This window comes from Phalacrocorax carbo, chromosome 8 (genome assembly GCF_963921805.1).
Source record: "Phalacrocorax carbo chromosome 8, bPhaCar2.1, whole genome shotgun sequence".
NCBI lineage: Eukaryota > Metazoa > Chordata > Aves > Suliformes > Phalacrocoracidae > Phalacrocorax > Phalacrocorax carbo.
In genome coordinates this window covers 34,274,130-34,334,737 of record NC_087520.1, presented here as the reverse complement: position 1 = coordinate 34,334,737, position 60,608 = coordinate 34,274,130, and the positions used below count along the sequence as shown (strand labels likewise).

General features: G+C 37.9%; 2 protein-coding genes and 1 non-coding gene across 3 annotated transcripts; all 3 read right to left on the bottom strand.

Moving 5' to 3' along the window:
* Positions 1–15,970: 15,970 nt before the first annotated feature.
* Positions 15,971–16,044, bottom strand: TRNAT-AGU (transfer RNA threonine (anticodon AGU)). Its single transcript has one exon. It is a non-coding gene; the product is annotated as a tRNA-Thr (tRNA).
* A 10,772-nt stretch (positions 16,045–26,816) lies between these two features.
* Positions 26,817–43,903, bottom strand: WDR88 (WD repeat domain 88). The gene is made up of 11 exons (XM_064458181.1): positions 43,749–43,903; positions 43,032–43,266; positions 39,561–39,646; positions 37,697–37,760; positions 37,062–37,200; positions 36,008–36,137; positions 33,318–33,502; positions 31,841–31,923; positions 29,524–29,592; positions 29,030–29,122; positions 26,817–27,601 (listed from the first exon to the last, which is right to left on the bottom strand). Exons 1-11 carry the CDS (start codon positions 43,901–43,903, stop codon positions 27,464–27,466), a joined length of 1,377 nt encoding a protein of 458 aa, XP_064314251.1. The 3' UTR covers positions 26,817–27,463.
* Positions 43,904–44,772: 869 nt separating this feature from the next.
* Positions 44,773–60,177, bottom strand: GPATCH1 (G-patch domain containing 1). The gene is made up of 20 exons (XM_064459545.1): positions 60,059–60,177; positions 58,893–59,027; positions 58,466–58,551; positions 57,851–58,011; positions 57,404–57,501; positions 57,208–57,266; positions 56,619–56,864; positions 55,693–55,840; positions 54,900–54,979; positions 54,195–54,399; positions 52,625–52,912; positions 50,608–50,786; positions 50,198–50,325; positions 49,793–49,926; positions 49,286–49,455; positions 48,437–48,641; positions 47,269–47,379; positions 46,674–46,798; positions 46,298–46,443; positions 44,773–45,088 (listed from the first exon to the last, which is right to left on the bottom strand). The coding sequence occupies exons 1-20, from the start codon at positions 60,135–60,137 to the stop codon at positions 45,067–45,069; spliced, it is 2,805 nt and encodes a 934-aa protein (XP_064315615.1). The 5' UTR covers positions 60,138–60,177; the 3' UTR covers positions 44,773–45,066.
* Between the last annotated feature and the right edge of the window lie 431 nt (positions 60,178–60,608).

Genomic DNA, 60,608 nt, shown 5'->3' with positions numbered 1-60,608 from the left:
GGAGATTGAACAGATTGGAATTAGAAACATGAAAGCTCCTCTAAGTCACAGGACAAACACAGTGAATGTACATTAAAAGTATCTCCTAGGGAGAGAACAAATATTTTCTTTGCTCAGTATGCATATTGTTATCAGAGCGGATGAAAATAGTCACACATGAGGTTGCTCAGCAATGTGCTTCCTGCCTCCAATTCTGTTTTTAAAAAACAAAAATTAAATAAGGTGTTGCATGCAATCAGGCATATATAAAATCGAGCATGTATTGAGAAGCAAAACATATAATTAGGACTGAACAGGCACCTTCAAATGAGTTCAGTGACTGGCTTTTGTACTGTGTGGAGAAGGGCTGGACACAACTGCAACGCAGATGGAGAGGCTGCCCAGCAGCTCCCCTGACATGCTACCCTGTAGTGTTCCTCCTGCCAGCCTAGAAAACACTCTCTGGTGTAACATTACCCATTAGCTGGGAATGCCAATAGTATTTAGACCTGTCTTCCATCCATCCTTATGACTGGGAAACTTGTGCAAAGAAGCAAACTGGTATAAATTAGCCAGAGCATGATGTTCAGCAAGCTGACATCTGAGGAATGGGGCAGCAAGTAACTCAGAGCTGGTGCTCTGCCACTGCCACCTGCAAGCTCTGGGGTAGAAATCACTGCAATACCCACAGTACAATTCTGAACCAGACTCTGAGCACTGCAGCAATTCCAGTGTAAGCAGAATATAGTTATAGTGTATACTATCCAATATACTTACTATAGGCTTCCATTTTACTTGCATCCAATTACCAGTTCAGCAGGAAAAGCACAAGAGGGTAAAGCATAACCGGGCTTCTCACGTCTCTTTGAAAATTAAATAATTTTTTTTTTTTTTTTCCCCTACTACTCAGTGTGTTATCAACACCTAAAATGTAGCTGCTATGGCTACTCTTTTTCATTAAGATTTGGCCCAGATACTTCCTTAGAAGCTTTATTCGGTCATAGAGAATGTAACTTGTGTTCCACCTGTCCCAGGGGTTGTCACTAACACTGATTTATAGCTTCATTTCCCTTATTTGTCTGCTACAGTTATGTTTGTAAAGTTCCATTGGCATGTTTTTGAGTATACATTTCTGCTAAACCCATTATCTACAAAACACTACACTTCTTATTCACTACAATACCTCCCATACTTTTAAAAGTCCTAATGATTTAACGGTATGAGAATGTTCTTGGAATCAGCTGAAATCATTATTAATAACAATTCTTCCGCATTTTTTTCTCTAAGTTCTCAATATATATTCATAGCACAGTGATTTTGAGGTTCATAAAAGAGCAAATTACAGTTTATTTCCCAAATGATTTGCAAAGCTCTTCTTAACATGCATATACAGAAAACACAGCAAAAATTTGGAACTTTGCACCAGTGAGGCTGTTCCACAGTAAGAATGAAAAAGGATGTAAAGGAACGCATGAGCTCACCTACAAAATTCTCCCTATTTTTCACAGGGATGATACAGCCAGACTCATAGTATTGTATTAACAAGGACATAAGGATGACAATGTATTGGCTCATCAGGACAATAATCTGTTCAGTTAATGTCACTAGAAGCCAAAGCAAATTTAAAGCACTAGGAAACAGAAATACCAACGTGTGCTCACAGGTCATTTATGCACACTGTGTGCCAATACTTACCATGAAAAGGATACAGGACATGTTGAGTCCATCGCTACTAAGTCATGAGGTATGCTTCCATGATCCAAAAACTCTGCTCTCTTTGCTGTGTCACACCAAATAAATAAATACTGTCTCTCTGGCACCTCAGTGATTCTACCAACTGCTAACAGCAACAGCAAGAATGGGTATCTATTGTGCAAACACTGTCCCAAACAAAAACTCACTGGAGGGGGGGGGTGGGCTAATAGCTACAGATAGGAAATTATACCTGCCCTGAAGGTGTAACAATTTCATCTCTGTTCCTTGCTGCGTAGGCTACTTTTTAGTATTGAACAGTACAAAATCTCTAAAAAGTAAAAAAGCTGTCTGAAGCATGCAAGTGAACTCTCTCTGATGAACATTAAACCAAATAACATTTTGACAAATGAGCATGCTAATTCAGACCACATTACTGGAAGACATGAAGAAAACGAAAAAAGAGAATAAGCATAATCCATGGAACAGAACTCATGTCAGAGATTTGCAGAAGACTCAAAGCTCCTTCAACCTTCAATGGAGCTTAAAACCATGAAAAGTCAGATTTTCTTATACGTAAAGAAAACCCTGTAATCCAATATGCCCTTTAACTATGACTCAGTCATTGCAGCAGAGCTGTGGATGCCAGTTGTACATTCTGACCAAAGCATGTAAATAAAAGAAGAGCCTGTGGTAAATGGGCTGAAGAATGTGAAGGGAAAATCACTGCAAAAATTGTGTAAGAACCGCATCATAAGAAAGCAGCTGAATGAACAAGACAGCAGCTCTGCGGATTCATACACTCAGTCTACAAGAGTGCCTGGAGAGAGGAAAAAAAAAGGAGAAGGAGAAGGAGAAGGAGAAGGAGAAGGAGAAGGAGAAGGAGAAGGAGAAGGAGAAGGAGAAGGAGAAGGAGAAGGAGAAGGAGAAGGAGAAGGAGAAGGAGAAGGAGAAGGAGAAGGAGAAGGAGAAGGAAGGGAGGGAAGGGAGGGAGGGAGGAAGGGAGGGAGGAAGGAAGGGAGGAAGGAAGGGAGGAAGGGAGGAAGGGAGGAAGGAAGGAAGGAAGGAAGGAGGGAAGGAAGGAAGGAAGGAAGGAAGGAAGGAAGGAAGGAAGGAAGGAAGGAAGGAAGGAAGGAAGGAAGGAAGGAAGGAAGGAAGGAAGGAAGGAAGGAAGGAAGGAAGGAAGGAAGGAAGGAAGGAAGGAAGGAAGGAAGGAAGGAAGGAAGGAAGGAAGGAAGGAAGGAAGGAAGGAAGGAAGGAAGGGAGGAAGGGAGGAAGGGAGGAAGGGAGGGAGGGAGAGAAGAGAGAGAGGGAGAAAGAGAGAAAGAGAGAGAGGGAGAAAGAGAGAAAGAGAGAGAGGGAGAAAGAGAGAAAGAGAGAGAGGGAGAAAGAGAGAAAGAGAGAAAGAGAGAAAGAAAGAAAGAGAGAAAGAAAGAGAGAAAGAGAGAAGAAAGAGAGAAAGAGAGAAAGAAAGAGAGAAAGAGAGAAGAAAGAAAGAAAGAAAGAAAGAAAGAAAGAAAGAAAGAAAGAAAGAAAGAAAGAAAGAAAGAAAGAAAGAAAGAAAGAAAGAAAGAAAGAAAGAAAGAAAGAAAGAAAGAAAGAAAGAAAGAAAGAAAGAAAGAAAGAAAGAAAGAAAGAAAGAAAGAAAGAAAGAAAGAAAGAAAGAAAGAAAGAAAGAAAGAAAGAAAGAAAGAAAGAAAGAAAGAAAGAAAGAAAGAAAGAGAAAGAAAGAAAGAAAGAAAGAAAGAAAGAAAGAAAGAGAGTATGAGTGATTTAGAGGATCAAAACTGTTTTAAGAGAGCATAGGTACTTGTTTTCACAAAGCTTTCAAGAGATTTTTGAGAAATCCTTCACACAATTTGAGACCTGGACTATGTAACTGTACGCATTGTTATAATACAACATCGTATGTAAATATGATTGCCAAACAGAGGCAGTAAAATATTCATCAAAAATTGAAAGACAAAGTCAAGGAAAATACAAGAAAATTCCTGCCTTTGCACTTCCCTTTTTCTGAAGGTAGAGTCATCCGAGATCCTCTTTCATATGCATCAATCTCTCAGGAGACATCAATGGTACTCCCCGGAGAGGACATCTGTTTATTTATCCTTGAGGGCAAGAGAAGCGTGGTTGCATGCACTACTGCCCCGAGATGTCATCCCTTCCCAGAATATTTATGTGGCTGTCAAAACATTCCAGTTATTCCCTTAACTGGGTGGGAGATGAAGGTGCCAGATTGAGAAGCCAACTAAATTAATGAAAAATATTATTTTACCAGGCATAAGGAAATAAAATTGGAAAAGACTGTAATAGAACAACTTAAGATAATATCCACCAGTATCTGGAGTAGTAGGCAGATGAATAGGAATGTTACAAAACGGTACCTACTTAAAATCAGAATTATGTGCAGGTAATTTTACCTTTCCTAAATATATGACTTCTGTACAGAGCTCGCAGCCTGGGAAATCTCAGAAGTAAACAGAAATTCCAAAGGGGCTGGGGGGACAGAATGGGGAGGAAATACTGCAACAGGCAACAATAATAAAACCCAATTTATACATGCATTTCTCTAAATTTATACATCACATGTTTATTAATTCTCTTAAACAGAAAGCAGTCAAGCTGGTAGACAGAACCAGCAGGGTCACAAATTCTAAATTAAAAGTAGCTAACAGAAAAAGTACTTTGATCTTGTACAGATTGGAGAGGAGTTTAGGGTAATGCAATATACATAACACAGAAATTCCCATGATACCAAGACTGGCATATGCATTTACAGCTACCAGTGTTCAAATATCCTTCATTATAGCACTTTTTCCCATGGCAGCATATTCTTTGGTTTGTCCATGTCTGGGGAGGTGCTCCGAAGATTAAATCAGTTTTAAACATATTTGAATAAAATAATAAGTATTGATTTATAGTGAAATTTGTATTCACTTTGTCAGAATCATTTATAGACAGGTTGTGCTGATTTTTCAGTTACTAACTCAACCAACCAGTTGCTTTGGGAGTTCACTGTAATTAGCTTTTATGAATCTATCATTATTCACAGACCATCCTGGAACCAATGAACAAAAATATTTTTAGGCATTCATGTTGTTGAGTACTAAAAATATGGCAGCTTGCATACAATTTTCATGTAACTTAGCAAAACCTATGCATTTTAAAATATTATTCTGCTACAGTAACTTGTCAACTTTCAAAAGTGACAGCAATTACAGTAATTGTTATTTTTTAATCTTACTTATGCAATGCTTTTCTGCTCTAACTACAGAAAATATAGCAGTAGTTATGTCCATAAAAATGGCATTGTACTAGCTTGAAAAAAAATAGTGATCAAAAGGCATAATATTTAATACCATTGTTTCATTAGCCAACATGGCATTGTTCCATTTCCACAGCTACAGGTGTAGCAATCACAAATTCAATTCTTCTTGTCTCCCCTATTGCAAAGAACTTTTGTATTCTGATTAGTTCATTTGTTCTTAGTCCTACACTCACTGATCTTAATGGCAATGCAGTGCCCATTGATTGCAATGATACAGAAGTATGAATCACAAAGCTTTCCTATTTCTCAAAAGTGAGGCACACTAGCAAATATTGAACTGCCAAGCAATTTTAAATATTTCATCCCATGTCTATAGACTTACTGAAAGTACAGTGATCCCAGTTGGAAACAATTACAATTACTCACTGCAGTGCCCACATTTAGCTCGGCACAAATCTAGCTGTATTTGCAGGCAATTTACTTGATGCATTCCAGCACAGAAGGGCTCATTAGAATTTCTGCAAAGCTCCATAATGTCCGGAGTTCAGGGGACAAAAAGTTAATGCAAAAAACATTAGCAATACCTAAATGTTGATGTGCAAGCATTCACATTTTTAGTATTACCACAATATAACTTTGTTTCAGCAGTATTTGTATTTACTGAATAAAGCATGCTTTCTTCCTTACGGGCAATCTTCACTCCAGTGGTCATTACTGAATATTCTTCCTGAAGTTCTTCACAGGAAAGAACAGATACAGAGCAAAGATCTGGATCAATTTCAGATTGTACAGTACCAACAAAGAGCTCTGCAGCCAAATTAGCTACGATCAGTGTCAGGCAGGCCTAAAGCCAGTGGTGCCAAGACAGCCCCAAATCTATTTTTATGTTCTCCTGAGGGCCCCACGTTCAGAGTTGCTGAAATATGGAAACCAGCAGCAGCTGTATAATCTATTTATGTGAAATCATTTGGAAATTATTAAGTCAGAGATTCAACAAGATGATATCAAAAGAAGTGACTAAATCCTTCTCTTTTTCTAGTCATGTAACACTGAATTTGGACCACTGCATGTAAGCTACAGTGCTACGGGTCTTACTAGCACCTTTTTAACAGATATGCTAACTCATAGCAGCCTTGGGCTCTAATCATTCCAAATTTGTGTTTGCAACTACTAATTCATTCATTATCCCCTAATCTTCCAGGTTCTGTTTCCACAGACCACAGCCACAGAGACTGCCAGAAGGAATGGCAGCTGACCTCATGGGAAACAATATTAAAGGCGTACATGAAGTTGACCTTGTTCTTGCTGTCATAGAACAGGCAGATTTTGGCCATGGCAACCAAGGCAGTATAGTCATTTTGACAGAGTGCCCCAAGTTAGCTATTCACTGAATGGTTTCTTTTTCTGGGTAGTCAAAGAACTGCAGGACACAGAGGCCTGTATATCTATTCAGCTGGTTAGAGTAGAGAGTAATATTCTTGAGCTTTTTTTTTTGGTTTTTTTTCATTCAATATGCAAACCTTACATACGCTAGTTTCATCTAAGGAATTTTCTAGAAATACCTTGGATACATTTTCTCAGACAAAAGAAAAGGATGTCATGTGATAATGGTACCTGAACAGCCTGCATAATCCCAATCTTCATCACATACACGTATGCAGTCATAGTGATTAACGACACCGAGCGCTTACACTTTAAAGGGCATTCTATTAGAAAATAAAAGAACAAACTTTAGAACTCAGATAATATAGATACTACAGTACAAGGATTGGATTTGTGTTGCTTTAAAGGTAGGGAAATAATAGGGTATTGGTACCTTGCTCAATTAAGATAATGCATCAATCCATATCTATTATATAAAGATAACCCAAATGACCATGAGAAGCACTGCATAAAAGAGCATAACCCTATGAGAGAAAAAACTGAGTTATTCTGTTTTGCCTGAAAATTATACGCAAATTAAAATGCTATTTAAAAAAAAAAGAAAAAGACATCCTAGTACTGAAATTAATAGCCATTTAGGGCTGGCCAAACAGAACTGACTTAACATGTTATTTGAAAATTTCTGTTACTGACAGTAAATACTTATTCTAACAGGAAAGCACTATATATAATATCGCATTTCATCAGAAATAAACACACAAAGTTAATTGAATAGTTTATATCAGATGTTTTTTCCAAATATTAACCCAAATCCGTAATAATTAGGGCACTGTAATAAATTATTTCTGGGCTATGTCATTCCAGTATGTTCATTCAGGGAGATCTGCCAAATTAAATTATAGGTATAAATGGTCACGTTATTTGCTCTTACGATAGTTTCAACCATTTCATTTTGCTAGCACAGGAGAAAAAGAGAGAAAGATTTTTTAATGTATATAGTATACATACTAAAAAGCACTTTTGTTTAAAAAAATCATCCAGAAACAATACCTAATCAACCTTTATGGCATTAAAATGCTGTAATTTAGATGACAATTTCAAAAATTGTCAAAACGTTAAAATATTATCAAGAAATTTTCAGAAAAACTGCGCACTCAGTTTTCATTGACAGCACTGAGAGCTTAATACATGCTTTGGCAGGAATAATCGAGGGCTAATTGTGTTTAGTCATATGTAAGTAAAGAATAATAATATATACTACAGCAGATAAGGACAGACCTTGTTTTCATGGCCCTGCACAGTTAATAACACAAGAAAAACTCTACCCACACGGCTTGGGTTGATTCATCTTTTCCTCCCCTCATTATGAATCAGATTCTGTATTATCTTTTTATTGAATGAAAACCTGACTACAGCACAGCCAGTGGGAATTTTGCCATTGACGTCAGTGAGGTCAATTCTTGATTACTTCATCAACTAATATTAAAAATATCCTTGTATGTTTAAACCTTAATAATACATTAACTACAGTTTTTTGAAGGAAAGAAAAGACCTGTTGCAAAAAGGAAGGACAGATGCCTCCCTGTTTCATGTACCTCAGGCATTATCTTTCAAATTATTTAAAGCAGTGATAAGCTGCTGGCTTTTCTGTGGCTGATGAATGCATTATAACTTGCATGCTGGTCCTTCCAATGTGTGAAACAGCAGTTCCCACAACCATGTTTGCAATACACGTGTGCCTGTGCAATCTGTGCAATCTTACATTTCCAGGATTAGAAAAGCAATGTCCTAGAACAAGGCTCATGCAGATGAACCCTGAGCAAAGCACTCACCTGCAGGGATCATGCTGCAGGTTCTACAGGTCTCTCTGCAAAGTCCGCATCTCACTACCTTAACCACAATGAAAAAGATGTACAGAGACTGAGCAGACACCACAGCCATTAATAAATACCTTCAAAATATACTAAATTTCAACTCATTTGAGGATTGAAAGTCTCTTTGGCCAAAACCAAATGTTACATGTAGGAGGCCTTAACATTGTAGATTTTATTTCATGGGTGTTAACAACACTTGCCCTTCACTCAAGGTAAACGTTCTTAAAATAGCTCTCGAAATGAGCAATAAGGCTACACACATGGAATAGAGTTCTCGGCAACCTTTTTACAGACATGTATTTCCTACTGCAAAGTCCATTTTCACCCCACCTGGATCACACTTAGGACACAGGTCTCCTGTGACATCAGGCTGCACAGTTTTCAAATCTCTACTACTCCTACACAAAAGCAAGATATAAAAATTAATTTTTATGGATACACATTTGTTAATCCATTTATACCCTATTGGAATAGGAACAGCAGGTTAAGCTGAAAATAAACTGAATTGTAAGGGTTTCACCATCTAATAAAACAAATCAAATTGTCAAGATATGCAATGTACATTTAAAACATAAGTGAAAACACCTTCAGAAAAGTAAACTTCTGACCATGAGCCAAGCATAGCTAATGAAATAACATTTTTCAGAGTGGTCAAAGAACATTTCCAAAACTGCCTTACTTCTCCCAGTGGTCCCACAGAACCCCACGATTTGTGGCCATGGATTTCAGCCACATTTTTTTTTATTTAAAAGATCTCCATTTTGCTGCAGGATGGCACACCACTTGCAATTTTCTAGCTAACCTGTCTCCCTGCTTGCAGAATCTTGGTTTTCAGTCTGACCTGAAATACAGCCAAGCTTTTAAAATTTTTTTTTTCCTGTTCGACTCTACTTATGAGCTGGGTTGACTGGAGAGTAAGGCCAACACATGTCCTAAATGGGAAAAAATCTAAACTGCTCACTACCTATCTCTTACAGTCTCTGCTGCTGCCCTCTGTGGTGTTTTCTGTCTTTTAAGTGACACTTTACAGGATACCAATCTCTAATTTCACAGGCCAGTTTTACCTCCATAAAGGTCTGTACGGTAAATATCAGTAGCAGATATACATGAAGGACTGATCTGCTGGGCGATGGGGGCAAGTCACTTTCTTCTCAATAGGCAGTGACATTAAAGTGTCTTATTTTTTAAGAATAGACAATAAAAATCTTACAAGCCTACAAGTAACAGGTACCATTTCTGTAAATTACTTACAAATTAAACCATCCAACCCAATGTTTTCTACAAGCAGCAACACAATAACTGGAAAATGTCTTTGTTTTGCAATATGCAGACCACAGTACCCCAAACTGTACACAGTTGTGTCACGTCCCCCTCCCAAAGTTCAGAGCTGACATATTACACTTTGGCATGACACACACATCACATCACATTATACAGTCATGGCACCATGTAGCTGGATGTGCCTGTCGAAGCATGACACATGACAGAACAGCGTGTCAGGAAATACAAAAGGGCAGTCTTACAAACTGGGGTTAACAGGCAGTGTGGCTTCACTTCACTCAATGTTTTCATCAAATGCTTTCACCCAAATCTTTGTGAATAAAGTGCAGACAGCAATGCCAGCTCACAGGCAAACTGGAAATTTAGGCTCCCCCTAAGCCTACAGTCACTGCTGCAATAAACAGCCACTAAACATTTGACTGCCTCTAATATTTTCCACCTTTAGGCAACTGTTCCTGTGATAAAGAAGTCTCCAATATGCACATCTGCCTGCAGTAGTCACTTCACTTTTTCCTATTCACAGACAGGGAGAAATGAAAAATTAAATTTGATCAGGTCTGTATGTGAGAGTTTAAGACCCTGAGCTGAAAATCACCAGAGGCTGGTAGGGTATTCTGGCAAAATATCACTGCATGTTTGCCCTGTGCTTATGTGCTGCCCTAGACATGTGCTATTGGCCATGGTTATAGAGGGGCCACTGGGCTAGATGCATCTTCAGTCTGATTCAACTGGAGTATAGTTATTTTCTTAAGTTAAGTGACACTTAACATACTCAACTTTATTAAGTCAGTAGCATGGAGTCACCATAACTCTGGTAAGTTCTGGATACAATTTCACGGAACAAGCTGGTTACGAGACTTCTGGGAAAATGAATAGTCACAACTGCACAGAAGTTAAAGACCTTCTGGAGTAATTCCTGCCACTTCGAAAATTCTTTAAAATGTCAGACACTGGCTTTCACCGTTCACATTATTTTCACCATTTCACATTATTTTTATATAAATGCTAAGCTGTTGAGATGTTACTTCATGTGTTATTCTTCTATAGCACCTTGATAGAATCTCAGCAGCTGATTCTCAAAAACAGTTTAGTTTTGTGCTCTTAATTCAGCTATAAATCAATAAAGGGTACAAATTATAGTGTTTTTGCTAACTGTCTAAGGTAAAGATTATTAAAAATACACTTCCCAGGATAACTTAAATTTATTACCCTACAGCTTCTTAGAGGTACTGTATATGCTGTGATTAAGTCAAATAAAGTATGCCAGTATATCATCTTTTTCTAGCACTGGTGTACACCTTACACATGCAAGTCAAATATTAAGTGTTCAAATTATGTCAGACACCAAAAGGGAAAACCTGCAGCAGCAGCAGCTGAGAACAAAGCTACAATCTAAGCTGACGCCTCTTAAGATGTTCCTGGACTTTAAAAGTCACTTGGCTCAATCCAGAGTTCTATAAAGCAGTGTTATTTCAATAGCTTAGTCTCCTATTTAAAAAATAAATATTCTCCTTAGAACACATGCTCCAGTGATGTAGCTGCTATTAGAAAACAAAAGGATACATACTTTATTTATTAATATACAGGCAGTCAGATTCCTTGTTTCTTTCATTCTCACCTCAGAAAATTTGCCACCACTAGGGTAAAGCATGAAAAGCTGCTAGAACATAAAATTCTTTTCCAATTACATACATAAAAAAATATTTTATTTATTCATCCAAAGTTAATTTTTAAGGCTTTCAAAAAAGCCTGGAACTATGGTCTTTTCCATTCCAGATGGTAAGCGTTTTATTAGACTAATTCAAGACAAGGCTTTACATTCAACTTGTAACACATGAGAATGCCTCATGAAAACCCTTAAGCAGGTTCAGTCCAGAGCACGGCTATACCTGGTTCACGCTGGAGACACCTGACCAAGTTCTTTTGGCATGTATTTTGCATTTATAGTATTTAAACGATACAAGAGCAAGTCAAAGGCAGGCGTCATATAAACAGCCACTGAATATACAAAGGCAAGATATTTAATTATAAAAACTCTGCCTTTCTAAACTGAGGATCTTTTTGCCAAGAATGAGGCTGCGCTGTACTACTTACATAGGGCTTTGCTTACAGACTATGTGTGAACAATCCAGAGCCTCCTCACCTGTTCGTGAATCCATGTCTCTCATATTTTGTCCTTGCCCACACAAGCCAGAAAATTAAGGTAAACATGAGTAATGGTTAAGAAAACACAATGCATTCTAGGAACCATTAGAGAAAATCATGGTTAAATTACCTATGTGTAAAGTCCACAGAGAGGGCCCAAACAGTTACTGCTCAAGAACTTACATTGTTTACTTCATCCCGAATTTTGAAAGGCAGGCATATTTGCTCTCCCAGCTTCAATAATAAACCAGTATACTTGCTATTAGCAATTATATTATTCTTTGGGTCCACCTTAATATGATTTCAGAGATCCATTACAACTCTAAAAATGCTGAACACTGTATGCTCTCTAGATATAAGGACCAGAGCACAATTAACAATTCTAGGGATTTGCATCTGTTGCATGAATTGGTCAGGGTTGTATGTGAGCTTCTATAATACGCTTTTACAAAAGCATATAGTTTATTATACTTACCTGGCAAGGATTCCCTGTCTTTACCAGGTGTTAATTTGTTCCCTTTGAAGGAGGGAACATGTCATAAGAAATATGGTATGCATACTTTCTTACAGTTTGTGACCACTTGGTTGGGTTTGGCAACAAAAATATAGCATATTTTACAATTAGAAAGACTTTAAAGTATTTTCTAAATACTTGTCACAAGCTACCTATTACACTTACCTTTTCTCAGGCAATATGAAACACATATTGCTATAATAATCACACACCTTCATGTAAAATGTTGCAATACTTTGAAAGATTAAAAAAGGAAAGGTATCTTGACAGAAAAATACTGGCCTGTAAAAACATGTGTTACATATATTTCTGTAGGTAAACATAAAATAATCTGAATACCTAATAAGCACCTTCAAAAAAAGACTAAAACCAGTCCTACATACTAAATTTTCAAGGAACACCCTTACTTAAACCCTTCTGAAGTTTTATTTGGAAGTTGATTTTCTAGTCCATCAGTGAGATTAAGTCAGTCAGGCCCCTTTTCCCAGAAACAGTCCAAATGCATCTGCAAATGTTGCCAGCACTGATGAAGAGGCTTAGTACCAGCACGGCCTAACTGCAGAAAGACTGAACTTACTGAGAAGAAAAATAAAAACATGGCTTTAATAATATTGATTTTATCCAAAAGCTCGAAGTGCTTCATAAAACATTAATTAACTCTCCCAGCAACTCTGTGAGATCAGTAAGTATTATTATAATTTTGCAGATGGCAAAAGAGATCAGAAGTTAAGAGCAGTGTGCCCAGAGCCAAACAGCAGCTGAAGAGCAAAGAGCATGTCTCCTGATGCACAACACCAGCCTGACCAGGCTCTCTCTTGCTTGTTGGGAATTAAACAGGTCATGCTTGATTATATATGTATTTTCAAACACGAAGTTGCAAATATCAGTAGCATAAGGGCCAGGGGGTCTATGAGCACCACTTGCAGCGTTTTAGAGCAGTTCATGACATGATTATATCCTGAGTACGACTGCTTTACCTCACTGGTTATTGATGTGATGGTGTAACATTTGGGTGGAGAGTGGGAGAAGGAAGCTTATTCAGATCACATTAAAACTGAAAATGCAAATATTTATGCAAAGACAGCTGCTACTACCTGCTACCTGGAAAATCACATATAAGCTTTAATGCAGTTTTAACACTATTGGCAGATGTGGAACTACAATCTTATTTTAGCTTTAAGTGGCCTTCATCTGGCCTGTTCCCACATGTAAATGTAAAAGAAAAAAAAAAAAACAAACCAAAAAACCATACACACTCAATATGCACATTTAGCTGAAGTGTTAGTGATTTGCTTAGCACTTTTAAACTACCTTAGAAACCTATCTTTGTAGAATTTCACATGACAAATTATACAGAATCTTTCTGGCATGACTAGTATTCTGACATTTTAACAGAGGATTGGTATTTTTTATCACATGTATTAAAACACTTATCACAATCTCATTGATGAGTAGGTTTCTTGGGTTTCTCGGGTTTTTTGCTCTTGCTCTCAACTTAAGAACTAAATATTACTTGTAACAGAAGAACAGCTGAAGGCCTTAATCCTGCAGAAACTTTTGTGTGGGAGTAGTTTCACTGTGGTTAGCTGGACTGACTGAATAGACCAGCTGACTACTTCTGCAAGGAAAATGAGTGAGGTGATGTAGTGCTCAGCCAAAATCAAGACCAATTTCAACAGGCATAGGCACCGCTTCCACTTGTGAACCAGAATCTACACATATTTCCTGTTTGGGGACGCTCAGAAAACTCGACCTTCTTGGATGCAGTTCAATTTTGCATGGTTTGTAGACAGCACTTACCCTTTTCCTTGTAATTGCACACAAAGGACAAAACGTAGCGCAAAATGTTGGAAAAAGTGAATGAGGAAGGCAGATGGACTTACACCTTTTTAGGCTGACATTACAGTCTGAAAGTATCCAAAGGCCCTCTGCAAGGAAAAGGCTGGTGGCAAATCGTGGAAATGAATGAACACTGAGATGTTGTTACTGTCAGCAAAACAGGCACATCTACGTGAATTTCACAATGTGGAATTTCTTATTAATGATGTTAACCTAAATAAGAAATACAGCAAATTGTCCAGCACAGCAGGCCCTTCACCCATATCCTCTGGGCAGTCAGTGAAAGCTGAAGGGATTTCCTGAATGCATATTTAAAACATGAGTATGAGCCAAAACAAGCAACCTACATGAATATTTATATATCATTGAATATGTGAAAAAAAATAATAATGCCATAGTTCACTGCACTTAAATATTGGCTTAAAATTTTACCTCCCGTATAAATATGCAGATCATCCTAGAAATCTGTTACAGAAGCCATGGGTCCATGTCTGTGACTAATATATAAAACTACGGAGTCACTCAGAGAACCCAGACAAATTGGGTCTGTGCTTGTGAACTGATTCAGATTCCAATTTTGCCCTCCTTCCTTCAACTTTCTGAGACTATTTTTAGGGTGCCCATGTTGAAGTACACAGGGACCAGCCCACTCTGGTGCCAGCCTGGCTGGCTCATCATGATATTCCAGCTGATGCATCAAAAAAGGGTGTTAACAAAGGTCAGAGGAACAGAAATATCCTTGCAAGATTTTTATTTTCAAAATTCTCATTCCCTCCAGAATTCAAACTGCTGCTGGTTGAAGAGCAGCAGGGGACACACCATGACATTCACTACAGCTTCTTTTCCCCAAATCTTCCTTAATTTGCACTTTCCAATTGTTTTAAACTCTAGCTCTTTCTGTTTTCTTTAAGACAATGCCAATCTATGTGAGGTTAATCCCAAAATACTCCTAATTTTTAAAAACATATTGCAACTTGCAAAAAAGGTTTACTTATTTTTATCACATATCAAATACTATCTATATTGTATTTTTACAGCAAATACTACTCAAGGAAAGATTCGTGCAGGTAAATGTTATAACCAAAGATGCTCATCCTGGACGTTAGACTTATACATTTCATTTGGGGCTACTGACAGCTGCAATCTGGCTGCAGATGAGTCCTGAAAAACCTGACCTTCCAAATATGCCTGTGAATCCGTTTACTCCCGTCACTGTTGTGAGCCCAAAAAACCCTGCTGAGGGTATGGCTGCTAGGCTACTTGTATTATTTGTATTAACGGTTTTAAGCCTTTTGTCTTCAGATCTAAGGATGGTTTCTGCCTTTGTTTACAGTAACAGGAGTCTGGAATCATTTCATGGAACCTAATTCACAAGCCTAAGGGGGCAGGATTTGGCCTTTGATTTTTAAAGACATGTAGGAAAACCTTCTGTCCCTCTGCTGTGTCACTAATTATATGGAGAAGAGCACAGAGCACTTAGTACAACTTTCGCTTGGAAAAGGCAGACTTTATGTAATACAGGCAAATAAGAAGAGGTGAAAGGTAAGTCTCGGTAAAGTCTCGGTACTGATGGGTGGCAGAAGCCGCAGCGTCAGACACCTAGCCAACACGCACTCAAACTGTAACGGGGGGGGAAAAAAAGGGGCAAGAATAGCTTCGTTAACCCAAGTGAGAGGCTACTGAAGATCCAGAGACAAGAAAAAAAAGAGGAATTCTAGAGGCGTTTTCTTAGCTGTATATGAATAAACCCCGCGGGGAGTGGGGATGCAACCGCGGCTGTACAGCGGCCAGGGGACTGCCGAGCCCGGGGCGGGCAACGCGTGAATTGCGGCACCTTGACTTTCATGCATATATTTAATGGGTGATTTCTTCCCGGTTGCAGCGGAGCAGCCGCCCGGCGCCCCTCCCGTCGCCGCGGCAGGAGCTGCTCCGTCCCCGTCGCGCCCGGCGGCGGCAAAACAGCGCCTGCGGGCAAAACACTGGCGATACCCGCGCAGGCACCGCTGGGATTCGAACCCAGGATCTCCTGTTTACTAGACAGGCGCTTTAACCAACTAAGCCACGGCGCCGGGCGATAAGCGGAGGCTCCGCGCAGCCCCAACACATCGGCCCGGCGCCGGCTCGCCCGCCTCCCCACCGCCGCCCTCACCCCGCTCCCGGTGCCGCCGCCGCAGCCCGGCGGGCTCAGCCCGCTGCCAGCTCAGCTCCCGGCAAGGCTCAGGCAAGCCGCTGCCGGCCAGGGGGGCGAGCAGCGCCCCGTGCCGCAGCCGGGAAAAGGCCGGCTGCCGCCACTGCTCTGCCAGACCGGCTTCTCTGCGTGGCCGCGCACTGTGCGCACGCGTTAGCGTTTGTTTTGGCACAACACGTGTCACGACAGAAGGAAAATACGTAAATGTAAGCGTTTAAAAAAAAAAATGCTTGGGCAAGATTGCTTACGGTGAGGCTCCAGTCCTGCCTTACCCCACAGCGTCTCGGTTGCCCAAGGCTCACAGCAGAAGATAGTAAGTGAGCATCAGGCCTCAATTACATGCTGCAATCACTTATAATGACCCAAAAATTAAACTACGATATGCATATGCACACACTGCTCGTATGCTTTATGATCTGTGTACACACAAAACACTGGAGTGCCTGACCAGACATGCACACGTTTGTATATACTAAATAATCAGAAAAGGGGTTTAGGTAGTTTTGTACAGAGCTAATTAGAATTCTTCACACAGAATCGATGCTGCCATCAGCCCTTCCCTTGGGGCCCCAGCCCTTGGGCCTGTTCCCTGCACAGGGCAGCAAACGAGGATGTGCCACACCAAGAAATGGATGGTGTTACCAGGTGGGAATGAGCCGTGAAGGAACATGGAGCCCGGTCCACAACCCAAGGTTATGGGGAAAGGATCATCCTCATGAATAGACCTGATTACAGGCCTGGAGTGTAATCAGCATCTGCAAAGCACAGAGCTTGCTCTGGCAATGAAACAGTCTTACAACTGCCTCATCAGGTTTGAACAGGCACTGAGTGAATTAGTCAAACTACAGGGGTACAAGGGTCAGGAAAAAATGGAGATAAATCTCCATCTTATGAATTTACTGTAATTATCACATTCTCCGCAAAACCTATTGAAAGAACTAAACCCCTGACAGTCCTTGACTTAGTCCTTATTGTAAGCATCCTTGTTCTCTTGTGGTTTCCTCCCTTGCAAAGATAGTTTCAGGGTTTTGAAGAATGCAACTTGGTGCCAGACAGGATTAAAAGATAGTGAATAAGCTCGTAAATTCATTGATAACAGAGACTCAGGACATCAGTGCCGAGATAAGCACTCGAGGAACTAGTTTAAATCAACCCCTTGTGACAGTCCAAGGCTAAAGGACCGAGGAGCTCATTCAATGACTATATATGGGCAAAGGAAACCCAAAGTTCAGCCAGCGGACAGGTGAGGAAGACCATCAGAGACCACTGGAGGACTCCCAAAGACCACTAAAAGGACAACTATGCATGCAGCTTGAGCTTTTACATATGTTAATGAATCCTCGTGAATCTTATTAATATGTATGACTTTATAGTATATAATCTTTGGAAGTTTACTGAATCACAGGAGCACTTATGGTGGATCAATCCCCAGTGCTGCCCAGCGCTGTAATAAAGGATGCCTGCTTAATAGTGACTTTGTTGCTATTGAGTTTTATTTCGGGAACTTTCTGGATACTCCGCTTCCTCTTACGGGGAGGTTCGGACTTTGGAAGATAGTATCCGCGAATTTTTGTATCAGTTTTGGCGACCCAGATGGGACCATCTCTGTCCGGCTGCAGGACCCCCTGAGTCGGAGACTCCCTTGGCTGGCCCTGGAGAATTCTCTGGAGGGACTCCCCGATTCGGCGGATCCCTGCGGGGGCAGACAAGGACCTCTGGTAAGAATAAGGCATTCTGTTTGGTTTTGGGGACCGGTCATTTGAAGCTACCCGTCAGTCGCAGTTCGTGAGAACCCCGCAGGGTAGCATACAATTGCATGTACGATTTGTATTAATCACCTGGTTACTACGTTACATGGTTGTATTGATCAATTGATTGGTATGGTCGTTTGTTTGTGCATTTGTATTTGATTTTGGTTTACATATGCGTATGTGATATACGCTATATGTTTGGTATACGCGTATTTGCAAGTTTCTGACCGGCTTATGCTGGCATTTGTTATCAGTGGGAGGTAGTAGTGGTTATTGTGTCTGTGCTGTAATTGTTAATTGTGTGCGGTGTTTATACCCTAGCCTTTGTCTTTGTCTTTGTCTTTGTGTAGTATAAGTTTAAGAATGGGGAACCAACAAGGTGGAGTTCTGAAAAAGAGCTCTTTGGGCTGCATTTTGGCCCACTGGAAGATATCGGGGAAACACCTGGAGGTAGTGTGGATCGTAAAACCTTGATAAAATATTGTAATCAGTGGTGGCCTTTATATAAGCTAGATGAAGGAGAAAAATGGCCTTTTAATGGAACTTTAAAGTATAATACTTTGTTACAACTCATTTTATTTCTACGCCGTGAAGGAAAATGGGATGAAGTGGGTTATGCCGATATGTTTTTCACCCTGCGAAATCACCCTGAATGGCAGAAAGAATGTGGAATCAATCTAACACCCCAGGACCCTATGGTTCTGGTGATAGAAAAAGAGAAAAATAAGCAAAAGACAAAATTAAAGAGGTGTTGTTCGGCGTGTAGCATTGGACAGAGATGTTTAAAAGTTGGCTCACAGAATGAAAGGCTGGAGGATTATTTGCCTCCGCCAGAGAGAGAAGGTGATAGGGAAGGAGATGCTGGTGCGGTCGGGGTTAAAGAATCGGAGGAAGGAGTCAGGGAAGAAACTGATATCGGATTTTCTCCCATCACTGCCAGGACTCGGAGCAAAATGGGACCTATTATACAGGCCCCTTTAAGGCAGGCGATGGGAGTGGGAGGACCTGTTAGAATCAAAGTGCCTTTTACTTTAGCAGACTTGGACGGCTGGCGAATTACCGCAGGGAATTATCGGGACGATCCTGAAAAAGTTGCTGAAGGATTTGAATTGATGGTGAAAACTCAGGACCCTGATTGGGAGGATGTGGATGCAATGTTGGATGTGGTGTTTAGTGAGTCAGAGAAGCAGATGGTTGTGAGAGCAGCCAGAGCCCAGGTACAGGCTCTGGTTTTGGCTGGAACCCTGCCAGGAACGGTGGATAATCATGTTCCAGTTACCAATCCTGGCTGGGACCCCAACCAAACAGGAGCCAGGGAATTATTAGTGAGGTACAGGGAATGGATTGCTTATGGAATAAGAAATGCTGTCCCAAAACCAGTAAATTGGTCTAAATTGTACGAAATAAAACAAGATAAAAAGGAATCTCCTACTGATTTTTTTGAATCGGTTAAAAGAAGGAATGCAGAAATATACTCCTTTAGACCCTACCTCCCAGGAGGGAAAGGGTCAGTTGATATTCCTGTTTTTGGGACAGTCGGTGGATGATATCAGGAGAAAGTTACAGAAAGTGCAAGGAACAGATGCAAGAGATTTAGAAAAATTGCTGGAGACTGCTTGGCAAGTGTATCGGAACAGAGACAGTCAGAAGGAGAGAATGATGGGCAGAACAATTGCTAATGCTACAGTGGCTGCCTTGCGCACCACAGGGGGTCAGATAAACAACACTAATGAGGGGAGAGGAGTTGTAAGAAGTGGTGTAAGTGCCCCACCCAGAAGAAATCAACCCCTCTTGAGAGATCAATGCTCTTATTGTAAGCAAATGGGGCATTGGAAGAAGGATTGCCCAAGACTGAGCAAACCGGTGACAGTTGCCAGCACGGAAGAAATTTGATGGAGACCAGGGGAATCTTCCCTAGCGGAACCCTTGGTAAAAATACAGCTAGGGAAAGAAGAAAAACCTGTAGAATTTCTAGTAGATACAGGTGCCACATTTTCAGTATTAAATCAGGAGTTACTGCCCATAAGTAAACAAAATGTTAATATTGTGGGAGCAACTGGACAGGTCGAGAAAGCTTTCTTTTTGAAACCCTTGAAATTCAAAATTGGGAAAAGTGTAGGGATTCACAAATTTCTCTACCTGCCTGAAGCTCCTAGACCACTTTTGGGAAGAGACTTATTAGAACAATTGAATGCTGAAATAAAATTTAATGAAGGGGAAATTGAATTTAAAATACCAGAAGAAAACCACATTGAAATTTTAAGTTTGACCCTCACTGAACCACAGGTTAGGGGACAGGAAATTATACAGGAAATAAAAGACCAGGTATATCCAGGAGTATGGGCATCAGGAATCCCTGGAAAGGCCAAAAACGCAGAATTGGTTGTTGTTAAACTCAAAGTGGGGGCACAGCCTGTCAAAGTAAGGCAATATCCCCTGAAATTAGAGGACAGGCGAGGAGTGAAAAGTATTATAGAGGAATTCATAAGATTTGGATTATTGATTGAATGCTCTTCAGAGTATAACACTCCTATTTTGCCTATCAAAAAGCCTGATGGCAAAACATATCGATTGGTACAAGACCTGCGGGCAATAAATAAGATAGTTGAAGATCTATATCCGGTAGTGGCAAACCCATACACCTTACTAACTAATTTAAAAGAAACTTATGAATGGTTCACAGTATTAGATCTGAAGGATGCATTCTTTTGCCTCACCTTGGCCCCTGAAAGCCGCAATTTATTTGCCTTTGAATGGGAAAACCCTGACTCGGGACGAAAAACCCAACTAACCTGGACAGTGTTACCTCAAGGATTTAAAAACAGCCCCACGATCTTTGGAAATCAATTAGCTAAAGAATTAGAGGCCTGGGAAAGACCTCCAGGAAATGGTACTCTTTTACAGTATGTAGATGATATTTTGATAGCCACAGAAAAGGATGAAGAATGTAAAGAATGGACTGTGAGTTTGTTAAACTTTCTTGGACTAAGTGGTTACCGAGTCTCATTACAGAAAGCCCAGATCTTGAAGAAAGAAGTAATATACTTGGGATTCGTGATTTCTAAGGGACAGAGACAGCTCGGGAATGACCGGAAAGAAGCCATTTGCAGGACTCCAGAACCAACCACGGTAAAAGAACTTCGAACCTTTCTGGGAATGACAGGTTGGTGCCGATTATGGATCTATAATTATGGACTTCTGGTTAAACCTTTGTATGAACTGTTGAAAAATAGCTTGACACAATTAATATGGACAGATGAAGCCAGGCGGGCATTCAAAGAACTGAAATTGGAACTAATGAGGGCTCCAGCTTTGGGCCTGCCTGATGTAACTAAGCCCTTTTGGCTGTTCTCGTATGAAAGACAAGGAGTAGCTTTGGGAATTTTGGCCCAGAAATTGGGTCCTTATAAACGAGCTGTTGCATACTTCTCCAAACAATTGGATGAAGTAAGCAAAGGATGGCCAGGATGCCTTCGGGCAGTAGCTGCCATGGTCTTGATTATCCAAGAAGCCCGAAAATTCACATTGGGACAGAAGATGATTGTGCACACTTCCCACACTGTAACCTCCGTTCTAGAACAAAAAGGGGGACACTGGCTCTCGCCATCAAGATTCTTGAAATATCAATCAGCTTTGATGGAACAGGATGATATAGAAATTGTCACATCCACTATTATCAATCCTGCTTCCTTTTTAACTGATAAACAGGAAATGGAGACTGTCGTGCATGACTGCATAGAAACCATTGAGACTGTGTATGCGAGTAGGCCCGACTTGAAGGAGGAGCCACTGGAGGAAGCTGACCACACTTGGTATATTGATGGGAGCAGTTTTGTAAGGAATGGAGTTTGAATGGCAGGATATGCGGTGACCACCACAGACCAAGTAGTGGAAGCGAAGTCACTCCCTAAGGGCACATCTGCACAACGGGCTGAAATAATCGCTTTAGTAAGAGCATTAGAGCTTGCTGAAGGTTTGCGAGTAAATATCTGGACAGACTCAAAATATGCCTTTGGTGTAGTTCATGCCCATGGGACAATTTGGAAAGAGTGAGGACTTTTAACCGCTCAAGGGAAAGTCGTAAAACATGCTGATATAATTTTGCGACTTCTAGATGCTGTACAACTTCCGTCGGCAGTAGCAATTATGCACTGCAAAGGACATCAGAAAGGTAACACTGACAGGGAAGTGGGAAATAAATTAGCTGATCATGAGGCAAGGCAAGCTGCGGAACAAGGTGAGGTATTAGGCCTAATTCCTGAAAAATCTTTGCCACTGCCTGAGATAGTTGAATATGATAAAAAGGATCAGAAGTTAATTACTGATTTAAAGGCTGAAATTGGCCTGACAGGATGGGCAATGTTAAAAGATAACAAAATAGTAGTTCCCTTCAGAATATTATGGAAATTAATAAAAACAGAACATGATAAAACTCATTGGGGAACTGAAGCTTTGTACAATTCCCTCACCAAGCAGATGATAGCTAGAAATTTGTTTCAAACTATAAAAACTATAGTTGATAGATGCGAAATATGCTTAAAGAATAACCCAAAGGTAGAGAATCGGGTGAAATTTGGAAGTATTGGTAAAGGGAATGTTCCAGGCCAGAACTGGCAGATAGACTTCACGGAACTCCCTAGAAAAGGGGGGTACAGATATCTATTAGTATTAACTGATACCTTTTCCGGATGGCCTGAAGCTTTCCCCTGCAGAACAAATAAAGCCCGAGAAGTAACAAAAGTCTTATTGAGAGAAATTATTCCCAGATTTGGCGTGCCAGAAGTGATCTCCTCTGACAGGGGACCACACTTTGTGTCACAAGTAGTTCAACAAGTTAGTAAATTTTTAGAAATTAATTGGAAATTACACACAACTTATCGCCCGCAAGCAAGTGGGCAAGTAGAAAAGACGAATCATTTAATAAAGATACAATTGAGCAAAATCTGCCAGGAGACGAATTTAAGGTGGGATCAAGCCCTCCCTATTGCATTACTAAGGCTCCGAGTCAAGCCAAGAACTAAGGAAAAACTGAGTCCTTTTGAAATTCTATATGGGAGACCCTTTCAGACTAGATATCAAGGACAAGATCCCACCCAGGTAGGAGAGATTAATCTACAACAATATCTGATTGCATTGGGAAAACAATTACAAGAAGTAAATGGATTAGTGATGTCTACTAGAGCATGGGGGTTAGATTCCCCAGTGCATTTGTTCAAACCTGGAGATTGGGTTTATGTTAAAAATATTTCAGGTGATCCTCTCGAAGAGAAGTGGAGCGGCCCTTTTCAAGTTCTGCTTACGACTTACACTGTGGTCAAGCTTGAGAAGCACGCTGCTTGGATCCACTATCCCAGAATTAAAAAGGCACCTGAAGGACCATGGAAGTCCCAACCCGTAGGACCCACGTCTATAAGGCTGACCCGAAACTAACATTAATATTGGTATGTTGTTGTCTTGAATTAATAAGTGCATTTACTCCCAGTTGGCCCCTGAAGAAAAGAAGCGAATCTGTTGATAGTCTCTGGTGGATTTGGGGAAATAACACCAATACATTAGTTCAGTTTGCTGAAAACTGCTCTTTGTGGGAACCCTATACTAGGAGTGATAAATTGACGGGATGGCATGGAATGACCTTTGTATTATGTTCAAATTTGACAAATGTCACTGTGATAACGAATGTTGCCTTAAAATGTTGTGCAATCAAAGGGATAGGGCCTCCACTGCAGATGAAGAAGTGCTTTCTTCAAAATAACACCCCCATAAAGGAGACACATACTTGGAAAACTGGTAACTGGGATACACTAATGTGTACAAATGGAAGCATTAATAGAACTGCTGGGGTGGCAGTCTCCTTAACATTGTTGAATCCACGACCTACAGTGAATCAGGACCAATTAATTAGATTACCACCCACTTGTAAGAATGTGGCAAAGATAAGGCAAAAGCATATGTTGTTCTTTAACATATCTTTTCCAGCCACCCCTCCCTGCAAAGTAAAACGAGCTTGGTATGATACTTTACTCAGAGGTGCAGGAACTGGGTTAGGACTACTAAATTCAGTAGATCTGGAAACTTTAAGGAGTAAAGTTGGAACCGCAGGATTTGATGTAGCTCAAGCAATCAAGATTCAGGCTGAATGGATGCCAACCACCTTTAATCCTCAGATACAGAATTTAGAATATGATAAAGAGTCCTTATATCTCTTTAATAAGAGTATAATTACCCAGATACAATCACTTAAAAAATTTGACAAAATTTGTGGACTGGACTGTCTGTACTCTACAAGTCATGTGGCAATTAGAACAAAAGAATAAGGTGCAGTCCTACTTAATGAGTAATAATGAATTTATGTGGAGAAAATTATTTGGACAATGGGTTTTACCTAGACACTGGATAAAAGCCTATTCACAATTTGTGCAGTGTTATGATAGATGGTGTGCAGGAAAATTAGTATACTATAATATAACTGACCCCAAAGTAATGTGTAAATTTTTAATTCTGCCAATCCTCTTTTTGAGTCAAGGGAGTCCAGAATATTGGTTACCAGAATTCCAAGGGAAGTATATTGGGAACAATAACAAAACATACGATTTAGATCTTTGTGAAACCACCTCTGATGGAATCTTGTGTGGACAACAATCTCGAGTATGAGAGCCCTGCTTATTAGAACACTCTGTTAACAATTGTAAATGGACGATCCTGTCTCCTAATGTGTTTGAAAAGTTTGTAGAAGTTAATGCCAGACATGTGTGTTTAGTAACTAACAATCGATCAGTAGTTGAACAATACAATGTAACCACCCCATTCATAGGATGTCTCAAGAACATAACCCATTTAACTTGGCATGGACAAACATATTCATTTTTTTGCATATACAGAAGAACAAGTAGCAATGTTTTGGCATTATGAGAGCTTAAATTTAAGTCATGCAAGTTTATCTCTGAAGAAATTAAATGAAATCTTGAATCAATCACAGAAACTTCAAGAACATTTAGGAAAACGAAACAAAACATTAGCTGAATCTATTATTAAAACAATAATAACTGGAGACAAGCTTGTCGGACTGTCGAGTCAAATTGAATCTGATACTGCCCATCATTGGTGGGATATCTTTTCAGGGTACTCACCCTCTGCAGAGAAAACTTTGAATATTTTAGTTCACCCGCTTTTGATATTGTTAGCATTTGTTATTATACTAAGTGTCGTCAATTACTGTTTGTGGTATAAGCTAAAGAAATTGGCAATAAGAGTTTGGGCTTTACCTAAGATAATGAAATATGAAAATTTAGAACCTTTGTAAAGGAATTTACAAAGCTTAAAGAAAAGGGGGGAATGAAAGAACTAAACCCCTGACAGTCCTTGACTTAGTCCTTATTGTAAGCATCCTTGTTCTCTTGTGGTTTCCTCCCTTGCAAAGATAGTTTCAGGGTTTTGAAGAATGCAACTTGGTGCCAGACAGGATTAAAAGATAGTGAATAAGCTCGTAAATTCATTGATAACAGAGACTCAGGACATCAGTGCCGAGATAAGCACTCGAGGAACTAGTTTAAATCAACCCCTTGTGACAGTCCAAGGCTAAAGGACCGAGGAGCTCATTCAATGACTATATATGGGCAAAGGAAACCCAAAGTTCAGCCAGCGGACAGGTGAGGAAGACCATCAGAGACCACTGGAGGACTCCCAAAGACCACTAAAAGGACAACTATGCATGCAGCTTGAGCTTTTACATATGTTAATGAATCCTCGTGAATCTTATTAATATGTATGACTTTATAGTATATAATCTTTGGAAGTTTACTGAATCACAGGAGCACTTATGGTGGATCAATCCCCAGTGCTGCCCAGCGCTGTAATAAAGGATGCCTGCTTAATAGTGACTTTGTTGCTATTGAGTTTTATTTCGGGAACTTTCTGGATACTCCGCTTCCTCTTACGGGGAGGTTCGGACTTTGAAAGATAGTATCCGCGAATTTTTGTATCACTATGCTGCATACAAATATGAGCCTGCTGCTGCAGGTGGAATCAGGTCAGGGCTGAAGACATGCTGGCTCATGTGGCACCCAAGCACTGAACAGGTGATGGTAATGAACAGAAAACAGCAGTAAGTAATGAAACTGACTGATTTTATTAAAACCAGAACGTAAGAATTTATTTTTCCTTGTTTTCCTCAATTTGGGAAGCAGAAAGAGGATTCATTCAAAAGAAAATTTCCAACCTATTCACATTACTAATGCAAAACAAATTAAGCCTCTATACAGCAACTGCTTTTTTTTCTTATTTCATTGGAAAAAAATTGCAGCTTTGATTTTTCCACTGAAAAGGGTAAAGAAAGAAACAAAGAACTCTTTCAATCCTAATATAACATTAAAAATTCTAGGACTAATCTTTTCTAGCATACAGAAATGAGTTCAGTATTATTGACTATATTAAAGCCACATCCATTCAGCTATATACATGCATATTATGTGATCTGTTTAAAAAAAAATGAAAATGGTGTATCTATGCTCCTCTTTTAGCCCTTGTAACAAAACAGTAATATTTAATTAAGGAGTCAAGAGGGGAAAAAATGCGGAAAAATAATACAGTTTATCACCTGATATCTATTCAAAGCCATAAATTTGTACAGAACGTACTATTCCCAAGAAATTTTTTCATTTAACCTTGATTCAAGTGTAATTGTTGCTAAACGATTCATATAATTTAAACAAGGGGAAAAAAATCTACCTACTTCAATTTCTTTGTATTCCACAGTTTGACTGCATTCCAGGCTGTTGCATGCCCAGTTCCAACTACTTTCCCCACTTCTAAAAGTTCCTTTTAGAAAGAAATGTTGAAAACACTACTTTTAGAAATAAAGCTTCCAAACATTTTGAAACACTTCAATCTTTTATTAATTGACATTCTCACATGTACTGAATAGATACAATCCTCTCAGGGTTGCTCCTAAAAAAGGGTAGAAAAACCACCATGCTCATTGCTGGGGGGGAGCCTTTATTACACAGAACTAATTTATGCTGCATCATATCAGATATGAACCACAACTTACTCTCAAAGCCTGAAAGCTCCTTTACAAAACTGTTGTAATGGGTACATCAAGAAGTTAGAAAAGAGTTTATGGTCTTGTTCCAAAAGCTCTTTCTGATGTCCACTGTTAGCAAAGATTCTTTGCTTGCCACACTAAAGAATAATGGTTTATCTAAAGAATGGAAGGAAACCTGTCAATAGGTTATATATCCACATATTTTCTTTAGTAACTTTAACTTGGAACTAGTGTATTATTTTAAAATTTTCCAAAGGACAAGTAAGTAATTTTATCCTCTAGTACCATGCAGCGTAAGCAAGATTTCTACTCCTGGGGATTTAATTCTTTACCTGATAAGTCACAGCTGTTTAATGGATTAGTAGAATGTATTTTATTATTCTTCACACAATATACTATGGTAGAGCAAGGTACGAGGAAAGTCTTAGCTTTATATGTGTATTACATGAAGATGGACAGACACTGCATTTATACTTAAATTGTTAACATTCCAAGACTGCTAGTTTAATTTAAAGATCAGGAGAAACAGGAGGTGGCATCGGTAAAGTTTTTCTCACTGGAGAAGACAGGTGGCAGAATACACACTGGGATATCACTTCAGAGTCACTACACTGCAGGCATAAGAAAGGTTTTTCACATTCTTCACACTAATGTAAATATAACAAAAATGGTGTTTCAGTTAATCATCTGTGACACATGCATTATTTCACTCATGAAGGTACAGCTCTAGATATTTCTAGGCCTGAGTTTTGAAATGCACTGAGTGCACACAGCTGTGGTCAACTTGACACAGATAGTGCTGCTCAAAATTAATTCCTGTCATGAATGATTTTGAGTTTTTTTCCCTGAATGAAACTATATTTTATGTGAACTCTCATTTTTTTCAACTAATACGGTATCATACTTTACTTTTTGGGTGCCTTGATGGGTATCCAGTTTTTAGCTGTTCTGTCTTAGTGATAATCACTATGTGGTTTGGGGCTTTTTTTTGTTTACTTTTTTTTTACCTGACCATTACCTGACTAAAGGAGAAATGTAGAAAGAAAAATAAAAAAGGAAAATTAATGCATAACAATAATTTTAAATTAAATATTAACCCACTGCAGTCAGTACAAAGAAGTTTTTCTGCTGACTACACACATACTCATTAAGTTTAATCCACTTCTATCAGTCAACATAACACTGATTCCCAATCCACTACTTGTGAAACTATTTACAAAAAATTTGAGACATTTTTCTAATTGTTTTTTTACGCTTTAAGTATTGCTAAAATGCACAAAAAAAAATTCCTTCTCTATAGCAGTTTTAACCACATTCTCACATTTTTTAAGTTGATACTTTTAGGACTGCACACATTTTTACTGCTGGCACATTTATAAAACTTATTTAAAAGCTTTAAAAAGCTGCATGCTGCTTTTGAGTACCTGCCATTCAACAAGAAAGTCTAATAAATATATTGTAGAAATAATAGAAAAAGTTCTTTTTCATGCAGTTTCACTTAATGGTTATTGACAAGGAGAAAAATACACACAAGATTTTGCAAAGCCACTACCAAAACCAACTGAGGGGCTGTAATAAAAAGCATGTTTCAATAGCATTAAGCTTCTTAATGTTCTTCTTTCTTAGCATCTGTTTATAATTAATGTTTTAGAAGTCAGAATACATACAGTCTCTGCTTTAAAAAGACTCCTCAGAATTCATATAAGCTGATTGATGTCCAGGAGCACACGAATATTACCTGCCTTGTTTAGTAACACTCCTATGTAAGCAGCCAATTACTCTGCAGCAGCATCAGGTGTAGAAAACCAAGAGATGTTTATTTTTAAAAGTACATATATGTGGCTGTTTTCTAAAAACAAAAACATACCTGTATATGAAAACTGGTGTCCTTACCAAATAAATTTTAAGAACTGTTGTTACTACATCCCACTCCCAAAAAAGGATTTGACAATCTTTTCAAGTAGAGAACACACACAGGCAATTTTCAGCCTAGAAATCTAACAGCTTTCCTTTAACATTCAAATCTTCTTTCTGAATAAAGTATGAAGTGTAGTAAAAAACTAAAGTGATAGGACCTGAGCAATTTTGGAGCCTCTTGGTTTTTTCCTTTCTACCACTGAAGGGATATGATCTATTTTTTCAATATTCCACAATCCCAGGGTAGAATCCTGAGAAAAAGATGCAATTATTTTGATGTATTTGCATATTACCAGAAGAGTGATTTACATCATCTCCATAAGGATGAAATCTCATCTCATCAAATGAACTCTCTCAATATGAGAGCTAAACTCTCTCACCTTTACATATCATGTCTTTGGAAACAATCTTTAGCAATCTTAAAACTGCCTGCACATTTTAAAATAACCAAAAATAAACACACTTATCAAATTCTTTTAAAGATTTTCTGTAATTACTTGAGGTAAATACTGATTACAGCTTAGCACTTTTATGAACAACTTCATCGTTGTTAAATTTAATTTAAAAAAAAAAAAGCTGAAAACAAGGGATGAAATCTTCACATCATTTATAAGTTAGCTCCTGAGAAACCACATCAGGAGTTAGTAATTACCTTTGAAGCTGAAAGAATCCATTTCTTGGTTTTGCTAATTGCGACATCTGTCACCCAGTCCCAATGACCCTACAAGTAAAGCAAAATTTAACTATTAACACAAGGAAGAAAACTTTATTATTTTTATTATCGTTTAAAAAAAAACCCTAATTGTACCATAAATCCAATTTGAAATGCAATGAGAAAGATCTTATCTAGAGTGTCTCATGTCCAGTCAAGAAAAAAGTGTTGTTATGAAGTTCATACTTTCCTACATATACCTGAAATCAGTGGCTGTTACCACCTCTAGTAACCAGACCACCAGTTGTAGCACTCAGAAGAGCTACGCAGTTACCATGGGTTTAAGCACCATTTAAGTATAGGTCTTTTCTATTCTTTAAACAGTTTCATAAAGAATTGTCAAGAGAGAGTTGACTTCTAATACTTATTACCTAAAAAAAACCCCAAAAACCTAAAGGCAGTTTATCATGTGATAACGGAAGGAAGAGCTGTGAGAACAGGCGGCAGCTTCCCCCATTTAAGGGAAGGACAAGGATTCTGAAAGCAGGCCAAGTCAAGCAGCTGTATCAGATATCCTTGTTCTGACAACAGCAGCACAGCTGATTTGAGTTTAACAGCCTTGAGCTGGCGCAAGAGCAGAAACAGGTTAAAATCTAAAACAAATTATTTATTCCAGCTGGGGAGGTTATTCAAACATGAAAGGTATTAACACAAAAAATTCCTAGAGTTCAGGAAGGCATGCTGTCATTTTGATAGACAAATGCCCCACCTGAGAAATGTAATAAAAAGATTAACATATATTTTTCCAGCACAAAGTAGTCATCAAACATGCATACATAAAACATGGGTTTTATAGCAGAATCTTTAAAACATTTTTTTAAATTTAGGTATGAGCCCAGAATATAATTATACCAAGGCACAGATACTAAGCTGGAATTCTCCATAGTTACAAAGATATTAGCATTTAAACAGATGCCTTCTTTTTTATGGGAAACTGAGTTACTTAAAGTGATTGCTGTGAACTGGGATATTTGCAGTAGCTCTGTTATGTAAAGCAGTGATGCTGGTGGAGAATGTGTACTGTTATTGCTCAAAAGGTTTAATCAGTACAGTTCCAGTGCTGGAGGGTAGGTAGCTTACATTGAAGCTAATGGGTGTGAGGCACAGGCTTATGAGCTCTCCTATATGAAGATGCTACCTTGAACACTACAGCAGTTGAAAGCTATTTTTAAGCCCAAGGTTTTGAAGTAAAGTGGTCTTTTCTGAGATCTTCCAGATGGGTCTGTTCATGAGTGTCTTAACTAAGCCTTGAATAGTGCATGCAGTAAGTAAGAAAAAAAAAGTCTATTAAAATCATATTTTCATAAGATAGGAAAGAGCCAAGGTTGCACATTTGAACTCTGACATTGCTTGACTTCTGTGAAATTAACATTTGCAAAATGCATGCACATAACTTATGAATACTGTTAATCCTTTTCTTTGACCCACATGTCTGATCATGACTTCAAGTCTTGTGGATTGTTTCTACTAAAACAAAAAACAAATTAAAGGTATCGTAATACAATATGGTATTTTTGCAAAAACTAAAAGTCACGATGGCACAAAAAAACCTGAATGAGGGTTGGACTTTTTGTTTTTATTATTATTTTAGGCAGGTATTACCACCTCAAATTTTGGTTAGTATTACCATGGATATGGAAGAAAAGAGGAGGCCTAGCTCTTAGCAGGGATAAGTAAATACTGAATAGCTACCTCATTTACAAAATTGTCCATCCTAAAAAGCACTGAAACATGGTGGATCACACCCCTGTCACTATAAGAAGTAAACTCTGTAATCTAGGGACTGAGCTAAGCTTCACAACCTCAACACCTATATTTACGTTATTTTTTTAGTGCTTCCCTTTTAATGTACTGCTTTCTGTGGACATAAGCAAGCATGGAAACATGCAAATATTCAAGAGTGTGGCATTTCAAAATGAATATATGCACTATCCAGGCTCTTGTTACTTGCTGGAAGAAACTCTCTCCTAAAACACAGGTACAACTCCATTCAACATAATCCTTAAATAAGCTTGTTCATAAAAAGATAAATTTAATAGCTTATTAAGAACTGACTTGACAAATATCTTTGTAGTTAACTGGATAAGAATATACTGTTCTAGGAAATTATATCATGCAAATCCAGGATATATTCTTGCCTGTATCTAAAATGGACAGGCAAGGGTATTTGTCAGATAATTAAATATACAATGCTTTTAAACCAGCAAGACATTTTAAACCTTCTCATCAAACTAGTGACCAAATAAGAGCTCAGTACCTTTAAGCTTAGCTTTTTATAGCCTGCCTCTGTATCCCATATAGCTATAGTTTTGTCATATCCGCCAGACACAACAAGCGATGCTGAAATATAAAATCAGAATACTATTATCTGTGCTTTGTCATACAGACTAATAAGAGTCTCCATCTAACACTGAGTCAGACTTTTAAAATAAAAATTTGCATAATAAGCTGTTAGTCATGGCTTAACAAGATAGTAGGAGTTTCTTTCAGCTACTTTTTGTTAATGTTCTTAATTTTGTAAATATTAATACAGAAATTTAGCCACATGCAACTGAGTGGAAAAAAACATACAGGAACATTCTGTTGACTTAGAAAATTAAGAAGATACCTTGTTTAAGAATTAAAATATAGAGAATACTTTCAGAATCGTTAGGTCAGCTCTGAATGAAATAGGAAAAAGTAGAGTTTAGTGTACAAAGCATGCTTTCAGATTCCAATATTCATAGGCCTATCTGTATTTGGATATCTTCAAGCTGCAGGTACATTTTTCCCCACAGAGTTGCTATTTATTTATTTTAGTTGCCTAACTCAGAAAGCACTGTATGGGTATGACTGCAGATTAACATGCTGTCAGCAGTTTGGGAGTCATTTTTGCTGGAGTATTCAGATGTGAAGTTGCAGAAGAAAACATCCAATTAGATTACAATGTACAGAAATTCATATTAGTCCATCCCAGTGAAGAGAAGATAAGCTGTTTCAGCACAGCAGCAGTCTGCAGTAACACTAATTTCATCTTGTGGAGGGACTAGGAGTTGCCTATGATCTAGTGAAAGTAACAGAACTAGGGCAGTAAGAAGTTGCCCCCCACTACCTCCCGCTCAGATATAGGTAAACTGCGGAGTCTGTTTCTTCCTCCTATTCTCCTCCTGTTCATCCAAGCATCAAGGAGATACCGAGATCCAGGTGCCAAATTGTCTTGCTATAACTCATAAATATCATCTACTTTGAACATGGTAGTTTATGTACCCCATCAGTGTAGCTGAGAACATCCATAAGGTTTTTCAGAAGGACGTTACTAGCATATGTTGTTTGGGCTGTGAAGTAACGTTACTTTTGGGGGTACTAACAAAGACGTACACATTTGCCTAATTATTACAGATAAGTGCAGTATTTACTGAACATGTTTTTTAACTAACTAATGCTCGGAGAATAGCCACAAGTGCCAAGTTGATCTTCTAACATAGTATTGTGCTTATACTCTGTTATGATCTTTTGATTATGCTTCTTGATGGGTATATCAATTAAGCAAGTGTTCCAGTTGCCTGGTTAAGACTGAACACAAACCATCAATTTCAGTTTATTTAATTACATGGACATAATTTTCTCATAATTAAACATGTTATCTTGGAAATGATCAATTAATTACGTGCTTACAGTGGTCACTTGTGGTTCCTCTAAGATGTCCTATGCATAGGTACTGAGATGCATCATGCACTAGTATTAAGACAACTCACCATCTTGGCTAAAACAGCAGGAACTAACAGAACCTTCATGCCCTTGGTTCAGGGAGACGGGCTCATGACACTGAAATTCTCCTGTCTTTATGTCCCATATTTTTAAGCTTCTGTCCCAGGATGCTGTGCACAAGTAATGACCGTCAGAGGTAAAGCAGCAATCTGAGATAGCATTGCTGTGTCCCCTGAAACACAGTTGAAAAACATAGGCAGAGTGAGCTTTTGTAACCATCACAAATCTCTCATAGAGCCTCCTGCAACAGTGAGCACCCTGCGTCCATCCAGTAAAGCACCATAAGCATATTCTGAATTTTATCCATATGAATATTTCTGTAAAGTCTCTGGAGCTGCTTACAACCTCAGAGCCAGCATGGGCTTAAATCCCTTATGGGAATAGGTCATTTTGCAGGATTGAACCCTAGCTCTTAAGTGACAAGGGACCAGCTATTTCTTTCCTTGACCACAGCTTAACAAGGAATTATTAAGCAGCTACAGCACAACTGCATTTTACTAAAAGTAAGTTACCAAAAAGAGCCACCCATTTTTCATTACATAAATAAAATGCATCTATCTCTACATGCAAATTTCAACTCAAAAATACAGAGGAAAAAGATTAAACAATTCTAGATTAAAGTCTAATTTTGGAGCCAGTGATACCCGTCAGAAAAGAAATCTGGACATTCCAGAACTGGGGGAGGACTCTAGTGTTTCCTGAAATCTACACTAGGGAAATGATTATGAGCATCTCTTGCAGGAAACAATGCTGTAGTCACTGCAATTTAAAAGAAACATTACAACATTGCAGATTGAATTTCCCATCCAAAGTAATTCCTAATCCCTTAAAGACAATTTTATTACAGTATTTAAAGGCAGACTCTCTCCCTGATTATTGCTTTAAGAATTCAAAGCTAAACTGATTTAGTTTATTTAAAGCCATTGATATTTTCAATGGGTGAATTGACATCTCTGTTATTGCATACTTCCTTCTTTAGACTATAACAATATCCTAAAGTGACATAATGTTTTTACTGTAATACTGCCTTTGGTGAGAGAGAGAGTTCAGCCCATGAAGGCTCAGGATATAATACTGAGCAAGGCTTCTGGCACTGGGCATGACCTTCTCCAAAAGCATATAAGGAAAAATGACCTGGAAAAACAATCTCTGTACTCAGAGAGTGGCCATAATTATTTCACTGTGAAAATGAAAGTACATATTGAGCTGGGGTACACAGCATCTGTCCTGAGTCAAGTCCTATTTCATACTTCCATTAACAATGTAGATGATGAGATAAAGAGTACAGATACAACATGAAGCCAGACGGTCTGCAGTTATACAAGGGAGAAGATTAAAATTCAAAATTATCTTCACAAATTGAAGAAACAATCAAGAAAATAAGAGTTAGAACAGTCTCTACAGGAAACAATGCTGTCATCACTGCAGTTTGTAGGAGTGTTACAGTATTTAATTATCTAATACACGTGCTGCCTGGTAAGTCGATTTTGTCAAATCTGACATTCTTTAATAACATACAAATAATCAACTGCACGGATAAGTGGTGGGAGCAATGGACCATACCACAGTCTGCAAAAAAAAAAAGATGCAGCAAATACTGACACATCTTCACCATCATGCTGTCAAAAAAAAGAGTAAATCTCATCCTAGGACATACAAACAGGGGCACATCCACAGCAAAGCATGTAATAATAATTCATTACTATTTTTTTCCAGTTAGAGGGAACACTGTTTACATTATGGAGCCACATAATTCAAGAAAGATGTGTGCCAGTTGGAAAGATCTCAGAGATCAACAGCAAGAGTGATCAGTAAAATAGGAAATAATCATTAAGTATTAAATGAATAAGTATGGTTTAATCTACTGAGAAGAAGACTCAGATATGATAGAAGTTCTTGGCTATATATAAAAATGTAAAAGAAAACAAGGGAATAATCTGTTCTCCATGTCTGAAGTGGATCTAAACAGAAACATGTGAGCTTAAGCTGCCACCAAAATAGTCCACCTTAGGAAAATATTTCTAATGATTAACACAATGAGGCAATGGAACAGATTGTTTGGAAGTCTGTCAGATCTTCACTGGAGCTCATTAGGAGTAAAGTAGAAACATTCTGTGGTTGCTCTGAGGCCTATGAATTTTATGAAGAGCTAAGGTTGCAATGCAAAACCTAATTATCACAAAATATTCTGTAAGAAGTCATGCTTAATTATCAATTCTCAACATCTAGATATATTTCTCCTTTTCCTCTGTATTATTTTTGCTCCACTCCATCACGTTTTTAAACACTTCACTGTTGTAATCTTTTGTCTCATTTGTCAATGATTATATATTTTTCCTAATTAGTAGAAATTAGAACAAGTTTACACTGCAGTACCATATTGCATGTGCTATTTTCTGCCTCTATATATACCCAAGAACCTAGAAACTCTACAAAAATAGCACTAGAAATGCTTACAGTCATCAAAATACATTTTTTTCAGTTATTTACAGCAGGAAGCTTGAGCGGACCACTTTATTCACACTTTCTGTTATGTATCATTTCCTTGCGTGTTACCTTATTTAGTTCAACAATTATTGTTCATTTTCTCTAGTACAGATCTTAGCGTAAACCTCACTAATAATTGTGAAAGACACAAGTAATGCCATGCACATGTAATTATAGTATTGTTTCTTACTCATTAATTGTAATTGAGGTGGATCGCGTTAGCAAATCCCATAGCTTTACAGTCTTATCATATGATACTGAAGTCACTCTTTGGTTATCAGGGTCAAAACAACATCTTGTGATTGTACTTTTGTGATGACCTATGCGAAAAACATTAAGTGAGACCATTAGTTATTTTGAATGCTTACATCTGGATCTCAGAACAGAGGTCTGAAAGGCAGAACTACCCAGAGCATCTATGCATCAGTCTATTTCCAAAATGCTATAATTTCAAAATTGCTATTTCACTGGCTAGGACACCTCCTCACCTACCTCTCAGTGAAAGAGAGGCCTCGTTGTACTGCAGACAGTACGAATATGAACGTGTACCCAGGCACTCAAGATACACAATTAATGTAAATTTGCAGACTGCCCTTAGTAATTTATTTCTCTGCTCCATTCCTGAAAATAAGTCTGGAAGTGTGGCCCCACAATGCCAATGACAGTTAATTACTCAGACTCTTAGGGAGCACTTAAACAGGTAATTACACTTTAAGAATGCAAACAGCTCCATTAAAATAACGTAAACAAAATATGTCCTCATAGTGTCACCTAACAGAGACAGTTCTAATGAAGCTATTATGATCTATTTGTTGCACTTCTTACTTTTAAACACAAATTATTTTACCATCAGGCTCTGATTCACAGCAGCACATTATCCATACGCTAATTTAACATTTGTAAGACTGCTTATATATTTAGAAGCTAATTCTGCAGGAATGGCAAACTCCCTGACCTGCAGTTCTGAACGGAAACCTCATGGAACTGAGGTCTCAGTAGTGAAATGACCTTCAAAGGGAAATAATGCTTCAAAAAATAATCACTGTTGGTCTAATTTTGGCCCATTATCCCCTTTTTATGAGCCTATTCTGAAAAATACTGCATTTATGTATTACAGGTAAGGGGTTTTTGCCGTTCTCAGGTAAGGGTATTTGAACTGAACTAATTAATTTTCTCAGGTTTTTGTAAGAAATAAAAAAAATTCAAGAACTGCATAAACAAGATGTAAAAGTCATCAGTCTCACCTTGGATATGTGCCACTACTGTTGCACTTACTGCATCAAAAACACATATAGTATTTTCTTTGTCTGAACCAGATACCACATATCTACCATCACAAGAAATATTACACGAAGTTACAATGCCTTCATGTTCTACTGTCCACTAAAGAGAAAATAAAAGGATTTAGAAACATGCTTGAGGGTTAGAGAGTTTTAAAGCAGGCTTTCTATAATCTGTAAGCAGGTTCAGAAAGGCGGCTTTTGATGTTACTTTGTTTTGGTGAAAGCTGATAGATGTCTTTATATCCAAGTCTTCTATTTTTGCATTAGCGATAAACTTAAAATTAGACAAGGCCACCCTGTTCAAATCCTAAAACGTTAATTTAATCAACCTTAAATATCTCTTCTGAGACAGGTTACTATTATCATACCTACTGGTATCTGAAATAACTGAGATGTGTTTATCAAGAGACTTACCCAAGATCAAGAAATCATCAGTACCAAAACTAGGACTAAAAATCAAGCCTACCTACCCTAACTATATTGTATTGTGCTAACAACGAATGGTTTGTTTTCTTATCTATAAATACATAGCAATAAACCTGAATTTTACAGTTGTAAATTTTACATCTGCAAGATGCTTTCAAAAGGATACGTACAAGCATTTTTCCTGTTTCCATATCCCAAGCCTTGACAGTGTTATCGTATGATGATGTTACCACTCTAAAAATATTAGTGAAAACAGCAATGTTTTTACTTAAAAGAAGTTAATTAACAAATAAATGACAATATTTAATTCTGACAATGATTTGACATCTTCACACCTACTAATTTAAAACAGATTTTTGAAGGCTACAGCAAAAATTAGTATTACTACTTGAAAAAAGGATTATTTCTATTTTGGATAGAAACTAATAACAAAAATGCCATGTGTGCAATTTTAAAGCCATTATGTGTCTTTTCTTTAATGCATGTGAAGTGTTCTTGTCAGCAGGGCTTTTTGGATTTTCAGTGGTATGTTGCTGAGTAACCCTATACAACAAATGCTGCTTTGCACAAACACAAAGCCACAACAAACGACAACAAACAAACAAAACGACAACAAAGCTACTCAAGCTAGTCAATAAAGTTTTCTAAAACTGGCAGGTTTCCATGAAATGGGAGGTCAAAAATTTTTCCCTCACACAGTTTTATTAAAATATTTAAAAATATCTAAAGTAGTATTTATATTGACTGTCACTGGACATGACAAATGTTTTTAGTACCATTGTGGCTTTTTATTTTTATAAAGATCATGAACTGTCACTTTTATACATTTTGCCAAAGAAACTCGATGCATTAAGATTCTAACAACTAAACCCACCATTAGATTATTAAAATCTTATTTTCTCCATATGTGTATGCTTCCCACAACCAGCCCAATCTCTGCTCCTGAATGGAAACACAGAACACAGAAGACCACATGAAGTTTATGAACTGGTAGCATTTTTTATTGGAAAGTGGTTTCCAGGGCTGGACACAATGGTATTTTACTTGCTGCTTAGCAGTTTTCAAAAATATGCACAATTGCAGTAGGCAGCATAGCACATGTACTATTCAGTGATCAAAAAACTTATGAGTCAACTCTACAATCTGATAAAAATTTATTTAAACTGTGGCTTCATGACAAAATATGCCAGAAATAGTACCCCTAGAGGTGCTGCATGACCTACTTTAGCGCATGTTAATATATGCTGCAGTTGTTTTAATTATTATGTCCACAGATTGACACTGGATTAAGATGCATTTCTTCTTTAACTGACAGGACAGGCTTAATGGAAAGGCTATAGAATATCAATAAACAGTACAGACAGAAGACAACTTTTATGAAGGTATAAATCTCACTGACAGATAAACCCCTGAACATTGACTAATTCAATGTTGTTCTTTTACACAAGTGATATATATTTATACACCCCTTTCAGAACATATGGCAAAGAGAGACTTTCAGCCCCATATAACTCAAAAACGGTATTAGACAAGTCCTTTGCCCTAAAAGAGGCCATACTCTATCGGACTATTCCAACACACGCTTAAGACAATAAAAAGATTACTGTTTAATTCAGCAGACATCATATGCAAACCAGAAAAGATTTAAGAGCTCCTGTACAAATTGTAGGTGAGAACAAGGTGAGATTTATGGTAGTTCATGTGGATGAAGGAGTCTGGCAGTAAACAGTCTGTTAGCAGAGTGTGGAGAGCGTAAATGAAAGTCAAGGATGGAGAAAAGTAGAAAGAGTGTAGGGAGGTAGATGTAAAACAAAATTATACCAGAATGACTTATCATGGAGCACAAAAGTAAGCAAAAGAAGTTTGACTTTGATGTAGTACAAGTTAGGAAACCATATGAAGGACTGAAAAATTAATTTATTTGTTCTAAGCATTGTACTAAGTGTTTTCACATGCCCTGAAATTGAACCTTGCAATTGCAAAAAACATAACTTTTTTTTTTTTTTTTAACAAATTAAGATAGAAAATGGTCACCTTCTGTCATCAGGAGTCAAGTTGCACTCAGAAATTGGGGCGGTGTGTTCTTCAAAAACTTCAATAGGAAAACCTTTCTCAACATCCTTGAATAAATCCAAAGGAGTTTAATTAGGAAATGCTTGCTAAACCGTAAACAAATTACAAAGCATCACAAAATAAGGGAAAACAGAACTTGTGAATCAGTAACGCTAGTCTTACTTTAGTTACTCTTACAGTCTCAGATTCTATCTCTTCAAGACTGACTGAAACAGACTTGTTCATCTATCACACCCAGACTTCTATTTATCTCCTTCCCATCACAATAGTTTTCATCCAAAAGTTCTTGAAAAGAGTTCTCAGACTCTCACATCCATGTTCATGCCTAAATCCTGGCAAGTCTTTCTTCATAAACTAGTATATGGCTTTCCATTTTCATTCACATTGTTAAAACTCACACTCTCAAGGCCTGCCATCCCTCTATCAATTATTGCATCATCATTTTATTCACAAATGCAGTCTCCCCTGCTTGTATCCATGTGCAACATTCTTCCACAGATTTCCCTTTACTGTCTGTATTGTCATTCCCTGCCTGTGTTCCTTCACTGATGCAGTCACAAATACAAGCTTCTTGTCTTCAAACACAAAGCTTTTTGTGATTTATCCTGAGACATCATCTCCCTTCTGCCCTACCTCTGATGCCAGCCTTTGTCACTTGGTTGTTATATTTCCAAAAATTTATGAGCTCCCCTTTGCTGTCTTTCATGTGTTGAAGAAGTCACCTATAAATAACCAGAAGTCTCTCTCATAATACAAAATCCCTCTTAAATTTCTGTTTTGTGACTCCTACAGCAGCAATTAACAGATTGCTGAAGTGCCGAGATTATGACCTATACTGCATTACCTGTTCATTTATATTACTCTATCATCTTCTACCTACTTAATCTGTTACCAGAGTTTTAAGCAATTTCAGGAAGGAACTATCTTTTTGTCATACTTATATAATGTTCAAAGCATAGTGCAGTCCTAACCCATGAGTAAAGCCTTGAGGTTCTTTAGTAATACAAATAAAAATATGAATCAAGTTTTACAAATGGATCATGGTGCCTGACTGTAAACATCAAAACAAAAAATAACCAGGAGGACTGCTGACATGCAGAGTGACTCACAGACCAAAGTATCACAGGATCAGTCATCATACCTTCATCTAGGGAAATAATCTCCTATTTCCATGATTACCCTATTATTTCAGTTAGGTTTTTATTTGCGTAAGTACCAAGAGGTTTCGGAGGCAGTCTGGAAGCAGACAACAAAGTGCCTTCACTGTGCATGTGTTCTTTGATTTTTCTTCAATATGAGAGTAAAATATTGCACCCTGACTACTCTTCCCCTTTTTAACACCAACTGTCAAGTCTCAGATCTAGAGCTGCTTCCTTACAAGGGCTTTCACTTGAGGGAGCTATGCTGCTAACTTGGCAGCTCTCGGTAACAGACAAAACTGGAGTGTAGGTAAATTTATTTTTTGCCTTTTCGCTTATTTTCTGAATGTCTGTCAAAGCACTACAGGCCTAACAACTGGCACTAGAATAATTAGAAATATCTCTAAGACTGAAGAAAAAAAAAACAGATCAAAGTTACCATATATTCGTGTTCTATTTTTCTGAGTCAGAAAAGCCTTCCAGTCACAACTGCCCTTCTAGACTTAGCTAGTCTTTGCTGTGCACCCTATTAATCTTTGTTTTCCAAAAGATGTGTGGACTGTCAGTGAGATACTGTCTGTTCTCAAGAGGAACTTCAAATGATTTCCCAGTACACTCAATCATTTGATATCTACTGTTTCAGAGGAAAAAAGAAGAACTCCAAAGTGAAATCGGCAGGGCTGGCCGAGCCCCCCCAGCCAAGTCCTCCCTACTCTCCTGAATTCTAATTGCTTCAGCTGTTCCTGCAGAGGGGGAAATTAGGCTTGTCCAGACAAAACTAAGCTAATCAAAATAAACTAACATAATCTTGCCCATACATTGCTACCAGAAGGTTCACAAGACTCAGGCAAATACTTCGAGATAGATTCTGAAAAATAAGTATCCTTCAACAAGTGTTAAATAAATCTTTCTTAGAAATTATAAAGATAAAATTTCTTAGATTAATCCTTCCGCACGTCGGGCAAGTGGCACATTGTACCCTTTCCAGCAAAACGAACATTCATGATCTACTGTGCTTAAAAACAATTAACTTCTTAATCTTCTTATTTTTGGGTCTTGATTTCAGTTTACTTACATGTAAGACAGCTGAATAACATTTTGCTAATGACAAAAAAATACAAGCTCCAGTTCTGAGTTCAGACAAAGCAAGAAAGTTTGGAACTGACAGTTCTGACAGTTATTAAACTATAAATGTCATGACTAACACACTGAGATACACTTATATTTATTTCTCATATCTACAATATTTGCTTAAGATGTCCACATTTGTTTACTTTGGAACTGACCATTAGAAGATGGGTCTTTTTTCATTCTAGACTTCATGATTTCTTAGATCTAGCCATCCACAGTTAGCACATACTGGTGCTAACTGAAAACTGCCTGGACTTTTTAAATTTTTGGGGTTCTTGGTTTTTTTCAGTACATTTGAAAAAAGGTTTGGATAATGGTAGAAACTGCATGGGTAAGAAGTCAACACTTTAGATCCTTTATAAAATTACTTCATCTGTATTCATATTATATTAAGGCATTACTATAACTCATTACCAATTCTTGAATCAAGTCATAACTATTTAATAAATACCAGATCTCCATGCCTGCAATCTATTTAGTGCAGCTACATTGTCATTTGCTTATACATGACATTTGCATAAAATTCAAGGGCTCACATAACTATAGGTCTCCAAGCTATCTTTTACACTAAATTTAGATTTGATCACTCAGAAGCAGTACGCTTCCCCAGTTCAGATCTCGCTGTTGCCCTGCCCAGGGTGGCTGGAATTTTAGGGAAACCCCAGATAACTACACAAAACTTGGAAGAGCAAGAAAATAAAGGGTGCAAATCAGGATTTAAATAAAAGGAAAAAGCAAACAACAAATGTGAAAACACCATGGCCGTGCTGGGAACAACTGCATGATCCCTAGCTTCTACATCTCTGCTACGAACAGCCAAATACATAAATAAGTCAGAAAAAAAGGACTTTCAGGAGAAAAAGAGTAAGCTTTGTGTATCAACTTGCAATTTTAAAAAAGTAATAAACTAGAACTCTGATTCAGCGTATGCTACATACGCTTACAAGCGCTACCCTTCAACGTCAAAGAATATGTTTGAAGTATGAAATAGGAGTTTTACTATTTATCTGTGCTGCAAAACCATTTACAGTTCCTTTTTAAACTTCAATAAAATATCTTCAGAAGGCTCCTTGATGATTCAATCTTCATGCCTGTATAACATTTCTTGTTTGATTTCAGTTTTAAGATTTTTTTAAAATTTGTTGTTGAATTCATAACATACCCAGAGCTTCACTGTTCTATCATAAGAGCATGAAAGTATTTTTGTGTCTTCAAAGCAAAAATGACAGGAGCTCACAGTATCACTATGTCCTCTCAGAATTTTAAACTGGATCTGTAAAGAAACAGAGCAAAGTTTAGGAATATTTTTCCTTGATATTATTTTTGATGGCTTAGTCCACGAGGGGGAGTACGAAAGCAAGAACAGGATGAGAATAAAAATTCTAAGTTGTTCTTGTCTGAGAAGAGTTCACAACCTCTCCTTGGTGCTAGCTTGGTGCAGGTTTACCAGATCTGGTTGAGAAAGAAAGACTGACAGGCATGGATTTTATGTTTTTTTCTGGAGTGGAAGGAGTTTTAGTTTGATTTGGTTTCCCAATTCTTCTTCCTCTCATGAAAAATAGTATTTATCTGTAAGTCTCATTAAGTCTCTCTCAAGTCTTTCAAACGCTTGTTTTCTTGATTCTGGCCCATCAGGGGGCAGCACATGAAGCTCTTAGGCCACGTTTTAGCCAATACCATTACAAATTTTGGCAAAGGTATTTTGTAAAAGGCTTTTCTTCAGTCATTTAGGAGTTTGCTCGTGACTGTCCAGAGTGCGTTTGTATGAACAGAGCTAACGAAAAAACCAGCTGGTGTGAGCATTAACGACAGGTGAAGTGGCAACCCTCAGATTCCAGCAGCCCCGACCACCCCAGGCAGGGCACAGAGCCCCGCCTGCCCAGCCCTCCCTGCCCGACAAAGCCAGGTCCTCCCTGACCAGCCTACCTGCGCCCAAGGCCCATGGCCGCCCCCACGACCCTCCTGCGGGGACAGGCTTGGCTCCGGTGGCAGCCCCAGGGCCAGGGGGTCCCAGTGGCAGCTGCCCACCGCCATCGTCCTGCTCCCCACCCCACCTCAGGCTGCAGGGAGCAGCACTCCGGGCCGGGCCCACCACCACCTTACCGTTCCAGGCTTCAAAACTCCACAAGACTACTGTGCAAGGTGGTTGTCGGGTTTATTTTTGACCTCGAAGGGAGGCAGCCTCAAGGCCCAATTTCTTATTTCTCCTTCCCGCACTCAAGTTTTCTCCTTGACTACATTTAAAACCACACAATCTGTGTGTCAACACAAGATTATATCACTTTGCTCTCATCAAGAGCTGTCACAATGCTGTGGAAACCAGAAAACACATTAAATCAGCCCCCTAAGAACTACCATCTACCACAGAGAATTTCAGTTTAAGGCTTTTGTTCATAGTTTCAAGCAGGAAGGCTCTTGGTTTCCCTGTGCACCCCAAAAGAGAAGGTCTGTGTGTCTCCTTTTAACAGCCTTATCATTCAAAGAGCGCTCTAGTACTATTTCATCGTTTATGTCAAAATAATTCTACAAGATGGGAATTGCTCTTTAAACGTAGTGTGTGAAGCAAAAAGAAAACAGTTTTCATTCTAGCTACACAAAATAAGGCAGATTATAATTATAGTACTAATCTTTTAGTACATTAACCTTAATAGTTTGTGTCAAAGTGGTGGTCTATTGGTTTAGATCTGCTGTGGTAAAAACTACCAACAATTTGGAGATGTAAAAATAACTCCCAGTACAGCCTCATACTGCAAAGCTGCCGTGCAAAATCCTGCATTAGACTCATTAAAATGACTTGTGCCCAATAAAAATATTACATTGCTTTAAACTTCCTAACTTAAATCAGTCTGAAATTTACTCTCCAGCATTTTAGAGGCCCTAGGCAATGACTTCTCATACAAACATGATTTTTAATCTTTAGTTTATTAAAATATCTTGTTTCATGTTAATTAAAACAGGGCCTGCAGTATTTCAGATTATGCTGCCCCAAAAGGAGTAATTTCAACATTCCATAATCTATACATTTTGAACATATGAAGCATCACAAAATAAACATATGCACATTTACTTTCAAACAAATTCAACTTGAATACAGTATCTACAGTGCTTCAAAGCATACATGATTGATCTACCATCATGGAGGAGATCAAAAATTTGAGATCAAAGTCACGCAGCACTGAAGAAAGCAAGCTACCTCTTCAATACTGAAGTTCTTTTAATCTAAAAGGGAGAAAGAAAAAGAAAAGAGGTCAGACTGAATAGTCTGCAACATTATGAACATTTGATTACTTGAGCAGTTTTTTAAACCTTGGTTTAAGAGACAGAATGGAGTTATGCGAGATAAAAACATTTTCTCAGTGATGTAAAGAGAGACATGCAAACATGAAGACTTCCAGAATAACTGCTTGTACAAAGTTGTCTAACTATTCTGTGAAAAATGCATAAAAACCCCCATATTTGAGCTATTTAGAAATCAAAAGGAGACTTAATTTGGTTGTTTAATAAGAAAACACCAATACATAACTGAAGCCGAGTTCCAAAGGAATGGAAAGCAGAGTCCTTTGGAATGCCAGCCTTTCCACTAAACACCTAGACCCCAATTCCTTTGCCATTAGGCCAGCTGGATGTGGTATTTCAAAAAGTGTGTAGACACCTCTCTTCCAGCTAATAAGAGACACTAAACAGAAGCCAATGCAGTGACTGTTCCACATGGGATGCACAGGAAGATGACTATGATCTGAATTATAGACTTTTGTCTGTACTTTATTGAAGTGTGCAAAATTAAATCACAAATTGTTATTTTTCAGTTTTCACATTTCTGTTGGCACTGTGTTCAAGTCTCTAGTTTATAAAAATGTAACAGCACAGTCTAAATTTAGCAGACATGTTTATGACTCATTGTTCTGCTTGCTTCGGTGATCCTTGCTCAAGCACAGAATTATCTTAAGAATCAATGCCACACAATGGATCTATTTGAATCAGATCTTTTGCTAATTATCAACATAAGAAGCAGACTCAAAACATTCTGAAACAGACTGCTTCCCATGTCTCCAAGTAGAGAGAAGTAGACAAAGTAACGGAAAGAGGAATCACCACCTGCACTTGTTCAATTTTTAATTCCCATTCAAAATACTGTAAAAAAATATCAGTCATCTTTAACTATAACCTCCATTAACTAGCAGAATTGTGTATTTAGTGCCTTTTACCTCAAGAGGCTTCTATCCTGAAGTTAATTACCCTCTAGCTTAAGATGCCTAATATTTGTAATCTTTCCTCACTTTTTTCAAAAAAAAGAGTAGTATTTTACATTCACAATGAGATTGGCTGCATATTTGCTGCAAATAGGTTCACTAGGATGACAACTTGTAAACTGAGGTTTTAATTATCCACTGCAAAATTAGCAAGTGTTTAAGTAAACTTTAAGTTTACCTTCTTAGAAGTTCTTTGGGTGACAAGCCTGTGGTACCTATATCACTAAGGCTGTCACTGCTATCTTCAGTGTCTGAGCTGCTGTCTTTTTCTGATTTTTTATTCTTGTGCTTTCGTTTTGTTTTCTGTTTCTTATGTTTCTTTTTCTGTAAAAAGAAGAGAAATAATCCCTTATTTCATTGTGAAAGACTTGGGTTCTCCTGAAAGACAACAGCAAAAAGTTGATTTCAGTTCTGAAGTTCAGGTTTCAAGACACCCGAGAAATTCAGTTGCTTAAGTTCTAGTCCCAGTATATCTATGTTCTACAACCTATCATAAATAATAAAGCAATTCGACTGGCAGATCAAAGAATCAATACACTATTTAAATTAAATACCTTTTCCTTTTTGTGTTTCTGTTCTCTTTTAGTCTTGTGTTTCTCTCTATGCTTTCTATGTTTTTCTTTCCTGCTAGGCCCAGGAAAACTTGCTGGCACCACTGGTTCTTGTTGCCAAGTAAAGCCTAAAGTGCAAAGAAAATGCACAAACCAACAAACAAAGAGACAAAAAAAAAAGGTGATTTTATTACATTCTGTATTACTTTTAATCTAATAGGATAGTTTAAAAAAAAAGCAAAGCTCTAAGCTTTCAAATGGAAATGAAATGTCTAAAACTCCTAACTGCAACCTTCCTACTGTAATTAAGTCTTTCAATCTGTTATTAAAAGGAATTGCAAGGCTGGTCCTGTATTTTCACTACAATTTTTTAACATTGCCTCTACAGAGCTATAACAAAGTTGGTACACAGGCAAAGAGGTTCCTTCTAGTGGATCATAGCATGGTAGCAAAGCATTTGTTGATGCCAGTTTGACATAAACGCAGACATTTAAGAGGTAAAGTACCTATTCACAAACATTTTTAAAGAGAAATAACATATGTCTTACACACAAGTTCAATGCACAGAATTTACATGCTAGACGTCTACAGAACCTACCAGAAGAAAAAGTTGGAGGCAACTTTGGTCCAAATTCCTCTGTTGCATCCAGTTCCTTCTTTGAAGCAGGCAACAAAGAAACGCTGGGATCAGTTGTAGCAGCCACATTCTCTAGGAAAAAAAACCCAAACCTTTCTTATTTGAAAGGAAAATAAGGTAACACTTTTTTCCAAGAAATGCTGAAAAAAGCTAAGGGAGACTTTCTAAAAACCTCTAAGAAAGCAAATTCATCAGCGTCCTATGTTTCTGTGGAATGCTCTGGCCAACTGGATAGCTAACGTTCTGAAACATGTCAACATTCTGCCATTTTTATTTATTTTTAATCAAAATTGACCTTTTACACTATACAATTACCAATTAAATTAATATCAGTGCAGAAGTTTGCTTTCATTTAGTAACACAGTACTACTTTTCCATTACTTAGAACGAATAGAAGACTCCACAAGATGTATAAAGTTAATAAACACTAAAAGTTAGATGTTAACAGAACCAACTGTAACAGTAAGTGGACAAAGTACGTCCAGTGTAAGCTAAGCATATTGTACATTTTGCTAATGTAAAGACATCCTGAGAATATGGCAACTTTTTACAGCTCACTTATTAAATTTTACTGAGAAGTAGAGCAAAAGATTGGTCTTCCCCCTCTCTTGTGGAAGTATTCTGGCAATTTTTATAACCAGAATACAAATAAAATGCAACTTTTTGATGTCATAGTAAAATTATTTCAACATTAAATATTACTGGAATGTCAGTATTTAGAGAGTGAATTTAATTATCAAAGAAATGAAAGTTATTTATTTATGAATGTCAAATATTCACAACAGTCATTGTTCATCTATCTTGCAATTTATCACAGGTATAAAAGTTTCCCTGTACTTCTCAGTGAAGTGTGCTCTAACATTAGATGTTTTATTCCCCTCAATGTTTAACAAACATATTCCATAGGGCAGCTTGCTTCTAAAATCCACACAAGACACAACATAAGTAACACTGTACATGCAAGGCCTTACTCAGTGCTATATTATTACCATTTTCTACATGCCCAGCTCCACCAATGCCAGATGACCTGCACAAGAGCACAGCACTGTCCTAGCAGTCCTGGAGTATTTGATTCATAAATGAAGCTTTTACAAAGTATTTATAAAAATGAACATCCATCAAGTACTACCTTGTACATTAGATGAAGATCTGTCTGGTAGATCAACTTGCTTGGTGGTTTCTGAATCTGTTACCGAAGTAGTTGGTTGCTGTTCTTCATCGCTCTCTTCTTCAGAGGAAGATGATTTTTCATCTGAGGAACTCACAAAGATTGCCTTAAACAAGTCCATGGATGGTCTGCTTTCTTCTTCCTGATCATTGTCTTCATTAGCTACCTGCAAAACAGCATCATAATATACTGTCTTTAAACATGAAAGAAACTAACAATCTCTCTCTGGTAATAACTTCAAAAATGCCGACATGTGTTTACAAACGTAGGAACTGCTAGTCCAAAACATTAAAACTCTGAAATGCTGCTGAACTAAGTCAATGTCCTGTAAACGGTAATACAATTTATGCTACACAGCTGAAAACAGATCCCCAGATATTATACATTCTAATTCATTAATTCAAACTTCTATTGTACACTACTAAAGTTAAGATAAAGGAAAACATCACCTTTCTCCCCAAAGTATGCACCCTTCTCCATTCAAAGCAGAAAAAAAAAATATTCTGTGCCTATGAGCACAGTGGGTATAAGGGGCTGAACTTAACTCCCAGGCTGCTGAGCTACATTTTTTCTTCTCTAAAGCTGCTACTTCAAGTATAGTCATACTTGCTCTACTTGTATGCTGTAAATGCTCAGAATTATAACCTCAAAATTCTTTCAAAGTACAATCTCATGTCTTTGCTTATCCTGAGTTGGCTCTTTTGCAAACTGATCTGTATTAAATCACTTCATATGTTACCCAACCTTATTTTAGGGTTGTGACAGTTTACAACTATTCCCCTTTAAGTTCAAACACCGTTGTAAACTCACCTCCGTGGGAAGAGTTTCATTCAGCCCAGTTCCACATCCCTCCATTGCTGGTACTGGTGGCTGCTGCTGAACATCAGCTTTTGATCTAGCAAGACTAATGAATTCACTGATAGAATCCTTTTTCTCCTTCTCTTTATCTGACATATCCCATCTTGAAGCTTTCTTTGGTTCTAAAAATGTCCCAAACACTCAAATCAGTTGCATGTCAAATTATCCTGCATTTCATGGCCTACCTGATTTTAAATTACTCTGCTTCTTCAGTATAGTTTGACATTTTATAAATCTTTCTAATGAATATCTGGCTAATAAAGGTCTTCTAGGTAGAAGAAATTAGCGTAATATCACTGACTTCAGTTTTTACATCACTGGATTTATTTTCAATTTTTTTGTTTAGGATTTTTTTTTAATTAAAAAAAATCAGGCGGATATGTTCTCTGTGACAAAGATATGCTTTTTCTAGACTATTATCTCATTTATAGCTAAATGAATAAAGTAACAACAACTTACTGTTGAGACTGTTACCCTGTTGGACTTTTTCGTTTGTTGCTTGAGTTACAGATGCGGTGGGCTCAGGCACAGTTAAGAAATTAAACACAGAGTACTTGTCTCGTTTCACTTTTGGTAACCCAACAATGGAAGAACTAGAGGGAAATAAAGTTTGTTGATTATTGTTTTCAACACAGAAAAGGCGTCAAATTATCTACAACAAGCTGAAACGCCTACAGTAGTCCTTCAAATGCATACTATTTTGTCAGAGGTCACCACATTTAATGAGGCAAATAAAAGCATCAGGCAGTTCTATTTTACACCTATTATGACACAGAAGAAAACATCAAACCAGATTTTCCACAAGCATATGAAAAACTCAGAATTTTCAAAAAGCATTGAAAATATCAGTATCGATCATCTTACTCAGGATATGGATCAGGAACATTAAATCTTCTGCACAACAGCTTTTCAGGATGCCATTCAAACTTGTCTCTTGTGAGTTTGCCAAACATCTTCATCTTCACAGCAGTTTCCTTATCATCAATATCATTCTGAAAAAGTCAAACATTTATAGCTGCTAAATAAATAACATACTGAATTGACTATTACTGTTGTAAGACTTAAGAACAGGACAGAAGCATAAACATTTAAGCGTAGTTTAGCAAATCACTGTTTTATATGCAGTGAATGTTTTCAAAAGTTTGCTAAACAGAAGTGCAACAAAACATTGGCATTATATCTACAAAATGGTTTTAAGAAAAAGAATTTTGAAAGTCAGGGTTAAGGCAGCAACTGCAGCGCCAATGTACTAAAAGACTGTAAAGAGCATATACCTCTTGGTCCCGAGGAACTTCAACTTTGTCAACATCATCTTCATATTTGGCCCGGGTAAACCTGGATGACAGTGTTGAATTTGAGGATTTGTAGAACATTGCTGCACGGAAGAACTCCTCTTGTTCTCTTCCTCGCTCCCATTCTGTCATGCTTGGGTCTGAATAATGCTCTAATGTATCTACCATAAGATAAGGAGATAAATGCTTAGCAGAGATTACAGCTTACTTGGGTCTGATGCCTTTCTAACAAAAAACAAGATAATAAGCAAACATCCTTGCAAGTATTTAATGAGTATTTAGTTTAAGGACAGTATTAATCTCCAAGGTGTTATTCCTTGATAAGCAGGGGTAGTTTCTTTTAGCTAGCATGAATGTTTGGCAAATGCTAACGCAAGAGAGATTTTAAATAATTTTACTTGTAATGCTGACTCTTTACTCATTGCCCTTTAAGGAATGTTCAAAATACTTCATGTATTTAAGAGGTGTTTAAAATACAAAGTAAAATCCAAAGCTTTATCAAATAACTAAAACGGAGAACAAAAAAGTTAACCATGAGTAAGCCTGGCCAAGCTTTGGTAACTTCAAGGGGCTTTCTGGTATATAAATACAGAATTCGCACACGGGTTTTTGTAAACAATACAGACCCTGTTCAAAGCTAAGGGTTCATATTTGCTCCCAGAAGGAATAGGAAGTAACACCAGTCAAACAAAGACAGTCTTACAAACAGAATCTTAACCATTCAAGTTATTTAAATATTTCTGCATTTTCATCATTATGACTAAGGAGGCACATTTTACTCCATTTTACGCAGACTAAAACCCAGTCCTGAATGGAGGAACTATCGGTTCAAAGCTCAAGTAGTCTGTCCCAATTCAGTAACTCCAAGAGGCTACTGACCGGGTAATCTTTTTTTCATATAGTGAAAAGGATTATTTTTTTAAAATCCTAAAATAACAAACCCAGGTTTTCTACATGACACTATACCCCTTCCTTTGCAAAACTTTGCTGGTGCCCTTTTTCTTCTTTCCCAATAGCCCCCTTTGTACTTTAAAATTTTGTAAAGCCTTTTTTTTTTTCTTTTCTCTTTTAAGACATTCTAGATTGACCTGCTGCTGATGACCTCCTGAGATCATAGTTCAGCTTTCTATGCCTTACAGAAAAATCACAGTACTGGGGAACTCACCACAAGGCATCATGAGTACTTGATTTAACATAAGACACACCACCGTATCATTTAATAGCAAAAACTTAAAACAAAATAGAAGGAGACTCAAACAGCACAAAAGGAGCAGATGAAGGGGGTTGACATTTTTTGGTTTTCACTAACAGCTCTGCATGTATGCTATGATTTTACAGCCATAAATTCCTCTGAGAAGAACATAAGTGACAGTGGCAGTTTGCGTATCCAAAGGACACGTAATACAAGCTTTGACAAATGTGAACTATTTAATTCACTTCAGGGTCCTTATCTCCTCTGGAAGTGCAAGGTATGGGTTTTATTTTGATTTTTCCTGTCTTCTGTGGAAAAAGGCAAAAAATTGCCATTCTACCGTGACCTGATAATCTTATAGGATCTGTCAGTTTTACTCCTCAGAGAGAAACAAACTAAATAAAAATGCTTATTCAATGCATAGTTTATGGTACTGGCCAAAGCTGAAGTCTACTTTGGCAACTGAAAGAAGGGAAACCCAGAAATACAGACAGTTAAGTAAAACATTCTGGAGAACTTCACTTCTGCTACAGCATAGAAGTATGAAATGTAATGCCTAAAGACAAGTCTTGCTGACAGTTGAATTACTGAGTGGTTTTCCTGAAGTCAACACAATTAAATATCAGTAAAATTTTCTTTTAATATTGGCCCTAAAAAGAAGTAGAGGGAGAAATACTGTGGAATTCAGGAAGAGATGTCATAGTGAATATAAAATGCATCAGGACAAAAAAAGGAGAAAAAAAGAAAAAAAATATAAAGAAATATTTTTTCAGAGAAAAATTAAAATGTCGGAATCTTGTCAGTTACCTTTTTCTCCTTGCTTAAGACTTCTCACAAAGTTTTCGTATCTTTTTTGTTTTTCTGGATTTCTTGCAAACGGTTTGAAGTCACTAGAACCAGCATTTGCTAACTGCCCCCCCAACAACATGCGCCATTTGTGAGAAGCATCATCTGGGGAGGCTGGCTGGAATCTGCTATTTTGTGAAGGCTGAGGCAATATTTTTGCTTTCATTTGTTGCTCAGATGCTTGTTTCACTTCCTTGAGTCTTTCTCTATCTTTCTCAGACAGATATTCCAAAACAGAAGGAGCCGGACCTAAAACAAAACAAGCAGTAAGAAAGAAACAGAAATTAAAAAGTTACCACAACTATTTCTGCCCCTGTAGTGTAGGAAAAAAAGCCTACTACTATGCATATACATTCAGAGAAAGCAGCAGCAAAGCAGAGAAAGCAAAGCTTAAGCAGCAATAAACAGTATAATGGCAAAGATAGATTAAAAAATTGGCCACTGTTGCATCTTTTATTCTATTTACCACATATTACTTTGTAAACTTTGCTATTGCAGATACAAATGTGAACTGCATTTACAAATTACCTTCGTAGTTAATTTGCATGTATTTCAGTGAAACCTCATTTTATAGGAGGAGGAAAAAAAAAGCAAAAACCAAACACAAACCAAACCTCACAGCTTCCTATACTACAAAACTGTCATGGTTCATCCCCAGTCGGCAACTAAACACCACACAGCCACTTGCTCACTCCCCCCACCCCTGTGGGATGGGGGAGAGAATCGAAGAGCAAAAGCAAAGAAAACCAAACTTGGGGGTTGAGATAAGAACAGTTTAATAATTAAAATAAAATAATAATAAGAATAACAATAATGATAATATAATAAAAAGGGAAAAAGGAAAAAAAAAAAACAAAATAAAACCACAAACAATACAACCACTCACCACCCGCCAACCAACACTGCCTGTCCCTGAGCCATGATTGCTGCCTGCCTCCCCAGGCCAGCTTCTCCCAGTTAACATATGGGCATGATGTTAGATTATATGGAATATCCCTTTGGCCAGTTACAATCCGCTCTCTTAGCTGAGCCCCCTCCCCTCCTGGCTTCTTGTGCACCTGGCAGAGCATGGGAAGCTAGAAGAGTCCTTGACTAGTATGAACACTACCCAGCAACAACCAAAACATCTGTGTGTTATCAACATTATTTTCATACTAAGTCCAAAGCACAGCACTATGCCAGCTACAGTGAAGAAAATTAACTCTATCCTAGCTAAAACCATGACAAAAACATAAGGCCACAAAAAAAAAACCCCAACCAACCAACCCTAAACCACAACAGAACACAACACAATCCCATACATACTTTTAATCTTTAAAAAGACTTAAGTAAATGAAAATATAGGCAGATATGTCAACAATTCATCTATAGAGATGAAACTGAACAATGATAAGGTATTCTAGCTAAGCCAACTAGATTTAGTATGTTTGTATTAGAAAATAGTGTTCAAGGCTAGACCAAATTTTTACTGTTATATAAACAAGCAGGGCACCTGAAACATAAGCAAAGGTATGGTCACATATATCAGTACCTTTTAGACCAGTCTCTCCTAATTGCTCCCTCCTCTGAGATGCATTCAAAGCATGCCTGCTTTGTTGTGTCATATCATTCTCAAGTTTTCCAGTGGATTCCTCCAATGCCTTCCGTAAATGGTAGTTTTCATTCCCAGCTGCTATCACAGGTCGAAAGTAATGGACTGGTCTGTAATTTCGTGGCAGGTCAGGTGGTGGATAAGTCTTGGCAGAGGGACGACAAAACAAAAATCCACTAAGAGAGAGATAAAGCTCTGTATTTAACGCTTACAAATGTGTTTCAGAAAAGTCACTTCAATCTAAAAGTTCCTCAATTTACATCTTAGCAGTAGAAACAGATATTACAAGCTACTGATTCTTTCAGACCCCGTCAGTAAGCAGCATTATAATACAAACTTTGGGAACAAACTATTATATTGTTAATGTGTAACGATTATGAAGAACAGGAAGACATGCACATCAGGTGCAGCAAAATCAACAACAGTCGTAATATGTATTGCTTTTATTTGAGAAAATGCCCTTGGTATTGCCTAATGATTAAATTTTTTAAAAACAGAAGTCACATGATTTAATCAATTAATTGGATTATTGAGTATTTCTGTGCTTACTGTATTTTAAAACACTGAGCAACAGGAAAGTTCACACAGCTCACATGTCAATTTGATTATGTTATTCTTAATATGAAAATATCAGTATTTGCTTACCTTGCTCGGAGCTGATGATTTTGATGCCAAGGAAAAACCATCCAAGATTTTGCCTATATATTTAACTTCTCTTTCAGACCCTACAAAATGACCACAGAGTTAGTCAATATTTAAAACATATATGTTTGGCAAAAAGCATTTTTTGAGTATTTTCTAATATATTTTAGGGAGCATAATTGTAGTCCTTTGTCTTCAGTGCCATTCATTTAAAATTAAGGGTTCTGAATCTGGATTAGTATTAGTAGCTAAAAAACTAGTACCAAAGAGATTGCTGGAAGATGAACGTGGCTAACAGTGAGGCAACAGTATCAGTGCTGTGCATAGCTAACAGCATGAGTGCCATTAACTGTGTACAACTAACGTCAACAGGTACTCTAGAAATCACTACAGTATGTCATGCACTTAAAAGTTGCACTAAAAACAAAGTGGTATCAAGATAACATTTATATATGTTACTTGAAAATACACAAGTATATCTAAAAAAAAAATCTCTTTGCAATGGTTGGGTCATATTTTGTAGACATGATTCACAATAATTTGTTTCCTTCAGTAGAACTGAATGCTATGTCTGGGGTTTAATCTACATTGGGATTAATGGTGTACTTTGGGCATTATTTCCAGGTTTGGACACTTCAATATATAAAGAAGAATAGATGAAGTTTCAGATATCAGGGCTAGAATATACAAGTCCACTGAAAACGAAAACATTTGGAAAATAGAGACTACACTTACGTCATTTTTTTTCCCCAAATACAAATTACGCTAGCTCTTTAGACAGAGCTACAGTTCTTACTTTTTTTTGATTTATACTGCTTAGGTGCTGTCCAGCCATACAAGCCATCACCAGGTTCCTCATCTTTTAGAACTGTATCATATTTTGACAGTGTTTCAGTTGCATAAATATCATCGTCCTCCTCCTCTAAAGCTCCTACACCAAAAGCCTAAAATAATTTAAAATAAAAATAATGAGAACTCAAAAGTGTAAAAAAACTACTTTTAAGTCACATGTCAGAACACATCTACATGTATATCTATCCACTCATATAAGATGTTCAGTGTACATATATATACACTAGGAAAAATACACAGCTTCACAAAAAAAAAAGTGTTACCAACTATTGCGGGGGGGGGAAACCCAACCCAAACCCAACAGCAAACATATTTCACTCCCTTGGCAGGGAGAGACAGTGAGTTTGGTCTGTACAGCATGAGGACAGCAGCCTAATTCCACAACGTAACATTTGCAGTCTGACTAAGAGCAGGTTCAGGTCTCAAAAAGGAAAAAAATGTAAGTTAGCATGAAAATTGAACAAGTATAGTTCCCAGAAATATAAATTGACAGTGCTTCTACATAAGAACTACAAATATGATGGAGGGAAGCAAAACCTCTCTAACTGACAGGTTCAGCGTTACTGAAATCAAAATTGACAAAATAACATAAACTAGAAACATATTGAATACTAACTTTGTCTAATCAAAGTCTCACAAGAATTTTCTCCACCCAACTGTTCAGAATGAGGTATTTTATAGTTCTCTCTAACAATATCGGTAAGTGAAGGCATTTAAGAGTTCTAAGGATTTGTCCACATCTTCACAAAAAATCTTGTTCTCAAACCACACTTAAGATTTCTTACAATGACTAGGTGCCTTCCACAGAAGAAAAAACAAAATTTATTTAGATTTTACGCACTAATAAAGTGCATTAAAAAATGTCCTTACCTGACCCGTAATACCTAGTTTTCTTCCTTTACTGTGTCTCAGATCACCAAGTAAACTGCTTGTGTCTTCAGAACCACCTGTGAAAAGATTCAGGTGTTCTCTTCCAGATACACCAAATAAAGCTTGTGATGGGTCCAAACCCTTATAGCCAAGTCCATGGACATTCTCTTTTGGAGTCAAATCTACAGGCATTACATCTTTTGGTGCAAATGTAACACTCTCGGGCTGGTATTCATCCTCTTCATCCTTGTACAAAATAGAAGTATATAACACCAAATATGACTAAAAGTTTTGTATGTTGAGCTTTTACAACATTTAGTTAACATGAGACCAGGCAAGTTTGCATTTCCTAAATTCTATATTAAAATACACATGAACTACATCTGCTTAGGCAGCAAAAGAATAAATTTAGTTACATTAAAACCTTTTTTCACAATAAGCATAATAAGTATTTATGAATACTTTCAAAAAAACTTGGAACTCCATGTTAAAATATTGTTCAAAGACCTCAGAGAAGTTGTTCTTTGTTTTAAATATTTTAGTACACATTCTTACATAAGTCAACCAACAACTTTAGCCTGTTCAATACCTCAGAACCCTCAGACAGTCCAGGTGGTAATGCACAACCATATACTTTCACTGCAGGGTCTGAAAGACATATAACAGCATCATACTAAATTACAACTCTTTATTAAATTTCTCTAAGATTAAAGAAACAGCCCAAATAAAAGGAGGTTTTAAGATTAACTTTCTATTAATGAGTTCAGGAACTTCACTGGATTTACCAGGTTTCTGCCTGCATGGCTTTCTTTTGACTCGCGGTCCAATGCCTTGTCCTTCTTTCCAGCCCATTTTTCGTAACAGTTCAACCCCAATTGTTATTCTAAGAAGAAAACAAAAGGAAAAAATATTACCTCAAACCACATTTTTAATATTTATTGAGAAATAATATACACATATACCATTCAAAATTGTTTTTATACCCCACTTTAAAATAAAATCTGAAGTATCAGTATTTGCATATACACTATATCCCAGTTTTGTAAAGTGTTTACCTGGTACAAGTGTGCACATACAAAACAAAAAAACAGGTGGAGGCCACTTCGAATGTGTAACACTGCAGATCTTCCAATCTCTTTCATGGATTACTGAGGTCAAACATTATTTTTCTAACGAATACAACTTCCAAGTGAAAGGAATTGTTTGGTTAACTTCTATTTAAATTTACTTACTTTGATGGTCCTATTAAATCATCAAATGCAGTGGTTCCTGGAATGGCAGCAACTACTCCTGCAATCTGTCTGGCTTTCTCTTTTATTCTGTCTTTAGCTTTGGATGCAAAATCATCTGTGGTTGTAATATCCTTTGGTGCTATCCCAAATTCACTAAGATCCTGGAAAATATAGACAAAACGGAAAAATGTATATTAAAAAATATGTTTCCCTCAAATGCTTACTTACTGTAATGGTAAAGGAAAGAAGATGGGATATGACCCTCATATTGGCTAAATTTTTCACGCCATTTACATAGTTGCTTTTTCATTAACTTGAATGGTCATATTTTAAACTGCTTCAAAAGTATTTGTATTTTCTGACACAGAAAGTGAAAGGGTTTAGTTTGGGTTGGTTTTTTTTTAACTGAGATTACAGGGGCTTTCTAAGTGAATCTATGAAACATCCTCATCCCAAAATCCTACAGGACCTCACAGTACAACACTTGTATACAAGAAGTAATTTTAAAGTTACTGCCATTCTCGCTATTTAAGTTCTTTACAAGATTTCATTTACTGAAAAGCCTGCTGACATGGCAACTACTTCTAAAAGATTTGTATTCCTTTCTAAATTTACCTCTTCATCCATGAAGTCTTCTGGTCCAAGAATGGTTCTGTCTGCTCTCTTCTGCCGTGACGATACAAAAGCTGAAGGAGTCCATCCTTTAAAGAAAGTAAATACCTAAGTAAGGTACTGTAAACTGCAACATAATATTTGAAAACAATTCAAACATTTCAACCCTCCACTTTAAGGATACATCAAGGGAACATCTATAAAACTGCAGTCCAAAACTCAAGGGAAAATAACTTCAACTTGGTTGAACTTGGATGTGTGGTTGATGTTGCAACGTTCGTGTTTCATGATGAAACATAAAACAATGTTTCAATATTTACAGTATAATGAACAGCAGGAAAAAAATCCTTAATGACAGTCTATTTGTTTTCACTAACATTAAATTATGGTAATCAATTAACCCTTCCCAGAAGACAGAAAAATATCTAACCTTCCTTTGTGCCAACAGTGTTAAAGTAACCAGCAGAGAAACCACCAGTAAACGCGCCATGAAAACGCTGATATCGTCCCTTTGCATCTTTAACAGTCTGCTCTTGAAGAGGAATTGGCTTTTTAAGTCGTTCACCTACAATCAGATAAATCAGAAACTAAGTCACAACACTGCATAAAGAATAGACTCTCCTTGCTCCAGACAGCATTTCTTCCTTGCAGGTAAGACCTGGATCAAATAGTAGCCACCCTGAAGTGGAAAGCATCACCAGTTTACTTTTATTCCCACTCTACTTTAAATATTTGTATATGCCATTGATGTACACTGATAAAGTAAAAGCATGAAGTGTTCAGATAGAAATCCTAAATTCTAACAAGTTCTGATAACTTTTTTTTTTCCTGTGAAAGGATACTTTTAGTTGTTAAGCATGCAAGATCCCTAACAGGATTTCATCACTTAACTGTTTTGAGAAATTACATCACATTAGAAGTGTCCAAAACTGAAACAAAACACAAAAGCTATCGACTTTGACATAAATATTTGCACCTTTGTAACAATATTTCCATGAATTAAGCAGCACAGACACATAAGTCACAGCTGTACAGAAGTCTTTGGATGATGCTCAGTCTGTCTCACAAATATAGGTGTAGGATGTTCACATCGGTACAACTGCATACACTTCAGCTGTTATACTTGAACTCTAGGGGTTTTTTGAGGCTTGGGGAGAAGACAGAAGGACAAGCCCCTAGCTACGACCAGAACACTGCTGGCACAAACGCTGGGGCACCCCAGGTCCACGCCCGCATGCCAGTAAACCGGTATAGTGCTGAGAGGATCTTTTTATACTCCCGTTGCGGGAAGCCCCCCTTCCCATCCCAGACTTCTTTATCCCGGGGTCCCCCGGCAACAGCCTTCTCACAGGCCAGCACGGCTGCCGAGGCAGCCCCCACGACCCACGGCAGCAAGAAAAGGGGGAGGCAGGTCTGCGCTGGGCCCACACGCCACAGCTTTCCCGAAGTGAAGGCCGTGAGCAGGCGGAAGGCAGCCCCGCACCAGACCAGGCGGGCGGGCCTTGCGGGGCGCCCCGGCCCCAGCACCTCCCGCCGGGATGCGCTGCATGGCGGAGGTACGGAGGCGGAGCAGGCGAGCTCCCTGAGGCCCCTTACCCTCCTGCAGGGGCTGCAGCGCCGTCCCGTAGCTCACCAAATCCTCCTCGTCGCTGTCACTCGACTCCGCCGCCGCCATCTTGCCGGGACGGTGGCTCGCGCAGGACAAAGCTGGGTCACGTGAGAGAGAGCGGGAAGGAGCCAGCGCGCCCCGCAGAGGCCGCCGTTGCTCCCGCCGCGCTGACAGGGAGATCCGCCCACCTCCCTACCCTCCCCCTGGTCCCTGTGGTGGATGGCTGTTCCTGCGGGAATACGGCCTTTCCAGTGACTGCGGCCAGCCCCTTCGGCCCGGGGAACTCTGTGAGGAAATGTGGGAAAATGCTACCCTGAGCTTCTCCAAATTAATGGTCTGAAATCATGTTTGATGTATTCGAAAATTAATAGTGCTGGAAAATGTCAAACACTTGATAATCAGTGGCCATCCCATCAACTGCCTCAAAACGCAATGCGCCAGATCAGGCCTGCTCACAAAACACCTCTGGTCTAAGGGCTAGGAAAAGGACAGCAAAAATTCTGTGAAACAGATTTTATCTGAATCAAGGTGTAAAGT

Excerpts from the sequence above, each read along its gene's own strand:
- WDR88 (XM_064458181.1), bottom strand. The coding sequence starts at position 43,903 with ATGGCGGTGGGCAGCTGCCACTGGGACCCCCTGGCCCTGGGGCTGCCA. Across the intron at positions 43,267-43,748 it reads TGTCGGGCAGGGAGGGCTGG|ACAAGAACAACTTAGAATTT; the intron begins GCAGGCGGGGCT and ends AACTCTTCTCAG. Across the intron at positions 29,123-29,523 it reads GGATTCTTTCAGCTTCAAAG|GATTCTACCCTGGGATTGTG; the intron begins GTAATTACTAAC and ends TCTTTTTCTCAG.
- GPATCH1 (XM_064459545.1), bottom strand. The coding sequence starts at position 60,137 with ATGGCGGCGGCGGAGTCGAGTGACAGCGACGAGGAGGATTTGGTGAGC. Across the intron at positions 57,502-57,850 it reads GATTTAATAGGACCATCAAA|AATAACAATTGGGGTTGAAC; the intron begins GTAAGTAAATTT and ends TTTTCTTCTTAG. Across the intron at positions 47,380-48,436 it reads ATCTTCATCTAATGTACAAG|AGAATGTGGCTGCTACAACT; the intron begins GTAGTACTTGAT and ends TTTTTTTCCTAG.